Source organism: Ptychodera flava, chromosome 11 (assembly GCF_041260155.1).
Source record: "Ptychodera flava strain L36383 chromosome 11, AS_Pfla_20210202, whole genome shotgun sequence".
NCBI lineage: Eukaryota > Metazoa > Hemichordata > Enteropneusta > Ptychoderidae > Ptychodera > Ptychodera flava.
The window spans coordinates 35,602,014-35,674,102 of NC_091938.1; the positions used below are offsets into that span (position 1 = coordinate 35,602,014).

Below are 72,089 nucleotides of genomic sequence, written 5' to 3' on the forward strand. Positions count from 1 at the left end.
TGCTGATTTGAGTTACGAACACACCCACGAAAAGCTAGCTGATCAGTATATTTTGCATTAATGTTGTTTATTTAATACACATTAATGGTACGACACTCAATGGCATATTTGGTATATCACCGCGGGGAGAGCTCTGTGTCATATCACCAAGGCATTGTAAATCAAAAAGATATTGACATAAGAGATGCGACCTTTCTCTCTGTTGACATGGAATTTAGTTTGTCTTCCAATTCTGGTCAAGGATCCCACCAGTATCATTAATTGGTGCCACTCATCTGTCTGTTCTTCTCTGTCTGTCCTCCTTTCTATCTTCCGTCTGTACGCATTTTCGTATCGTACACACTGTGAACGTTATTCTGCGTTCTGTGCGTATTGTGCGCGTGCGCACTGTACGTCTTTAAGTACGTAAGGATTAATATCTATGAACGTGCTTACGACTACACAGCAGTACAAACATTACATGTACGTATTTTATAAGGCATACAACATCAGCGCTCATATGACCGTTTTTTTTTTTTTTATTGGCAGACGTATAAATTCTTATGACCTTGAAGCTAGTTTTGAACTGTATGAGACACTCGTTAGAGGGACGGAAATGACGAAGCAGTACATTGTAAATTAGGATATTCATTTGTACATCATTGTTAACAAGCATTTGTTCAATGAAACAAAGGTGTATATTCATGGCGATATACTAGTCGATCCAACACGTTGTCACGGTGGGCCGCCTGGAATGCCGGCGTTCGACTACGTACATCAAATACTGAGATATTCCATTGCCTGTTTTGGAAAGTCTTGAAGTGATAATCTCGAGGACTTCAAGGTTATAATATGTCTTGAGATATTTAGATAGCTTCAGTGCTTACTTTCTCGCTACTTTTGCGATCCTTCACAAACGAGGTTTGTGTCTGAATCGGAAATGAATGTTATGTTAGTATTTAAAACAGTCCAAAGGGCGCCTCGTAACGGATGAGAGGATGGGATAACACGGAGCCATGGTGAACAAATCATCCGACCGAAAGTTGCAACACCTGGTCTACATTAAAGACAAACGCAATAAAATCGAGGGGCGCTGTGATATTTATCGCCGGTTAAGTTGATCATACCGGCTGACGGGTCACGTGATCAACTCAGTTTGGTCATCATTTCTTCTCACTCTAGAGCTGCCAGGCAGTGGCCGAGAACATGGCCAGACCAGAAGTCCTTTGAAAGCATCGTGTTTTACTTAATTCGCACCCTGTTTGCGTGCGAGCCAGGACATCTCGTCCGGTGTGAGTTAAGCTCTGTCAGCGTGCAACGAATGTATAAGGCGTGCAGTGAATCTGCGATGTTGGCTGTCGGCAGTATAGGACTATAGCACCTGTAGTTTAGGAGTAGCCGGGATAATGGCGTTCTTTGGGGTTATTAAGGCGCTTCTTACTCGCCTCATGTTCTTCATACACGCATTCATCTCAGTGTGGCGTGTCGCTGACGTTACAGAGGACCCTTTCTATTGGTTTCTACTGATGACCACCGTGGGCTTGGTAGTGGAAACTGTAATCACTTTAAAACTCCGGAAAGGACGTGAATGGAAATGGTGAGTAGGCAACAAATGTCTGCCGATCATTGGCGGGGCACAGAGTCAGTTTTTCTCTTACCAGCAACAAAATTAGAAAATTTATGTCATCTTTGACCCAGGGCGTTTACATGGGATTTGATGCTTATGGGTTAGAATAAACACAGAGAGGCAGCCAGCGTACTGCGGACACCCATCAATGACTTCCTGTTCAAGATGTTAAATAATCATAGCAAGATATTTGATAAAGCTGAATCCGCGACAAAACTTTTAAGGCCACAGCGTTACAAAATGTTACGAGGAATGGATATTCTAGTGAGAGTTACCTGGATGATAAACATAATATTTTCTTGTGATTTACATGGAAAAATGCTGAATGACGGAGTCTCCTTGTGGTAGCCGACGTGGCGAAAGTTACATTTAATATCGGTGGTGGAGATATCGCGCTTAAAATGCGTACATAGAACCATAGTTTTAAAAGTGGCGCTATCCCACATAACAATACACTGTTCTTCCGAAAACGAAAAACTCGTTAAAATTATATGAGGTATTAGGGTCGCCTCATGGAGTATGTTTTTAAGAGAGTTGTCTACGCTTTTTACCAAAATGTAGATAATGTCAATGTTGTCTTTCTGTCATTTAAGACGATGAATGTATTTTCTTACCCTTATATTCTGACCATATTTGCCAGTGATATCATAAATTACGATAGCGATGTCGAACGCGTTCTTGCTGGTATGTATCGGACCTCTTGAAACTTTCAAATAGCATATACGTCTGCGGGGTACCATTAACTTTCTACGAATTCAGCAATAGCATACATGGAAATGTAAATTTGTTTCTCTTTCAAATTCTCATTAATGCTCTTCTCAAGTGCCTCGGGCATTATGGGTAATATAAACCTGTGTGCACTTAGAGGGCTGTATTTTTCTCCGGGTCGTCAGTTCGATATAACAGAAAATCTCAAAACAGAGGGTGAGTTATGTACGGCGGAAACGGGGAGGTTGATCGCGCTTGTGTGTTGTCCACCTATTGCATCATATTTTGCACTGTGATATATGGAGACTAAATTAAATATCACAAACAATAATGTCACCAAAATTCCTTTCAGAATAATATTATGTACCCTTTTGGTAATCTTATGGTCATTTGTTTCAATATTATATTTGCTGAAGAAATAAATACTGTTTATCTGCAGAGTATTGGAGGAGTAGATTTCAAATCCTACAGCGGCGGTACTTTACCTACACATGTCAATTACATGACATCTTACACTGACTCAGCTGCGGATTGAGAGTTTTATAAGCGATGTTTCGTTTCCATTCAAGTGTGTTCGTCTTGAAACTCAAGATGAGCTGTGGAATTTATATGTTCAAGTCTCTTCTTCTGTAGGCAGTGAGGTATGAATGCCAAAACTGCACCATGTTTGCATTGAATAAGTTAAATGATTGATGAAAAAGTTAGAAATAAAAAGACCAGTTCATGTTCCATCACCAATCTCTGTACAAAACCTGCATGCCTTTGCTTTTTTCTCACAATTCTGTTCTGCGTATTTCTTATGAAAGGTTAAACATTGAAATAGCTGCTTACGTTGGCCAAAACTGACAATATTTTTTATTGTGTTTGAATTGTGTATCTGTTTGTGTGTACACATGCACATGAATAGATAGATATATTAGCAAGACAGACAGACAGACAGACAGATAGGTAGATAGATAGATAGATAGATAGATAGATAGATAGATAGATAGATATATAGATAGATAGATAGATAGATAGATAGATAGATAGATAGATAGATTAATTGATAGACAGATAGATACTACCCGGTGGTACCTACCTACCTACCTATCTAGTAGAGTACCTATACCTAACTACATACATATGTGCATAAATGTGTAATGCACATAGGCATATACAGATAGACACTGTAACCTCAATCAACGATGGTGACCTATATCGATGAAATTTAAGCGCACTGGATGTGGCATGCACAATAGCATTATAAGTATATCACAGTGATATTACAAATTAGTATTGATATCTATCTTGTTACACTGACATGTTCAGCTCACTAAGCCACGAGAGTGTGTAATTTGAGTCGCTTTACAATGATGAAAATTGAGCATTAAAAGCATGAAAGCAAACACAGCGAGGAACATTTCGTACAGGTTTGCGCTAGCTACGGGCGTCATATGTAGGTTAAATCCATCAAAGACACGAAATTGTATCTCCGTAATGATATCCAGAAAGAGTTTCCATATTTATGTAAAAATCAACACACTGCAGAGATTGACGTAGTGGTCATAGGAATGGTAGAAGTGACCTTCGAAAGGTCATGTCGACATGATATTTTACTCGACAATACAAGAAAACATAACTTATGAATTAACGTCTCAACGGCTTACAAACTTTTACCAAAAGACTTTGTTATGTCAGGGATAATGAAACATACTTGTTACTTCATGAAACGTGAATTGTTCATATTTTACTACCCAGTGAAAGTCCCCATTATTTGATGACATTGCAATCCTAATCCACTTAATGTAACTTTCGATCATAGTATTGTCATTATATTTTCGAAAACAAAACGTTTTCATGATCTTCTTCACCGCTATGATTGCCGAAATACCGAGTACTTGTCTTGTCAACGAAACGTGTCGTGTACAACACGCAGTTATGCTGTTGAAAAATAAATTCTAGTTCGGACCGTGAAAAATATCATTGACATCATACAGACAGGCTGTGTCGACGAGTTTAATAGTGTAGGAATTTCGACATTATTTCAATTTGGGAGTAGAAAATGAGATTTTATTAACAGAACACAAATTATTGAAAATAAATTGACTCGAAAGCTACAGATAATTGAGCTTTAGTCAACAAGCAAATACAAAGTACAGTGTACGTGCATTCTCACGTCATGTGTTTCTGTAATGTACTTTTTACACAAAAATGCAGTATTTGTTGACCCTTTGACACCAATTTTCACCAGGAAATCATTTTCACTTATGTAACTTAACGTAATCAGCAAAACTGCAACTCGGTCTTCACTTCACACTACTTTATAAATTAAACGAAACCACGAAAAACGGTTTCAAATCACACACGATTTCGGGCAAGCGTGTTTGTGATAAATATTTTGAATACAGAAGTTGTATTTCACATATTGAGGGGAAGTAATCTACCTATCTATTCTATTTTCTGAAAGCCATTTATTGCCAAGTACACATTTTTCATACAACCTGCGATTAAAATGAAGTTATCGAGTTTTTTCAGAACTTGTGACATATCAATTTTTATTGATACATCGCGATCGGTTTGTAGTAATTATAGAAATAACGGGCGACGCGCTGACCATTAAAGGGAAACCTAAGTCTAGCGACATTGACCGTTTATCCCTTCCAAAATCACCCTTGAATAAAATGCAGCTCAAATTTGCAACATAATTGCACGCGCTGACGACTACGGAGCGACGAAAAGAGAAGTTGAAGTAGACGACATTTATGAAAATGAGCTCGGAATCCCATGGGCGCGAAAGGGCTCATGGGAGAAGCGTGCGTGACGTCATCGGCGATACAGACGATTGCAGCTTGCAGCTGGAGGAGTACCGTGAACAGTTCAGCGCGTTCGTAGGACGACTCTGGAGAGTTCGGACAGCGATATTTCTGACCTCCAGTATTACTTTTCCCCGACTGAAATCAAACCATACTAATTTGAACCAAGATATGTAATAATGGGAAAGCATTTCCACACATCGTTCATAATTCCGCGGAGGGAGTCACTGTGCTTGTACAGACCCCGAACTTGATTGGAGACACTGAGTGACTCTGCGATCCTTCAGCGCTACGTTTCTAAAACAGAGTTTTCTTTATCAGTCGCTTAAAATTAATTTTTGGTTCGTAAATGATACGTAAGTCGAGCTTGGCCAGATCTTTAAGGTTGCGAAATCTTCGATATATATCGGAAAATATTAATTATTCGCAATTTGACAAATGTATAGTGTCGTCTTTTTTTCGAAATTGGTGCCGAAGTCAGATCTACAAAGTGATGAAATGTCCGATATAATGGATATTTGCCCGCTATATTAAAAACAAAAGTATCGTCTATATTGTTGTAAAGGATGTATTTCATACAAGACCAGCCAAACTCTCGATGATGTCCGATACTAGTATGTCCTCTGTTGAAGTCCCGATCGCCAAGTAAAAATGTATTACATGTAAAGAATGTAATTCGTGCAAGGCGCTCCCCAAACTCACGGTGATATCCGATCGGCCCTCTCGACGAAGTTTCGATTGTAGTGTATGAAAGTTCGTGTGGAAATTTAATGAAAAAATCCTTTACATGTAAAAAATGTATTTCGTGCATGAATAATTCTAATAATGTAAAACATAAAATATTCTTGACTATCGGCCACGAATGCTATGAACTAACATTACAACTTCGCCGATGCTAACTAGCAATGTATGCAACCCCGAAATTTCGGGGTTAGTTAATATGCTAAGCCGATCGAAGGTGTGAATCATGTACACATCGATAATACCAAAATCAAACGACTCGAACAGCATTTGCATGCAAGGCAGTGTTTGGAAACCGCGACTATTTCTCCTGTAAAGTTTGATTAAATATTATTTTCGTCACAGTCCCTCTGCAAGGGACTATGGTTTCGTGGTATTTTCGAATTCTGACACCACATGGCAATTGCGATGCGACATCGGTACAAAAGAACTGAAAAGACGCTTCATTGTACTAACACCTATAGCACAAAAGCTGAAAATGGTCGAACAACGTAAGCACTGTCACTCAACAAAAGCGAGTGGAATGACCGTGGCGTGCAGACTTCGCTCGACTTCTATAGCTTGTAGACTTGACTGCCACTAAAGTTCATATTTTACAAGTATAACTCCTACTTTCTTTCGGTCCGTACTTATGACGACATAGCGGCAGCTGTATACCTTACCTCATCCCACCTCACAAGAAAAAACAGAGACAATGTCTATGTATTCGACTCGAGTGCATTGCATGCTGATGTAGCCTCGCCAGTCACAATCGTTTTATCAAACATTTTGAATCAGACAAGGACTTCCGTCAGAAGAAAATCGTAATGAAAATTTGTACCATTCTTGAGGTTGCTAATTCAGCAAACAACACAGGCGATAATTGTGATTGTTTCACAGTCTTCAAACGCTCCCAGCAGAACATTTACATCAAGCAGTGGAGAACGAATTCAATTTTAAATAGCCAAGTGTAGGTAAAGCTACATCCGAATCAAAAATATAAAAATACAAAATTGAGAGTCCCTTGATGACGCCGATTTTTTATGCCGGTGATATTGAGGGGGCCGCGGACCTCGAACGGAATGATGTTAAGTTACAGTCGTAGATAAAGGTTTTCAGTTCGGACTTTGATTTACTTGAATTTGTGGTGATTCGGACTCAGTATTTGCTGCATCAAAGGGTGTAAAGTGTAAGATGAACGCTCATGACTACGGTATTTACATGCTGGTCATTAAACCACGGTGACTTCACCATACTAGTAATTTTGAATCCTATCTGCGGACGGCAGTGGATCACGTGGTCCATGCTGCTTATCTCTCGCCAAATGCCCTTGGCGAAAGGTTAGATCATGTTTTGTCTAAATAATGCATCAAAACATTGCAAAATTTGTTGAAACAACATTTGATGGACATTCATGATGGATTCATGGAGCATGAAATGGTAGTGATTCGCATGCTTTTTACAGAACTCGCTGTTACGTTGTTAGCCTTTTCTATTCAAGTTAGATAAACATAATTATGCCAGCATAAGCCGCATAAACGCTAGAAGCGAGGACTGCGTTCCTTTTTGAACAGAGCTTACAAACTGCAATTTATCGGTGGTACACATTATGTTTGAAAAGTCCCCCTAAGATAAAAACACAGTGAGAGTGACAGTCACTGAAGGAAGACAGTTTTCACGAAAACAAGGATATCTCTTACTGCGAGTTGTCGTTGAAAGGCAACCAACGCCAATATCGTAATCCCCATCCTATGTTACTGCAGACATGCCTTCAAAATGACCTAGATGAAACAGTTTTGTGGCTATCGCTGAATTTTTTTAAAGGGATATATGTGTGTGTGTGTGTCACTTTAAAATCTTATCATTTAACGGCCAAAACAGTGACCATGAAATTTAAATTTCCATTTCCACATAAATGTTGGCATTTTAGTCCCTCTGTGTGTAGCGTAGCCTCTGTCGATTTGAAATTTCACTGAACTAACGCGGCGAACAATGATTGCTTCCTTGCTCCCTGTTTCTCTTCGTCTCTTTGTCCATCTACATGTATCTATCTATCTATCCACCCACATGATCTATCTATCTAGCTATTTGTCTGTCTGTTTTTTTTATTTATGCTAAATGCTAATGGAAAATACTGGTCGAGAAGTTTTATAGCTTGTTCCTTTGTGAAAATTACACTTTACAATCACTGGAAGAAACTGGATTGCGAAATGAATTGCCCGGTCAACTTCCGTTGTCGGACAAAGACGATCTCGTTTGTGTGAAACAGAGGACGAGGCGACATTTCACTTTTATATGATATCCGATATTTACGGCTACTAGACTATACAATATCGAAATTAGATTGGCTTAGCCAGATCTATAAAGGGCTGAAATCTCCGATATATATCGGATATTTACGCGCGATTTCACTGAATCTAGTAACGTCCAGTATCGAAGCTAGAGTCAGTCCTTGGAAGTCGGGTTTGGCCAGAACTGTGAGGCGGTGAAATCTCCGATATATAGCGGATATTGACGCGCCACTTTACTGAATCTAGTATCGTCTAGTATCGAAGCTAGAGTCAGTCCTTGGAAGTCGGGTTTGACCAGAACTCTGAGATGGTGCAATCTCCGATATATATCGGATATTTACTTGCGATTTGACTGAATCTAGTACCGTCTAGTATCGATATTAGAGTCACCAAATCGCCGATAAATATCGGGTAAATATCGGAGATTTCACAGATCCGGTGTGCCGAGGCACAGGACAAGTCATTCTAGTATCGTCTAGTATCGATATTAGAGTCCCCAAATCGGCGAAAAATATCGGATATATATCGGAGATTTCACAGATCCGGCGTGCCGTGGCACAAGGCAAGTCATGCAAGTGTCATCTAGTATCGATATTAGAGTCCCAAATCGCCGATAAATATCGGGTAAATATCGGATATTTGAAAATTTGAAAAATTGAAATAATCTGCCACGTAGTCGTTTTCGGGGCAAGGATATGGCGAACAGTAGGACGCTCGTTAGCTTCATTGCTTGTCAACAAACAGAGGGTATGCAGGATCAAAATGTCAGAAAATAAAATCTTCCGGGGATGTTACTTTACTACATTGCCAGTTATTGATGCTATGCTCGGGTCTATGGCTCGGAGAAGTGTTTTAGCATTCACAGAAGGTCGATCGACACTCTTTAGCAACAGTAAAATTGCGCACATGCACACGTCACTGATATGAAAACCTGGCTTTAACTAATGTTTTACGGCTGAGAAGTGAGCCTTCACGATAAGTGCAGATATAATGTGATTTCAAAAAACGGAAAAGAGTCCATGGAAATTTGCGGTGTAAATTTTCTTCTGTAGTACTATTTGATGCGGACCATCGCTGGTGCAGTCAGCCAAAAATAAAGTCGTAGTCTTACACTATGGAGCTAGAAACGGATCTGGCTCCATGCTTACACCGATACGTACGTTGTACCGCTGTATAAACCACTGATGATTTATACACGTCTTGGTACACATAATCAGGTGCCAATGTACTCTTGCATTGCACGGCCAAAACCGGTATCGATTTATCAACGCGTGACAGTCCCTCCTCCAAGCAAGAGACGTCCTTTTCAGGCTCCCTGGGTCAACCCATGGAGGTAAGGGTCAGCCATAGTCCGTATCGTGTTGAGGACTTGAGGGTGAGCATATCAAGATCCGCATTGCCATAATGTTGGCCAGAAAATTCATCGTCGATAATCCCCTCATTAACTAATACTGTGAGCAAACTAACTTCAGTTACACTTCGCAGCGAAATGCATACAGGTGGCGCTTTTCGCATCTGATTAACAGGCGTTAATAGGTGTCAAGTTAGCATCGGGGAAGTTGTAATGAAGAGTCGGACAGAGGTGGTCGGGTGGTCAGAACTGTTAGGCACGTGGTGAAATCTCCGATATACATAGGATATTTACCCACATTTTGACAAAGTATCGTCTAGTATCAGAGTTAATGTCCAAAGTCGCCGATATTTATCGGATAAATATCCGTGATTTTGCAGACCAAGCGTGCCGACACCACACAGTGCACGTAAATCTAGTATCGTCTGGTATCGATATCGATATTAGCCAAGGAGTCCCGGCGCAATTGATATTTATTGGGTAAATATAATATCGGCGATTTCTCAGACCCGGCGTGCCGATCGAGACACATCATTCTCGACAGCGGGCTACCGGGTACTTGCGGATTCTTACGTCATTTTTGCGTCATAGCGCCGTTGAAAGTTCGAATTTTTCAACCACCAAAGAAATATTTAAAGTTTCAATATACATAAATGACATAACTTTTAGTTCTGCTTTTTTCCACACAATTTCTGTATCATTCGCTCTTCTGTATCGTCTGATCTCTCATTCACCTCGTTCGTATGTGTTTCACCTACTGACGTCACTCCGCGGTCGAGAATAGGCAAGAAGTCATTCCAGTATCTTGTTGTAATATCAATATTACCAGGTATAGTCACGAAATTGCCTATATTTATCGGGTATATAAGGGCGATTTCGCAGATCCGGGCTGTCGAGATGAGAGACGCTTTGTGTAGTTTCGTCTTCGGATTTTAGAGTCCCGAAATCGCCAATATTAACATTTAGGCCTATATCTGGTTAACACCGGCGATAGTAGGCTGACTCAGCATGTCAAGATGACCGCATTGTGTAGTATCGTCTTGTATCGGTATCAGAGTCCCGAAATCCCTTATAAAACAATTATCCTGAAAGAAGTAGAACATAACTTTGTATCTTTTGAGATTTTAAAACTCGCTCGACTTTCTTTAGTCACTGTCTTCGAAAAAGCAGTTCTGTGGGACGACGATAAAAGCTGACTCCGTTTGTTCTTCCTTGAGTGATTTTTGCACTCAACTGAACAACAGTTAATCATTTTTTATGCTACTGAGCATTAAAGAGTCGTAACGTGCAGAACTGCACTCCTGCAGTCATAGACTCCAATGCTTTGGTAAGCGGTCACACACGTTCGTGTATCACCGATGACGTCACGCACGCTTCTCCCATGAGCCCTTTCGCGCCCATGGGATTCCAAGCTCATTTCCATAAATGTCGTCTACTTCAATGTCTCTTTTCGTCGCTCCGTAGTCGTCGGCGCGTGCAATTATGTTGCAAATTTGAGCTGCATTTTATTCAAGGGTGATTTTGGAAGGGATAAACGGTCAATGTCGCTGGACTTAGGTTTCCCTTTAACGTTTATTTATGGGCGCGGGCGAGAGGAAAGCCAAATTTGGCTTTCCCCTCTCCCGCGCCATAAATAAACGTTAATGGTCAGAGCGGAGTCTGTTATTTCCATTATATTATCAACGAACCGGAGAAAACCGTCAAAATTTGCGAACATTTTCGGAGCGAACGACAACTGGGCCCCAGAACTGAGCAATACGCGACGCACTGTCACGCGCGCTGTAAAATATTGGCAAATACGGAGATATTTTCAGAAAAAGTATCTCAACTTGGCCCACAAGTGCTCCATTTTATTTTGTGATTGATTATGATTTACGTTTGAGCTGTAAAGTTACGATACTTGAGTTAATGTTATTATTCATATTCACGGGCATGTAAACAGACCATTACTGTGTATTTGTGGCCAGTCACGTGGTTCAGCTCGACCAATAAAATGCGACAGGCAGGGCATGGTAATATAATATAGTATATGTACTCTTTTTAACACAGACGATGTAAAAGCAGCCCTTCCTAAGTTCATTAATTATCCTAGAAGCGCTTGCGTCCATTCAAGGTCATAGGAAGTGTGTCATGATTTCAATTTAAAAAAAGATATAGGAGGAAACACGTCGGTTAATAAACCTCTATTTCAAGACAAATTAAAATGGAATACAGTCCTCTCAGTATTCTTAATATCATTCGAACATCTCAAGTCTGTCCGATATAGATGTGCATTTTATGTCTACATCTATTTCTGCATTCAATTGAGATCCGTACGCACTTTCCCAAACTAACTAGGTAATCAACCTTCTGGTGTTTTAATTAGTCGATGCTACATCTGGTGTGGCGTCGCTGTCGTTTCATTGACAACCAAGCGGTTGACCTTTCATACCCAAATATATGGCAAGTCGTCAGGGTTAGAAAGGGCATTTGAGAAGATCGACTGGGTTAACATCCACGAAACAGATGAGAAATTTGACAGTTCTCTCGTTCTGTACCATTGTCTAAATGTAGAAATGTACACTGCACAGAGTGTATATTGCACTACAAACCATACACAACCTATTTATAACTAGCTAGTTTTGATTATTTTTCATTTACAGCGTGTAATACTGTGGACGAATTCTACATGTACCCGAGCATCCGATAAAACTATTCACATCATTGGGTCTCTTTTGATAAGTTTATTTGTTGCTATTAGGATGAAATAAGTTGTAGATGAATTCTTCAGAAAAAATCGTGATTTTAAACACTGTGTATGGTTCTTGCCTCACTAACTTTAAAATAGGAAAGAAGGCCATTGCCTCTAGGCCAAATCAATTATCTAACAGGTTTTTAAGTTGCCACAAGACCCTTAAATCAGTCACTCAGTTCATGGCATTGTCATAAAACCAAAGTCCATAATCTGACAAGTTCCGTAGATGTTTTCAATTCTTAAATAACTGAAATTGACGTCTCGTGTGTAATCGCTGCAATCCATTTAGGTTTTGACAAAGTAGATTTAAATGTCGCTTGGATGATTTACAATTTTCGTCGCGCTTATTGAAAAATAGTATCGAAATGGATATTTTCTTGGCGTTAACTTAATCTTGTTCACCTTTTATTGGAAGAGAGTTAGAACCCACAAGGCTAAAACGCTTTGATGTGAGCACCTAATGGAAATGAATTGGCAATATTTTTGTCATTTAGTTTTAGCTGCCGGTTGACGTTTGTACCGATTACTTCAGAGTGGAATAGTCTTCCGTTTCTATATAGGTTATGCATGCACTTACTTGTGTTTTAGCGCCACGTGTCAACCAAGCTTTGACATGACGCATTCAACTCTGAGTGTTATTATTAATGATAATCTGAATTTCACTGAACTCAAGAATTCTAAAGATCAAGGATTTTTTTTTTCATTTCAATCTGCGATAATTTCAATACAATTCCCTAATATTCAGAAATTGATTGATTCCTTTCACATTTAAGGGTATTACAAAATCCAAATTACATCCAAACACTTCTACCATGCAACATTTGATGTCGATTAGGCGGCGTGTATGTATGTATGTATGTATGTATGTATGTATGTATGTATGTATGTATGTATGTATGTATGTATGTATGTATGTATGTATGTATGTATGTATGTATGTATGTATGTATGTATGTATGTATGTATGTATGTATGTATGTATGTATGTATGTATGTATGTATGTATGTATGTATGTATGTATGTATGTATGTATGTATGTATGTATGTATGTATGTATGTATGTATGTATGTATGTATGTATGTATGTATGTATGTATGTATGTATGTATGTATGTATGTATGTATGTATGTATGTATGTATGTATGTATGTATGTATGTATGTATGTATGTATGTATGTATGTATGTATGTGTGTTGTGTGTGTAGGTAGGTAGGTAGGTAGGTAGGTAGGTAGGTAGGTAGGTAGGTAGGTAGGTAGGTAGGTAGGTAGGTCTAGGTAGGTAGGTAGGTAGGCAGGTAGGTAGGTACTTATACGTACGGACGGACGGATGGAAAATACAGAGAGATACATGTTTGAGTGTATGGGCATATATTTATTTTTTATTTATTTACATGTTCAAGTCCAGCGGAAGTAGAGTGCTCAATACCAAAGTTGAGCTAAAATCAACTATTGTTTTACAAGGATAAACTAGTTGACTAGTTGTGTTTTGTGTAGACATCGGAGCAAGCTTGTCAAATGGGTATTGCAACAGGTAAAATTCCGAGTGTGAGCTTGCATACAGTATTGAGGAGTGCATTGATGATAATGGCCCTTGGTAAGCACTTTTGACTTTTGTAGAATTCCAAGGTGAAGCTTGCACATATTAGCTTGCATGTGTTTACAGCCGTTTCTGTCAGTGCTTGCACAGTTCGAATTTCTTATTTTATTTTGCAGGCGGATATTATTTCATTTAAATATTGAGAGAGCCTATTTCTATATGTTGTGGCGAATGTGCAATATTTCCTGGTGCAAGCACAGGTTGCATTTATTAGCGACTAATGTCGGAGTATGCTCCGCATAGTTTGATAATATTGAGTCGAATATTGCACCGTTGAGTCCTTCCGAGTCTAAACACATTTCTTCAGTTGTGTACTATTGTATTTCTCATTTTCGAACGTGAACATGTGGTTTCTTCTTCTAGTTTCAACTGTGTTGTCCGTGCGACCGACACGCGTTTCTTGCTCCATGTTTCATGTTGTAGTCCACTGATATACTACTCGTCTCTAATACATTTACCTGTTTAACAGTGGGCATTGGCGTTGCTCTCCGCAACTACAACAAATTCGTTTCTATAACAATACGTATGAAAAAAAATGACTTTGTTGTGGGGATATTGTGAACTGGCTAACCTTGACCGTTGTCAGAGTATATATATATATATATATATATATATATATATATATATATATATATATATATATATATATATATATATATATATATATATATATATATACACAACATAATATAGAGCAAAGCTCACGATATATATCTCATTGTATCCACATAACACTCATGCGTCTTATTTCTATTGGCGGCACAATATTTTTACAGTAAAAAGAACACAGCGTTCTCGTTCTACTAAAAGTCAATGACTTGTAGGATTAATTATGTGTATTTCAAATCCACAAGTCAATTAGAATTTATGACGCAATAAGGAATTGATATTATTTTAAAGACAAGTTTGGATGGCGACTCGCAGCTGTGACGGGCGTGTCGTATGAGGAACTAAGTACGGCGTAACACCATACTCGTTGTCTAAATTCACTGTCGCCATGTGCACTGATTTCTGCATAGACTAACATCACGGCGTACTGAAATTGCATTCTACGACAATAAAAGTATACTTCGAAAATAATTTAGTAGATGGACTCTTATGCCGAACTACACGGAAATGGCCAGTATTATGTGAAAACCCATGAATATATCGAATAAAGATGAACTTTTAAGTATCTTGAATTGGTATCGTTTTAAAGTCCACCTCGCCTCGTAATGATAAAACTCTCCCGCCACATTACGTCAAGTCGTCCGCGCTTACTAAAAGGCATCCGTTTCGCTTGCAGCAAAACCAATTATTTTCTGATCAGCCAAAGCACAAAAAATCTCCGCGGGCAATTCCAGGGACTGAGATATTCGGCGAGGCAGTATCACCCTTGAGAACCATGAAGAGTTAAAAGCCTGCGACAAATTAGTGAAAAGATGGCGATTTCCGTGTTCGTCCGTTATAGCAGTGTGTCTCACTCAGAGGTGTACGTTGGCTAAAGGTCAAATAAATGTACTTTGCGATTTCGGATTCGCACTGTAACAAATGGGAAGTGGTCGTCATGGCAACATAGGTGCGCGTGCCTGAAATAACTGGTATTGGAAACTAATGCATTAGTCTAGAGTTGAACTAATTGGTAATAAAAAGATCATTGTAGCAAAGTTAAATGGATGTGTAATTACTCACAACATTAGCATTAACTGGAAAGTGCAATGCGATATATGAATGCATCTCGCATGGAAGCGATATTATTCGTCGCCAATTGCGGCCGCTGCAAACAGTATTGAAAACATAAAATGAACTTTTTAATATGCTCCTTAGAAAATGCGGAGGTTCTTTTTATGAATGCTTAAGGGACTAGTTGACGGAATCGCGGGCCACCGGCAAACTTTTGAAATTCAACGTTGTGCGCACGCGTCCGGAAGCGATGATAATATATAGGTCAGCGTATCTCTGAAATGCCGTTTTTCACCTTTAAGTTTCTTGTCATCGCAAATTCACATGTACTTAAAGAGACGCGTCAACCATATTTACTAGACCCATGGAACATCAGGAGTACTGTACTGTTTTTGCTTTGTACATTTTTGTGTTGATCCAATTGGAAATCAGTGATTGGCCGCTGTAAATACAGGTGCACTATGTTGTATAACTATCCAGAGAGGTTCCATGGAAATCCGGGGAAACTTAGACACTCGAGATCAAGGCACATCAAAGGGAATGATGTTGCCGTGATCATAACAAAGTCGAAACACAATCAAATCATAAATAAATATACATTCTAATAAACTATAATAAATATAGTTGTTTTTTAAGGTATATTTAATTAGACTATGTAAGTATAAGCGGTGAAAGCAGGGTGCATATTGATAGCTGAGCAACTAATATATGTGATCAAAGTGATTACCATTCCTGGGCCACACAAGAATATTAGCTGGAGTCTTATTTCTGCGTCCTTGTTACCTAGGTGACGCGTGTTCGCGCGTCACTTTATTAGGTAACCACGCATGAGTATATTCATTGGCGAGAAAAAATAATTTTATAAACGCAGACGATTTACTTTGGGCAGTTCAATATTTGCAGCTATCACAAGTGGTGCTGGCAAGTTGACATATCGAACTTAGAGAATTAGCTGTTTCACTACATTTAAGTAAAATACACTGGCGCCAATCTTCAGACAGCATTGTAAATGACGAACTGGTGTGTATGCCTTTCTTCCATTGCCATCCACTCGCATACAATCACCGATATATGGAATATTTTGTACATAAATGCCTATGCCTTTAGACAAATGCAGGTGTTTTCCGTTAAAAAAGGTTTAACAAATTCACATTATATTTTCCAACTGAAAGAAATACGAGATTACTTTCCGACATTGCGGGGATTATTTCGACAAAACAGGGCAAGGGAGCTGTATCTATCACATTCAAACTTAATACACTGGCAGCTGTAACCCCACACTTGAGAAAAAAAGACATTTAATGGATCCTGATTTTTTAACCTTATCAATTAAAGGCTTTGTATACAGTTGTGCTTTACTGGGCCACAATTATTGTTAGCCTTAGATTTGCACAGAACGACGTGAAATACCTTAATTATGATACAGAATTGTAATGTTCAATTCATGTTACGAACCATCAAACGATGTTGCATAAGTGCTCTCTAAGTCAGCGGTTTCCGTGTCCAGCTTTTCGACGCCGGTCAGATAGAAAGTGTCGTTAACAATGGTGAACAAATCACGGCTAATGTTTCGGGCACAAATTTCACTTCCGTGTAGAAATAATGTGTGTTGCATTCACAGTACACTCGGTTACTCAGCGTTCAATTCAATTCAATTTAATTAATATATAGTAAATCTTAGATTTAATGTAGTATTTCTCATATATTCAGCTAATTATACATAATTCAGCTAGGCGGGCAGTTTAGACAGTCTGTAATTTTCTGTGCTGTATATTATAGTTATGCTTCACGAACTCTACAACGTGTGGAGCGGTCTCAGTCAGTAAAAATGTAACAACTTAGCCGGCTATTGAACCACTCTTTTTTGGGAGTGGGAGATTTAGCCGAGCGGTTCTCTCTGTGGCCTCTCCGTTAGGCGACTGATGCCGTATGTTGTGGGTTCCAACCCGATTGAAAACTAGCCGTATTGCCTAGCGTATGTGTCGGGCATATTCGGCTAGTTTCGTTACACACAGAGTGTATATAAGTGTTCATCATGAGCCTCAATATAATCTGGACGCTCATTCATGCCAGTGTAGTTACAATATGGGCGTAGCAGTTGTGTAATTAATATAATTTCGATATTTTAATTCCGGGCGTGAAGAACAGTCATTTTCCTAAACCAGTATATAGTGTGGAATCTTGACGCGGCGTTCAGGCGTTTGCATGAGAAATTCCTCGTTCTACATCAGTAGCATAATTATAATATTAGCTGTAATGTTGGATCCGGAGTTACTTTTGAAAATTCATAAGTCGGTACGTTCATCAACTATGTCTCACTTTCTCACTCAATAAATCAATTAGAATCACCTGGGCATTTCGCAGCCAAAATTAACGAGAGTAAATAATTTCTCTTTTAGAGATATAAAGTTTCAAAGTGCATTATGGGTAAATTGACAATCAGTAACACGATCTCAATGTAATCCGAAGGTTGTTTGGTAACTATATCACTGTTTGTACGTTGTTATGCGTGTACGTAATTTAAAGTGACAGTGTTACATCGCGAAAGTTCAAACAGATTTGCCCTGTGTGAACTCTGTTCGTATCTTTGACATCTTCAATGATGCAAGGAGCAAGTTTCCGCCAATCGTTATAAATATCTCTATAAAGCGCAAGACAGTTAGGGCTGTACTTCAGTGTATTCTTTACGAGACTGCTTTTTGCTGTATTTTGACATTTGTCAGTATTTGTGTACAAGATTTCTAAATCACCCATGAGTTTTCGGCGGGGTGCATGTACAGTTACTTCAGGACGCTAAATCATATTGCAGAAACTTAGAAATGAGTGCTCTCTTTTTAAAACTGTTCCTCAATTTCCCCTAGTGAGACGTTCAGTGAAAGGCAGTCTGAAAGGAGCGCCCTCGTCCCTCGTAACGATGGAGAAGAATTGCAATTTTTAAGCGACTATGACTATGTAAGAACATTTGACAAGTGTGCACACGTGACTTCAGATACAAAAAATAACCGTTCAGACCCGAGGAAGACATTTCTTTTTGAATTAGACTATTCTGCATGTCGGTGAAAATCATTTTTCAAAACCTTCGCTGACAAAGTTTCGCAGTGAGTCAGCAGTGTGTAGCAAACATGATGAGACCAAAGCACTCAAAGAAACGTTGTAATATTGAATTATCACACGATTGTGTTTTGTTTTGTTCTGTTGTTTTCGCTGTAATCAAATATGAGGACGATTTCCAAGTATATTAGATCGGTCTGATGTTGGTCTGCTTGCGATTGCTATAGTAGGCAGACTGCACAGGTCTGTTCATTGTTTGTGTGTCTGTCCGCTTGCGTAAGTGTGTTGGCGGCAAGATCTTTGTTTCAAGAAGTATTAAGCGAAAGCTCTCACATTTTTTATAAACATGCATTCATCGATGTATCATTGAAGTTGGTCTACACTATTGATGAAATAATAATTTAGCTCTTTTCACAGTAACACTGTTGTAAGTACAATACCATAGACAGTGGAGGGGCAGATGACAAACCTCAGTAGGAATATCATTCTGATTATGCAATTTAAAGTAATCATCATCAATCCAAGTAACTGATAATGGCATGTATCTTATTGTTATCCTTGAATATCTAAAGAACCTTTTTTAAATGCATCGTAAATCTGCAACTTAGCATATTGAATGTTTTGTCACAGCATATTAATGACGTAATTTTGGTCGATGTGGTCTCCTTAGTGAGGCCCTATCTGCATAAACATTTTTGTGGTCTCGCGATATTTGTAATCGCCAGCAAACTAGCTGAAGCTGACGAAACAATCTGATCATACAGAGAATTCTTTGCTTCAAGATTTTTATTAATCTCTAATAATCCTTCCCTAAGTCGATATATAATCGTGTAGACATTGATGTACTAGGGCTAATTTGACTAGTTTATCATTTTTAGACATTGATGTACTAGTAATATTGAGAAAAACTATAGCTTCACCAATATTTCATAAAGCTTTCGATAGCTGACCATCATAAAGACATATTTTCAGTAATTATAACGTTAACTGATCCTAATTTTCACGGCTATATTTTTTCAAAAGCTTTGAATTTTCTTTGCTCATCTGAAAGTCAATAGAAAGAAACATGCACAACTAATTATTTAACGATTTGACAAAGCTGATAACAGACATTGATTATACGAAAAGTATTGCTGAATACAAAAGATATGGCCCATATTCCGCAAACCATTAATTCTTGTTTCTTTCAATAATTAACCCGTAAACACTTTGAGTATTTACAACTTACTTCCATATAGCCATTCTCTACACTCCTCACTCTAAGTGAAGTCGATGAATACCAGAGCAAAGCCGAAGAAAACATCAAATTTTTCGTTATACAACTTCCAGAACTCCCCTTTCAAGGACGAAATTGACGCATTTTTCACGTAACATCAACTATAGCAGAGAAACATAATGATTGTGTTGTTTGTTCCAACTTATCTACAATTGGTTGAGAGAGGACAATATATATATATATATATATATATATATATATATATATATATATATATATACATACACACACACACACACACACACACACACACACACACATATATATATATATATATATATTTATCACATACATAGACCCAGTTATCCCTATAGTGTGACATCACACTATAGGTATACGGTTTTACAGGATTTCCGTATACCCCTACTTCTGACGTCAGAAGTAGGGGTATACGGGGTCGGCACTTTTTTTCTACTGAAACTGTTTGTAAGCATTCTCGTGCAGATGAAAATTGAGTGGGTACAAAGGTGTTTACTGAAAAATGCGGTAAAGGTAATAAATAGCGAAAACGTCAAGGCTTTTGGTAGCGATTGTGTAAGTTTGTTTTTTTTTCTACTGGGGAAAACGAGAGCGTTCACTGTCGTCTGCTCCCTACGTTTGCTACTACCACTGTACTGTACAACTATCTCGTCACGAGCCGTAACAGCCGAGTCATCGCTCAAAATCGACCAATTTATCACCGAACAAGAATCTAACATATAATATGATGTATCAAAATCAACATCTCATCCTGTCAGGTGACGGGTTAAATTTTTAGCATCGGCAAAGTGTTGTATTGCTGTTGAACTTCTGCGGTAGGCTGTAATAAAGCGAGAATGTTTACTGCAGTAACGTACGGCAAACGCGGTTTTCAGAAGCTTGTGCCACTTCGTCGACAGCTCGATAGGAGCGCTATCGAGCGAGCCGCGGCCACAATGAAGTGTTTTCATAAGACACCAGTAAAATCGAGACCGAATGAACATTACATGCCAAATATTAAAAGTTTCTTTTTGCGCTTTGTTTACTGTGATTGTTTATGATTTCAGTTTCATTCATAATTACAACGAACGATGATACACTTTTCCTCTCAATTTCAAACAACGTCCGAGGCGTTGAGAATATGCGAACGTACGATCTTCATACGGCATCGTACTCCTCCAGTCCTCGCCAGTTTCGAGCAATATAACTTTCCTAGGTACAGTGTGGTTGCATAAATGACCAACAAGAACGATGTGATACAGTTCAATTGTGGTTTTATTCATATATTATGACCGAAGTCAGGAACTGACAGCTGTAAAAATGACGACTGCAGCATTGCACAGCGTGTTCGTTCGAATCGTACAGTGTAAACAACGTGTAAGCACCGCTATGAACAGCAAGACAAGGTTAAATTTCGATGCATTATTTACATTATTACTTTACCTTCAAACAAAATAATACATCTGAAGATACTATATCGTCCTCCTTTCCCTTGTCATTGCTGATAACGGCTATATCCATTCACGTTTTGCGCGGAAAATCCGACAGCGAGAGACTACTCTGACGCATCGAGAGGAACGTGCGTCCGAATGTGAACGGAATCAGCTGGAGCCGTACCACTTCATCCGCCACGCCGACATAATAAAGGTCCAAATTACATCGCGCGGGAAAGTGAAAATAAAAAAAGTGGGTCTATGCATGTGATAAATATATAATCTCCCTGTATTTCTCACTCATGTGACGTCATCGAAGACTCGGGTTTCCCCCAACATAGCTGTATCCCTCCTCGCCTACCGGCTCGGAGGGATACTGCCGCTATGTTGGGGGAAACCCTCGTCTTCGATGACGTCACACTCGTTCGAAATACTGGGAGATTATATATAAATATATATATATATATATATATATATATATATATATATATATTATATATACTTGGTTATAGTGTCGACCTGTGTAAGAGTTCATCAAAAGATACGATGAGCTACATGTGATTCAATATTTCCCTTTAAAAGAAGACAATATTTCATTGTCTTCTTGTGATATTGCTCGATCCAAAGTTTAATTTATAACGGCATATAGGAGCAATTTGATACATAATGAAATTCTGGAATTACTCATTTTCTATAACATCAAAAGCTGGTCATATCGCTTTTGAGATTCCGCTGTTGCAATTATGTCGCTTTTCTTGGAAAGCCCCTGTCGCCATGGGAATGGACCGCCAGATCGTCAGAAAGACTGAATCGGAAACACCAAATTGAAATAGTAGTCTGCGTGCTAAAAACGCCGACGTATTAAAAAGGGAAACGAAATGGTGCGGAACACACAGGCGTCGCACTGATTGATAAATACACTTAGTAAAGTAACGCCAGGGTTAAATATCATACATGACGAAGACAACACGTAAACCTAAAAGTGGTCAGTGCAGGGAAAGCTGTTCTCATGATGTGTTGGTGTTAACTTTTATCAATATGATAATAATTTAACGCGAAGAACAGACAGTACATTATCGATTTTTTCCGATTGTACACCTTTTCAACAGTGTCACCTGCAGTACTCGCTGTCAGAGCTCCTTTCATCGTTTCTAATAAAGCTCCCTGGTATGAAAGCCGTAAGGGACATGTTTGAAAGCAAAAAATAAAAAAATTATCTTGTGCTCACGAGATAGTTTCTCGTGAGCACAAGATCTTTTCTTGTGCTCACGAGATAGTTTCACAAGAAAAGATCTTGTGATCACAAGAAAAGATCTCGTGCGCACAAGAAAAGATCTTGTGATCACAAGAAAATATCTCGTGAGCACAAGAAAAGATCTTGTGATCACGAGATAGTTTCTCGTGAGCACAAGATAATTTTTTATTTTTTGCCTTCAAACATGTCCCTTATGGGCTTTCATACCCGGGAAATTACTTAAGCAAAATATATTTTCACCTGAGGTCGACAACCGCGCGTAGTGTCACCTTTAATTTAAACAGATACATTTTGGCTGATCCGTTTTTTATTGAGTCATTAAACTTTCGTTTTGTATAATTTCACCGGGCGTTTTTGTGTAATTTTCGAAAACAGGAGTTACAAGAAACAATATAGGAAAGAGCTAGCGGTTGCGGGGTCCATTGGTTGACGGAGTTTGTGAGAGAAACAAAATGGTACTCATACCAGATGCGAAAAGTTGTCGGTCAGAACGATGATCCAAATTTTGAAAAATGACAGTATGAAAGACTACGCATTTTACACATCAAAATGTCCGCACCTTGTGTTCTCTACCATGACGCTACAGTCAGCCTAGTACTAGGGACATCCTCATTACGTACAGAGCTGGGCCAAAATATTCTGTTGCAGACGTCATATATAACTGGGAAACATCCGATTTAGGATTGAATCCGAAAAGACTACACGGCACTTGATGGTCTATATCTTTATTAAAGTGCATCGTATTTCATGCTAATGATTTGCACAATACAATTGAAACAGATGAGCATATATTAATATTTGTAACTAAAAATGCATGCATGTAAGAAAGATTTCAATATTTTGACTTACAAACGAATACCTGGCAGAAAGATTACATTGTCACAGATAATGTTGATTAAATTGGAGTATGGTGTTTTTGTAAATTACTAAGTTGATATATAAGGTTTGGGGCATTGCTAATGAGAATCATATTGATACGATTGGACAAATTCTAACACCCTAGCAAATACATAGATCAGTGTACTACATGTATAACACTGGTAAATTCGTCTCCTGATAGAAAGAGTTGAAGGTCAATGTCAGGGTCAGTCGTACGGTCAAGGATTCAAAGAGTGAGCAATCAATGTATAGCCTTCGATCCACAGGTCGTCATTACGCCAGTAACAACGATATTACATAGGTGCAAAGAAACCAATTTGAAACCTTTCGTCAGGCGTGAAAAATTTTCACACTGAACATTACATGATTCTCTCGAGCGCATCGAAAATAGTTTTGGACACTTCCAATGAGTTGAAGACACGCGTGGCTGTGGTTGGAAAGGTTTAGACGCATGACTAAATTGAAACAAGGACTGGATGAAAAATCTGAAGACTTGACATTTGTTGTAATAATTGTTTTACGGTTTTTATACAGACCGGCCGATTGTAAAAGGCTAGAAATGCCTTGTACTGATTTTTCAATACGCTGTATACGAAGAATATTAATGGCAAATAGTTTGATTGTCGTTGCCTCAAAACATAATATGAGAAATGTTGGCTGTTCAGTAAATATCTCTCTCTCTCTCTCTCTCTCTCTCTCTCTCTCTCTCTCTCTCTCTCTCTCTCTCTCTCTCTCTCTCTCTCTCTCTCTCTCTCAGGTTCTGCCCCAGTGTCTTGTTCTACCTTTGCAGCGTTGTACCAAGTCTATGGATTCTACAAGTGCAGCTCCACATTGACCGTGAAGTCAGGAAGCAAGAAATAGAACAGCAGGCGATACAAAAGGGAAATTGTACAGCTATGTTGATGTCGCAGGACCCATCGGAAGCTACAGAGAACGAAGGCCTGTCAGAAATTATCGAAGGGGTATGTAGAGAAGTGATTGGTATAAATACTGCTCACAAAGATCGTAAAATATTATTTACAACTTCACACGACTAGTTTTGGTGTTATGATTAGAATGCTACAGTCATTAACAGAAAAAATCGGCAATCAAGAGAAGATAAAATGAATTATGCACAGTGATGAAAACTTATGTAACTCATGGCCATTCAATTACCAAACTTGTTTGACTTTGACAAATGCAATCTTTGGGAAATCTACTCGGTGTGAATCTACTAAATTCATAATTCTCAATATGTGGAAGTGGAACATAGCGTAAAAGAACCTGTCTCTTGGGAATTAATCGGTGGTAATATATGTACACCCACGTGTGATGACATAAACTCTAACTCTGAAGCGTCGTCCGGTTTGCAATGACATTTTATTTGTATTCTCTTTTTATTTCTTGCTTTATATCAGTGATAGGAATTTGTAAAAGCAAAATAAATTGTGTCATGTGCTCCATCAAAGTATGTATTGCATGAAAATCTGATAAAATCCACATGTTGTAATTTTCTGTGTTTATTCTTCAGTTATCTATCCCAGGATTCGCGTTTTCGAGTGAAAACTGGGTTCTGGCGTTGCAGCAGCTGTTGCTGGGATTGCTGATTCTCGGCCGATGGATGCTACCCAAAGGTGACATAACACGTGACCAACTTTCTCAACTCTTATTGGTGTACATTGGCATGGCGGCAGACATTTTGGAATTTTCGGTGGAAACTTTGAAAGAAGGAGCCCTGCAAGGTGAATGGGTGCTGACCTATTTGATCTTAGGGATCTGGTCGTGGAGCTTGCTACAGTTCTGCCTAGTGCTCACGGCTACCAAAGCCAGGAAACCTCGAATGGCGCGGAGTGATTCGTCGGCGATCCTGCCGTTCATGTCGCAGTGTGAGGGCGGGTGTAAACTATGGTGCGAGTCTGAAGTGTGGGCCATAATGGCTAGTATTATCATGCAAGATGGGCCATTCCTAACCATGAGAATGTTTCTACTTATCCACTATGACGTTGTGAGTCATATGATGGTATTTTTCACTTGCAAGAATTCACTAGTTCTTATTCTTCAACTCTACCGACTTGTGGTTCTGTACGTTGAGAAGCGACCAGAGCACGGACAGCAAATCTCCCGTAGACAGAGCACTGATTTCACGGTACTAGGCGAAGAGAAGAGTTTAGACCTCACGCCATTTATGCTGTCAAATGCACAGGAAAAGGATCGAGTCCTTAGAACCCTGGGAGACTGCGATAATCATCTTAATAAACCTCCGCCACAAATAATTGAGTACCAAACTTCCCTTTAGAATATATTAGCATGCGAACGAGGATATGAAAGGTGACGTGTGCTCGAAATTGTAACCATCTTGCCTTTACTGTAAAAGTTTTTCGACTATCTCTTATTTTCGCGAAATCTGTAAATTTATCGGCAACAATTTAAGCAATAACGAAATGAGAAACCCACTGCCATTTCTGATAATTACCATTACCTATTAAAAATTATATTGTGATTGAAAAATTTATGTTGGTAAGTTTACCTGGGAAAATAGAAACAAAATAACGTTCAAGGGAATGTTGAAGATTGCCTTCCATCATATGTATTTAAATTTGCCTAAAATACCTATGGCTTGAATTTCTGATATCTTAAAGAGAAATTTCGTTTTGTGATATAGAGGCCCCGAGATTACTGTTTGATCTACTGGACGCATGCGCAATTGACACAGTGTGGAGGTAATTTTTTGGTAATAAAATAAGTTAGCCCGAAAAGCGCTTTATTCAAAGACTTCCACTTGTCGAGGCTCTAAACGGGAAGTAGCTGCATAGAATTGAAGTCAGATCTAAAGAAATAATTAACTTTGATGAATTAGGTATGTATGTTCACACAATTTTGAACTGAAGTCAGCTTTTAGGTTTCTAGATTCATCTCCCCTGGTAGTTTGGCCTTATGGATGAAGCTTGTAAATCAACAAATGAGGCGGCTGTATGGTAGAAATGTAAGCGTTTGGAATAGTGCCGTTGATTTTGGGCAGTAACTAATGAAAGATCACCAATTTGCCAACCGGAAAGCTGATACGTGCAGACGATGAACGTGGCATTCGTAACGCCGGCAAATGCAAACAATCATTTCAGGACGTTTCCTCTTTATTGTTTGCCAAATTATGAAGCAATTAAAGAAAGGTTTGTACACTGTAATTGCAATTATAGTAACTTGTATGTTTCGCTCATTAATATAACAATACCGTGACATTGCTTTGATGTGACTGCAGTTACATGTCGTTGCTTGGACAACTGACAACTCTTGGTGACAATTGAATTATTTCCTCTGCGTTTAAACTGCAAGCGCGGTTGGCATTTCAAAGTCAGCTGTCCTTTCTCGTTCTACACCATTCTCTTAATCAACAGCTCAACCCACACTTTAATAGACCGTAGATGAACTAGATATTTAATCGTGGGGAATGAGGTGCCCTCATGCAATGTGCGAGAAGTGAACACCGTGAAACATGTATACTTACAACCACAAATTTTCACTCTAATTTTTAGAATACATTTTCATCGGTGTGATTGTAACTTCAAGCGACATCGGTTATTACCGAAGACCAAACTCAGCATGTATATTCAATACCAATGGTTGCATTTACCTTTTCAAAGGGATGTTGGAGTTCACTGACTAATGTTTCACAAACAAAGATTATAACGTTTCTAAGTTGGCACATCAAGATATGAGAATTGAAAACTCATCGTGTGTATCTGGCATCTTTGAACTACAAGCAATGGAGTATTTAGGTTGAACTCACCTATGTGACCGATGGAATCAAGTGATGATTGATACAAACAATATAAACAAGTTAAAAGTAGTATAATGAATACAAGAGTCAAATCAATACCTACGTTTGTTTAATACAATAATTGTGATCCCTTTTTGTGTAGAGAAAGTCGAAAGAAAAATTTCCAATAAATTAATATCTATTGTGTCCACGACTTCTTTGAGATATTTGCTACTTCATGATAATTGTATTCATAATAAATATTACTTCGAAGAAACGTTGTCGATTTTAATGCACCCTGTACCTTGCTTCATTCAACACTCACCGGCTACATTCTCTACACATATTGGAAGAAGATCCCCGATGGTCGGAGACGCCGTATACGCGCGTTTATATTAGAGCTAGGCTTATATTCGTCCTTGTATATAAAGTTTTGACAAAAGAGGGCGCACACAAACGAGATTGAACTCCAAATTTTACTCTACACTGAAAATACTATACTATCAAGAAATGCACTGAATATCTCCTTGTAACATAGTATGTTTCTCAAACCCGCATGTTCGTTATCATATCTAAGCATTAAGAGTCGGTCAAAACGATTACATGATGGTAATATTTTTCACCGTAAAAAACTGTCTTTTCAAAGGCCAGAGGAGAAAGGTGATGATGATAATTAAGATATGAGGTATATATTATGAAGTACACAGTCGAACCGAGCTATTGGGTGAAAGTAGACAAAGGCACTTGAAGTTGAGACAGAATATAAGTTCAAATGTATGGGTATCTTATCTCTTCTCTGCTATCGATAAAATGAAGGTATCTGTATATAGAAACGTTAAGAAATAACGGCTCGGCGGTCAAAGATTGTAAAATAACAAAATGACGTGTATGATAAAATATTGGACGATGTCCTGGTCCTTAGCGATGATGTCTTTTTCAGCAAACTGCAATGAAAGAGAAAGTAGAATAATTAGTATTTGGAGCACGGCAAATGTTAAGTCCAATGTTAGGTGTTTTTTTCTGAAATGATGTTACTTTTGATATTAAATTATTCTTTCAATAAGACAAATCATTTTCTTGTCCTTCTCTCCAAATTATGTTGAAATTCCTAACTATAATCTAGCAACAATGTTATTATTGGCCAATAAATCTTAGTCCGCTCACTAAGATTCTGTTTTTAACATAACACTGCATACTACACTTAATTCATTGCGACATCAAGATTGATATTTGCTATGTAGACGTGGTTTGGGAGTAAGACGAGAACTTGTTCTCAGTACAGATAGAACAAAACTACCGAAAATACCGTGCGTAGCAACTTTGGCCTAACTCGCTTCACTTCGCATCCGCACTGAATCACATTTCAAGAATCCGTGTCCACATCCCATCAACTATGTGACAGAATGATGTACGTGTGGAGTGTGACCGTTCAGATATTGAACGACACGAGGGTCGAAGGTCAGAGTGAAGTTCGACCAATATCTGATGATTGCATAACACGAACACATTATCCGGCTTACAACCCCGGTTTGTTGGAATTGACAAATTTGATTGTATACGGTTCACCAGTGCCAACTGATCACATTTTAAAAATATGCACACCTGCAATTAACGCTATCTTATTGGCTGGAGTTGAACACGTGCACACCTTATTTTTACATAATTTAAAAGTAAGCTGGGAAATATTCAGCAGGTTAAACCTTATCAAAATTTATGATGAGCATTTGTGAGTATATACTGCAAACTCTGCTGGGACGCCCAATCGTCTAATTTGGCGTTCATTTTGCTTTATAAAAGGGACACGAGCACAGGAATTTAAAGCTAATCACACAATGTAAAATATGCTCACAATTCATTTAAAAATATTACCTATAGTAAACTTAAGTCATTATGTACTCTGGTACTTTGAATATCATTAAAGTTTTGCCTTTCGTAGTTTTTGTCTGGCTTTATCTTAAACAACATTGACGTGCTCATACTGTGTTCTACTGTGCTATTCTCTGTATGATTACACACACTTGTTTTAGATATTGCCCTACATGGCAGGGCAATATCTATATATTACCCTGAACTGGCGCAATATCCGCATTAGATCGGTGCAATACGTCAAACAGGTTGGTGTCATCATACAGCGAATAACACGAAGACTCTGAGCATGTGAAGTGTAGTGACTATTGCTAGTTACGGAGCACCGTATTGTCGATCGCATCGTCACTGATCAAAGTATTTACAAATATACAAGACCTTATTCCAATCCCTCAAAACAAACAAACAAACAGCAAAAAAACAAAACAAAACAAAACAAAAACAAAAAGTAAAAAAAAACACCAAAAAACTTAGTCGCTAGTGAAATTTATTGGTAACATCCAACGATCAAATACAAGACTGACATATTGACAAAAACTCAGCAAAATACGTCTTTAGCAGCGTAAAATGGCATTTTTGTCGCATCTAAAATAACCCAATATCAGTAAACGTGCCCTGATGTCTCAAAACATACGAACTACATGTATGTGTCTATATATAAGATGGAGAATCAAGTCAAGAGGAATATGTTGGCCACAGTAACCAGATATATGTGAATGTGCGCAGTCATGCAACCAGCAAAGGTCATTATGCATTGTGCTTACATATAAAGTAAATATTTAGCCAAGCAAGAAGACAGATTTTCGCCACTGTGACATCGACGCGATGCATTACGCGACGGTTGTACGTATAGTCAATGTAACGTGTACTTATTCAATTGGTAAAATATGTTGATCTCTTACGGATAATTTTAGATATTGATAGCAAGTGACAATCGTAAATTAGAAATCAAATGAACCAGTTTATAAAATCCTCCGCAGCAAAAATAAACGAACTTTTTTCAAATAAATCGAGAAAAGATATTTGTGATTATACGTGAAGCATACTTAAACTCACATTGATTTTGACAGATGAAACCTTTACTTTTGAAACACCAGTCATCGTCCCATTGGAAGCCTGTCCTTTTCCTGAAAAAAATGAACATAGTGTAATGTGATTAATATCACGTGATATCTTCCTACTCCTGGGCTTCTCCTTGTCTTTAAATTTAGAAGACTGCAACTACAATGTTTCTCATCAGGTGCCCAAGCAACATTTGTTCTCTCCCGACAAAAATGAATTCAAGATTTATACTCTGGTCATTCTACGTCAAGAAAAGCTGCTGCGTCTGCGCCATAATTGTGTTGTGTTGGGAATATTTTGGCGGGAATCTTCTTTTCTAATCGTACTGAATGTAAACAAACAAGTTCACGGTTCTCCCGCCATCGATTGAAGTCTGATGTTAAGGTTTCGTGAAAAAACTATCAGAAATATGAGAATCTACCAAAATGATCACAGTTGGTAAATTATGTCCCTGGCCTTTCTGAAGCGATATCAAATTTATCGCTGAACAAATTGATTAATTGAACAAAACTTTCAAAGGAGAGCAAAGGATTAAAAGGATATAAAGAGTTAATATCAATAAGCATCGAAACGAGAACAAGGAACATGTAGTCAGACCAGTAAAGAGAGTGAAACCCCATTTTAACTCATTGGCACGCCATGTGTTGACTATATAAACTTACTCAGCTGTTGATATCCACAGATTAATCAAGCCCATGCTTCCTTTGCAACCCTTTGTAAAGTGGATCAACAACTGATAATATTCTTTATTCGAATGAAATATTGGAAAGGGCCAAATAAACCGGAGGTCTGCTGAGTCACGATCGCGTTTCAATATGGTTTCAAGCAAGTGTCAACTTGAAGAGACATCGCCACCAATCAAGTCGTGAGCTTATTCCTTCGACTTTACCACTCGACAAACTTATGGAACGTGCAGTTATTATGGCCGGTGATAGGCCGGCAAATTCTTCCTGTGCATCAGTCAAAACAAGTGACCCCCCAACACATTGCCCCCAAAATAGATGACCCCCTTTTAAGATGACAAAAATTTCATGGCGCCCCCACTGTGCTTGCAGCTTGACAGGTATCTATCCAATTTTGAATGATAACACTGGCCATTACCGGTGCATGGATAATATAAAATCAGTGACAAAACACTATATACTTTGTCTCGGAAGGTTCAGAAAGTTCTTCATCACTTGTGCTGCTGTCGATTTCATTGATTACAACATCGTCATCTTCTTCCTCGGCAAAAAGCTCTGAGTCTGATATGTCACTGTCACTATCTGTATTTTGAACAGTTTCCAATAATTTATGATTTTCTCTGAGTTTCCATGTTTTTCTGTTCTCTCCTGAGTACATCACAGGTAACTGCTTTGATTTTGTCTCCTTTGTTCCCTTTGGTTTACAGATTGTGATGAATTAAATATTTGTTAGACTGGCCCCCATTCGCTTGGATTTTCTCGGCACCAGTTACTGGCTGCTGTGGGCCATCGCGTTCACCCCATGATCTATGCGACATCCTACTTCTAACGTCATGGTAACACGACATCCTACTTCTAACGTCATGGTAACAATCTGTTGTTCTGTTTTGGTATTTATATGCCCACAAACTTGGAGCAAGTCCAGTATTTGTTCAGATCTTGTACATAAAATGTACATATCATGTACTTCTCAACGTGCATTGAGCTAAAACCTAAATGGTCATTTCCGTGATCCATTCTTTGGGACCACATCCTGGTATTTCTGTTGATATACGTCTACCAGATAGATTGAAAAGTATATAACATTCAACCACATTTCCACCGGATTTCCAAGAGAAATTGTGCATTTCACACAGATGCATTTTTCAGAGGAAAATGTTGCATTTGGAATTCCCTCATATCACCAAAATGCCAGGATATAAGGTCATGAAGGGGTCAAATAGCCAATTTACAGGCCTAGGTACCTACTGCTCCTTCGAAAAGGGGAAGCAAAGAGAGCTATGGTAAAAGTGATTGATCAAGGACATACTTCCTAGTGGAATACTCTGGAAGGCTGGGGATACTTTACTAAATAGTATATTAACATATTTGATATTTATTTTAAGAGTTATAATACAAAAAGGTATATCTATTTCTTCCTTATTACTATTTGACATAAAAATCATTTATATTCCAGCCTTTGTGTTTATTTATCCAGACAAGTTTTGTACATCTCTTTCCTGAAAACTGGTCAGATATCAACAGTAGTGCTGTGCAACAACAAAAGGGAACCTTCATTGTATGCCAGGTTTCAGTTTAACATATAGCTTGCACTTAAGGGAGCGTTCAGTTATTATGGCCGGGGGTGGGCCGGCAAAATCCAGGGGAGGCGGTCACCTCAAATTTGAAAACTGCAAAGGGGGGGGGGGGGGGTCATGTATTTTTCAAACAGCTCAGAGGGGGGTTACTTAATTTTCATAAGTATCCGTCCCGTCAAAAAGCAATTTCAGTGTTCATAAATATTCTGGGAGATAAAAATGAGTCGTTGAATGATTTCATTCTCTGAAGTTATTCACCTGTAAATCTGAACAAAAGTATAATTATCTGTCACATGAACATCTTGACTTGACAACTCTGAGGCTTGCCTTATTGGAAATCAAGCTCACTGCACTGAGGGCATGAACAATTCCTATTACATACATATTAGAGATATAGGAAGTTTTGTCAGGGAAATTATTTAACAGTTACCTGTACTGAGACTACTAGTACCATGAAAAGTTAAATAATACTTTTAGGTGAAATTCCAATATCATAATTGTTGTCCACATCTAAACTTTTAAATACCCTATTTGAATCAAGTACATTTGTATCAATTATCAAACACCTATAAAAGCACAAATTAATTTAGTTTAGCATTGTAAAAAAATTATTCTAGTTTTTTCATAGACTCCAATGTATAGTGAATCAACATTTCGGTGAAATTACAAAATCCATATCAACCTTTAACCATCCTAGGCTAACTACGTAATTTAAAATGAATCATCAAATGTCTCTAAGTACACAGATTTTGATAGTTTTGTATTGGAAAAAAATTATTCATATTTTCCTCATAGACTCCCATGTACAGTGAATCTACATTTTGGTATAATTCCAAAATCCAATTTCTGGCAAACACATCCATTTGTTACCACCCTAATCTAATCTAGTACATTGATATCAATAATCGGGAGTGCATAAATACATGGGTTACCTATTTTTGTATTGGAAAAAAAATATTCATACTTCCTCATAGACTCCCATGTATAGTGGATGAACATTTTCAGTGAAATTCCATAATCAGATTTCTTGTACACATAATATGCACGTTTAACCATCATATTCTAATCAAGTACAATTATGTTAATTATTGGACGTCTGTATATGCACAAGTATACCAAGTTTTTCATTGGAAAAAAAATATTCACAATTTTATCATTGACTCCCATGTATAGTGGATGAACATTTTTGGTGAAATTCTAAGGTCAAACTTTTTGTCCACATGCCAGTTGTAACAACCCTATTTCATTTAAGTACATTTATGTAAATTATCAAATATCTATAAATGCATAGATATAGCTTTGCATCGAAAACGTATCACATAGATTTCTCATACATGTATGAGAAAATATATGTATACCATGTATAGTGAATCAACATTATCAACAGCTGATTTTTAATTAAATCCAAATATCAAAATTTTGTACACACGCTTGCGCAAAAATATTGCGTTCCACCAGTAATTTCTGTCCAACCCCTTTGAGGGGTAATTTCAAAATTATAAGCAAGTCAGAAGGGGAAATCTGAGCATCAACACCTTTTGAGTTTGTAAGGAAGGTCATTTGAAAAAATCTAAGCTCTTTTTTGGGGGATTCTATCGCTCCATACCCCCGAGGTGTTTGTGTGTGCAGCTTTACTCAAGCAGTGTGGGGTGCGGGGGGGGGGGTGTCATGAAATTTTTGTCATCTTGAAAGGGGGGGTCATCAATTTTTTGGTACAATGGGTAGGGGGGTTCACTTATTTTGACTGATACGCAGGAAGAATTTGCCGGCCCAACCCCGGCCATAATAACTGAACGCTCCCTAATCACTGCCTTACCTCAGTCAAAGGCTGAGAGGAATTGTTCACTGCCCTCAGCGAGATCAAGAACACAAGTCTGTATAGAGTTGCCAAGGCAAGATGTTCATGTGACAGATAATACATATACTTTTATTCAGATTACAGTGAAATGACTTCAGAGAATGAAATCATACAGAGAATTGTTTTTTATTTCCCAAGATATGTTTGAACACTGAAACTGCTTTTGAAGGGATGGATACTTATGAAAATCAAGTGACCCACCTCTGTGCTGTTTGAAAAATACATGACCCCTCTCCTTCTCAGTTTTAAAATTTAAGGTGATCCCCTGGAGTTTGCCGGCCCTTCCCTGGCCGTAATAACTGAACGCTCCCTTAGTTACAGGTAGAGTCTCGTTACTACCAACATGGCCAAGACTGTGATTCAAAAGCCGTCACCTTGAAGAGAAAACTACTCACCACATCTGTACACAGTCCTGGTGACCCCTACTACTCTTGTATTTGTTATTCGGTTCAAATGGTGCCCAGTCCTCGTAACCAGTTTCCGAGAGAGGCGTGCCATCGTCCCACAAATATGTACCTTGAACTTGGCTGTCACTTAGTCCTATCCAAAATCCCCTTACCACTAGAGCGTCAACACAGTAGGTATAGATCGTTGAGGATATCGCTTCTTGTGTCTGGACATCAGCTATAGTTGCTAACTTTGAGTCTTCACCGATGCTGTGGCACGTGGATTGCGCCTCTTCATAAGTTGCGCGTTGAAAGCGTATTTCGTATCGAGTACATCCGATGCATAATGGGAACAATCCTTGTTCTAAAATGGGAAATTTTATACAACACGTTGAGCTGTACTTTGTAAGCAGTTCCTTTGCTCTACTTTGTGAATATTCTTTTAAAGTTATTTAAGTTTGTGGCAATATAATAAAGGGATTTTTGAAATATAAAGATGAAAAATTATAATACGTCATGCATCCAAGTCTTTACTTTGGCAAACGGAAAGATATAAGTTTCAAATATACGAAGTACATTTTAAACGTAAGCTTAAGTAGATCAACGTCATGCATGATGACTTTTCAGATGAAGGAGGACTGTAGCTAGAGAGAGAAAAGAGAACGAACGAGGACGTGGAAGCAGAGAGGATGTCCTCAGTATGACTGGATTTTCATCGGAAAAATTAAGGGACTTCTCGGATTGTTGCGTATTTCAGGGAAAACGAAATTCCTTTCTTTCGGTGAAAAGCCTTCCTGAACAAAAATTCAAAAGTGCAAGATGTTGATGTCAGTCTGAATGTTTATAGTGTCTGATAACCCGCACGTAACAGCACAACCTCGTCAAGTAAAGGTAGAATGTGCATCGGGGACAGATATTCGGACTCTCAAACTTTTACAATTCTTTTCTGATCTACCACTTGTGGGACTAGCTCTTGGTGTAAGAAAACTTTTCATCGGCTTAGTTTTTCGAAAATCAAAAAATTGATTTTTTCTTCATAGAGTTAACACAGGGATGACGGCCATTTTGAATTTCAAATATCGATAAATCTTGCGTAATTTCTTTCTCTAGTACCAAAATTTGCACAATGACCCCTGATTTATATTCTTGATTTTGAAAGAGACCACTTGAAAGTTTCATTGAGGGAAGTTTGAGCAAAAGTTTAAGTCTTTCACTTTCGAGGCGCATACTACCTTAACATTTACGTCGTTTGAAAGGATTAGTACAGGAGAGTCCCAAAAATGTTGTTTTCTGTTTACATTGATAGCGACGTTCTTTTATGTTTGGGAATACACAACTTTAACTTCAATCGCTGAAAAGCGGGAAAAGACGTTTTGCCGCTTTCGAGTTTCAGCGTAGGAGTATTTACTTGGCATTTCTGATTGCATTTTCTATCGGGTGATAGCATTCTCGTTGCATATGCGTATTTCTAATATCACCGCACTCAAAAGGAGCGTTTTTTATTCATTGTCACTGTCCATGAAAACAGTTAATAGAGGTATCTTTTCTCAAAAGCTGATAAGTAAAATGATAAGAATACAATCAGAAACCTGCTAAATAATTTCCCAAGATTGAGCATTACCAGCGCTGGATTGAAAATGAGAGATGTACACTTTTTCCCCCCAAAAGTCATGTTGCTTCTGATTATAATGCAGTTCAAGGTTAACTGGCTTAGACAATAACAATAGACTTCATTGATGTGTTGAAACCGTCTCGAGTCTTATTGCTCTATACAGAATTGACATGATTGTAACTGAATTTCGATGTCATCTCTCCCTCTCTTAGATTTTAGTTGAAAATTAGGGGACGCTTTATGGTCTAATTTTTTTCAATAATTCTCAAAATAAGACTTGTCTTTGATGTTTAAAACTTCCAAATAAGGCCGGGGTATTTTGAAATTTTGCTGAACAAGCATAGATTCTCAGCCACATCCTTCATGTAAGTGATACTACCGGGTTCTTTTGCTTGTCTCTGTCTTTTCTGACGCTGCCATGCTATCTTGATGGTATACCATTGGGCCATGTAGAGTCCGGCAGTCTGCGTGGTTCTCAGACGAGCGAAATTAAGCCAGTGTGACTGACATGACATGACGACGGTTGAAAGCGAGTAGACGTTCGGAATCGTATTAAATTACGCTAATTCTGACATGTTTATGAATAATACACTCTAGTACAAAGTAGTTTATAATTTTGTTCGTTTAAAATATTGCAGTAAGTAAATGTTGTTTTTTTTATTAAATTGAGCCAAACTCTCCCACACGAATGTTGCTTTTTAACTTGTGTTAACTTGTTAACTTGTGTCTGTCTTCTAGGCTCACGGCGTAGTTTTTGGACAAGCCTAGGAGCAATCAGTGTTTACTCTATTTGGTAAGTCAGTTCTTGGCGTGTAAAATTGCCAGAATTTGACCATCCTCAGAAGGCACTGCAATTTCACTTCTTTTCATGCTCTACGGAGGACACAGAGAGGGACGTTGATCATCTACATGATCTAGGGGATGGTTCAAGTTGACATCGGTGACTTCAAGTCCCTCAAAGTAGCGTATCAGTGGAGTTTTATTTACTATCTGTTTGGTAAGCTTACTTTTTTCTTTCTAATGCTCTCACGTGTCATGCTTGCTGATTTAGTCTGACTCAGCATTTTGTTTGCTTCTATCTTTAGAGAAGACTTAGTCTGGGTCCCAATGATGATGCTGGCAATTGATGACTTACCGTAAAATACATCCGATTTTTCTACCAAAGTCGGTGCCAAGGTAAGATTAGCATTCAGCCACGAAAATAAATCCCCAAGTCCATTCTGCTCACATTGAGACAGGGTAAGGATAGCATTGTCATTGAGGATATTCTGCCATAGATTGAATCCCGTGATATGGAATGACAGCTCATTTCCATTAGAGCCGAACGACAGGACCCCGTCCTTCTGAATCGGGCCTATGGTTGACTGGATGAATCCGTGATCGGGCCACTTGCGACCAGTTCACCGTCTTCGTAGTACTTCAACAGACCGTCCTCCTGCTGCCACGTGACGCAGACATGATGCCAACGCTTGTCGTCCAGTAGCAGATCTGGAAGCGAGTACTTGGGCATGTTGTTGTGGACTATAGGCCGCGGTATGATGCTTTGGACGAAGACGACACCCAGTGATATGATGGCACTTGTGCTATACTTCCATAGTATTGTTACACTGGTTTCTGTAGATTCTACTTTTAACCAGTGACACGCAGAAACCGTTGCCAGGTCAACAGTGATGACGTTGTTGACTAAAACCTCTTTCGGCTCGTCCGGGCCGAATACGAGTTGTTTGTTGGCCAAACTCGTCTCCACTGGCGAAGACAATTCACCTGCGTGTAATGAAAGTATAAAAGTAGAGTTGAGTATCATGAGGTCAAATTGCGTTCAGTGTCACTATCAATGGACTGAAATAACTATTTACGTTTGAACACTGTTCAAAGGTAGTGGTAAGGTGATATATTTAAGCAAAAAACATACCCAGCGAGGGTATACCACGATATTTTGACAAGTGCACGACATACGTAAACGAGCGACAGCAAGTGCTTATATGGAGTGAACTGGTCAAAACTGAGTGGTAAATCCGTTCGTTGGGTATATCCTAACAATATATTGAAATTCTGAAATTCTGAAATTTTTGCTCTGGCTGAATGATGGCGAGTGTTTCAACCGTGCTATATTCCGCATATAGCACGGTTATTTTCACGTCTCGACGAATCAGATCGCTGTTCTTGGGTCATCAATATACTGATATGATTTAATCACCGTTACACCGCCCCTAACTTCCGATTCACAGATCTAGTTCTCATAACTCATAACAAATAGAAAATTAAACTAATTTATTATGAAAACTCATGATGCTAATTTGGAATTACCAACAACGTCCACCAGCGAACATGTGACGTCATCCTAATAAATACCAAGAAATAATTCAAAATAAATGACGTAAACTTTTTGTTCACTTGATATTGCCGGCTAATAATATCATGCCCGAGGCAAAAAGACATTTGACAACACTTCATAAGACTAGTTAGATGTGTACGATATGTTGTGGTGAGCTGAGTAGCATGACGCAAATAAACTGTGGACAATTACGCTGAAGCCGATTCTCTAAATTGAATATCAAAACATGTCTTTGTACATTGTAAGTACTTACGAGTTGCTTTTGCTCCCGTTTCCCTTTTTAAACGCATGTTTTCCAGGAAGTCTTGCTGTGAGAGAGAGAGAGAGAGAGAGAGAGAGAGAGAGAGAGAGAGAGAGAGAGAGAGAGAGAGAGAGAGAGAGAGAGAGAGAGCACCAATGACAAAGCCTGAAAGAAGGCCGACGTTCAGTTTTTCTGGTCGACTGAAAGATTATCTTTATAATACATCTGTTGCCACTATGCGAATCGCAATGTTTACCACTCGAGTATTTTAAGGAACAATTGACAAGTACATGTTCACCAAAGAGTCACGCGTTGAAAGCTATTGACAATAGAATCATGGCATTTTCTCCTTCCAGTTTTTGAAGGCAGGGTGCTAGTCATAACGTCAGCAACACACCTTTCGAATTTGATAATCCAGAGCTTACCTGTTGAGCCACGTTTTCCGTGAGAGACATGCACTACTAGCAACCACTAATACCAGATACACTATACAGAAGAACAAGCCACGTTCCATATTTTCACTGTTACAAGCAAGGTTGTACCTAGGATCAGAGTGAATTATGACACAAACTGGTGTCACTCTAATACTGATAAAATGGTTCAGATTTATTTACCTAAAATTAATCCCCAAATTTCATTCATCTGTCATCTCAAACTATGAGAAATTTATTTTTATGTTTGATATCATTGCCATCCTAGTTGACACATGGAGAGTAATGAACCGTGGCCGATAACACATTATACTGTTTTTTGAAATTTGACGAGGAAAATATCTAGGTTTTGTCCACTTAAACTGTACGATCACAGAAACCGTCTTATACAAATATTCAGACAAATTTTTCCTTAATCAAAAGCGCAAAATAATTTTTCAGCGGACGATATATCGTCTATTCGGCGTGACAAACATACTGAGTGAAGAAATACATTTGATATTTTACGTAGCAAATACGGCAGATAGAGCGGAACTAGGCTGTCAAAGTAAACCCGGGATAAGTTTCTAACGGCTGTTTGCCTTATGTTCAGTGATTTAAAATTATGCCTGATGGACCCTGAGGTGCTATTAACAGTCTGTCGCGTAGCAACAAACCGATGTGCTATCTGGTCCATAAAACGCGGTCTCTATGAAAATTAATGTTCCTTAACAGCCAATGAAGTTAAGTGAGTCTAATCATCAAAATAAATATGGTGCTATGTTTGATTATCCTCGGGCAAACGAATCACGCCAATCGCGAAATTTGCCTACCTCCTATAGTATTTAGTTCCGCTTTATGTTTAAGTTTCTTCAACGTACACGTATGCTACCCAATCCGCTTTGTTGTCTGTCGAGCTATCGTTGCTTGCACTTAGATGATCAGGTCAATTGTGATTGTCTGCCTACCTCTGTGTGTTTGTGTGTCTCTTATTTCCCACTCACACTCTCCGACGCATTTCTCAATCTTCGATTGATTATTTTCAACAGACTAGTGGCCTCTAAATAAACTGAACATAATCTGACTGTTATTAATTCCGGCATTTGTCATCAAACTAAGCCTCAAGGCAACATTACAGACACTACAGTTCCTCTCGATACCGCCCTGTGTGTTGTTGTAGCAACATTTCAATTGAGAATAGTAACATACGTCACCAATACGTCATCAAATTACCATTATCAAAGGGCAGAATTTTACGTAAAACATTTTATCGTCAAATTGAAATGCAGTGCTTTATACCGAGAAATACAGAAAGCAGAGAAAAACGTAATTATTTCCTGATAACATTTACTTACACAACTGTTAATACTAGAATACCCCTTCACTCAACAAGTACTGATCCAAAGAAAGTGTAATTCCTATTACAGCAGCTAATAACTGAAAGTATGGTATTCTGTGTGTAATGTGTTCAAACGGAACGAAATCTACTCATACTTACAGTTGTTCATTGGTATAATTTTAACGTAAGTTGAAAAATAATAATAACGATGATGTAATTTAATGTTAAATAGATCCAGTATTATCTCTTCCAACTTTAAGGCACTATTTTTTACTTTATCTCTGATTTCTAGATGATTTTCGACAACATAATGCATCCTTAAATTTGAACTATCATGACATATGATGAACAGTCAACTCTGTAGATATAAATTTGAAGTTTCAACGAATATTTATTGACGTGAGCAAGCAGATAAAAGTAAACATTGCATGAAGAGAATAGAAACTTACAAGAATTATTGTTGTCAATTAATGAGACAAAGCTCGATGTAAAGCCCGTATGGTATGGTTTCAGATAACACTGGCACAAAACAATTATCCGATAAATCTAACAGGATATATCGTTGGTCATTTTGATTGTTTTGTTAGCATTACCAAGTTTTGAATTGATTTTCAAGGAGCAAGGTTTGTTTGAGATTTTGACCTATCGGTAGATAGATTACCAACTGTGAAGAGGTTACAATTGTTGCGTTTTATTCATCGAAATTAATCAACGTCCATAATAATTCAATCTCAATGTAGAAGACCTATCAATAAAAAATACCCAGTTTAATGTTCGTTTCTACACAGAAAACTAGGAAAAGGAGAATTGATCTCTGGTAAATTCTAAAGCACGTTTACTTTTCGCTCACAAAAATCGAACCCAGAAAATTAATGGACGGTAAACACGCAATTCCCGACACGCTAAATAGTGATATATCAACTATAAAAATAAAATGCGTTCTCGTTGATGAATGCATAGCAACGACAGCATACAGAGTGATTGCTCTAGTCAAGCTTGACACAATCTTGCCAATAGTCGGCCTTTGCACTACGAAAGCATTACGAATGAAAGTTTGCGCAGATATTCCATACTTATTTTGTGTTGTGATGAGTTATTTCTCGATAGAATTGAAACAAAAAACAACAAAAACATAAATTATTGTCATATCAGAAGTACTCATTTCAGTACTAGTATTGAAGACGAGTCTCGAAGTTTGTTCAGAGAACACAAACTGATATCAATACTCGCTTTGTCAACCGTTTTAACAGCAGTTTAACCACTTACCCGGCTAATCCTCTTGGGTAGAACACCGTCCCGTCGGTCTCTTCCAGACCCGTAGCAAAGAAGAAATGACTGCGGAGGCAAGCTAGCGTCGGTATATAGCCCTGTGATTCCAGTTAAAGAGCAACAACTCTCAAGATGATATGCTTGTCATGACCGTTAATGGAAAAATAAACGGCACCGTGCGCATGGAAACAGATGACAATTGGTTACGGGTATGTGGATTTTACAGCTCGCTTGAACCAAACAATGGCGCTATACAAATATTGATAAATCCATACGGTAAACCGGAGAGGCTAAGCCGATGGCAATGGGCGATGAATTATATAGGAGACTAAATTACTATTACGATGCATAATACTGAATTCATGGAGACCAACTAGCCTGGATGCCTTCAGTGTACGCCGTGCGGCTGTGGTATTGAGGTTTCGTTCCGATGCGATGTCACACCAGACTGCTCTCAACTACTCGCCTCTTCATGTGTGTGATTTTGACAGTTGTTTGCCGATTTGTTTGGACTGAATGACTACCCATGGGTAACATTGTCTAAGTTTTTCAAATCGGTTCGCGCCTGCAAACGCAAGAAAGTGCCAATATTTTATTTTTGTTTCCTTTAAACTTTGACAACAGACTCAATAAACGAAGCCATATTGTGTAAACGTCTTCAATGTAGTATATTTACGCTTGAGCTAATAATAAAAGAGCTATAGTTTATCTTTCTCAAGAAAAAATCCTATCCAAAAACCCTAGAAAATAAAAAAAACCCCAAACAAACAAACTCCGGAGTTCTTCAATAATGATATCATTCCGAACCTGCATTACTTGGTCAGTAATCCGCTTACAACTTCATATATATTAACAATTTGTATGTGTGTAGAGGATAGTTTTCTGACTCTATATCGACAACAAATGACAACATTAGACAGTTCCTGCTTCTTCGAAAACTATAACTTGTCATAAAGCGATAAGCATTGCATCAAATCAAATGCATAATGGTACACTAGGTGGCATGCATGACGTGGGTTTATGACTCCCTCATAGTACAATGTGATGGAGGATTCGAGACACAAGCTCGTTACGCGCCCTAAGAATGGCACTTGATGTATATTGCTTCATTCGGTGATACTTACAACCCTTTTCAGAATTAGAGCGCGAAGCCACTGCAGTGAACTGCAATAAAACTGCTCACACTAATTAGTTTCAGCTGTAGCAAGCTGGCAAAGTCGACAACATTGTATGTCCCATGCAGACAGTTTGTCTGGGGAAGTTGAAATAAAAAAGATTTGTACATGGACCAGTGCATGGTAATGTTACATTGTATCTTAATCTTGAACACAGGGTGCCAATCGTAAACTCTCATTTACAGCTCGAGCCTCAGACAGAGCTAGTTTTGCCTTTGTACAAGCAGACTTTTTGGTCTTTATCAAGTAGCCTTGTTCAACACCAAAGTGGCCACGGCTACAGCTGAAACTAATTAGTGTAAGCAGTTTTATTGCAGTTCACTGCAGTGGCTTCGCGCTCTAATTCTGAAAAGGGTTGTACTTTCAAATCCTGCTTCATGGGTGTTCCACCAGTTGGATGGTGGTTTAATAAATGGTAAGACGTCTTTCCATACCGTGAGTTTCAAAAAGGAAACGTATAAAGCAATTTCTTCTCATAACTTCTTGTGTTCTCTTCTACCTTCGAAATATTAAGTTGCAAATAAAATGACGATACGTCGTTTTATTTTGAATCGTCCTCTGCTTATAATCAGATGATGAGGTGGAATAAAGTAAATGCAATAACAGCTTACAATGGAAGTTTTGCGGATCGAAAGTAGTTAAGGAAACTGTATAACGCAAGCAGAAGAGTACGACAGACACAGTTCTAAAGACCAAAGGCAATACAACAGATATCTGCAATGTGCAAAAAAACTCATTATCTATTTGTGCTGCTAACGGAGATTGATGGAAATGTTAAGTTCTTCTATGTTCCTGTTACCAGCTTTTGTTATTTCCTACAATTGCATATCAAGACATTTTAAGTTTTAGAAGAAATTTGATTGATTAAGTCAACCTGGGAACCTTCAACAAAATTAGAAAGCAGTCTTACAAGTTCTTAACAGTAGAAAACCAGGTACTATGACCAAAAGACATAAATGTAACAGAATAATCAAATATTACAATGACATACAATTCAAACCCCCTCGCTTGAACAAACCTCAATAAGGTTACTCTTTAAGTATCTATTAACTGAATTGCAGAAGATCAAAAAAGACGTTCTAGACAAGATATTTGGACCATAACGTTGGGGAAAAATCCACGATATTTGAATATGCAATTTGACAGTCATTTATATGTATGTAAAACACGATTGGAACTAATTGGGGATAATTGGATTTTCATATTTTTCAAATGTCTCAAAAGTGTTAGGTGCCGTATAGCTGAATGTTGCAATATTACAAATTACTCATAAAAACAAGTGTGTAATGTAAAAAGAAAAGCAGATGAGATTACATTTCTAGATTAAATCGGCATCACTTCACCATCTAATTATCGCAAATTAGTTCCAATCGTGTTGTAAATGAATTCATTGCTGAAATCCTACTGAGCAAAATTCCAGAGCGGAGAAAGAAATGTGAAAAAAATGAAGAAGGAAAATGTGAAAAACCGTAACAATTTTACAAACGCATATTTCATGCTATTTGGTAAAAATATACCTTAATCACTTAAACTGCTACATATATGTGAGTTGTGATGTGGTGAATATTTTCACTAAATTGAATCAAATTTGAGATATCCACCAATGTCTTATGAAAATTACTATGTCAAATAACAATTATTCAACTTGAAGATAATTATTTCATTTAAAGCCCCACTAGCTGTATCTTTTAGCATTATTTTTATGATTTTACTTTCAAGCTAAAGCAGCTTTTGAGAATGTATCAATATTGGTTTGTGTATACACTTATTATTAACTACCAGCTGGGACTGTATGTGCAATTTTGAACTGCGATTAGATGTTTACCCAAACATTAAATCGTGAGCAATATGCGGAAAAAACAAAAACCGTGGATACTGTGCATATCTGCACTGAAATCTTCACATAAACTGCACAGAGTAGTCCAATGTAATGCAAAGGGGTGAATGTTTTCAACTGTGACATTGTATGTTCTGTTTCCTTTGTAATATTACCAATTTTTGAAAATGGCGGGAAATCAAAATGACTGTTAAAATTTGAACTTACTTGTCAAATGTTTCTGAAAGGAATGGTTTCCTAATGCAGTAAAAGCCCATATCCCTTCAGAGGGTGGAATTCAGAGAAACCAGGAGGGAATAGGAAGATATTTTGAGGTCAACAAATTTCAAGAGTTACAGCTAATGGGGCTTTAAAGTTTTGTAATCGAGCCTTGCTTTAGCATGTACACTGGCATAGGAAGTTTCAGTCGAATCTTGCTTTTTAGGAAATCACAGATAGACAGACTAACATGTACATACATATGAGCGGATAAAATTACAGTAGTACAAGATCAGCCAACGTGTAAGGAGCTAACAAATCAATGTCACAATATCAGAATGGAATTTAATTTAGGATTTAATTTAATCAAAGTGGCGATAGAATGCCAGGCCCGTAGCCTCTGTGTTTTTTGTATCTCTCTGAGCCGTTGAGAACATTCTCCTCAAATACGTAAGTCTAACGTGTAATTACTGATCTAAGAAAAGCCCCTAGGAATACACCCAACATCTATTCTACAGGAAACGATGCTTCCTCGATCACCATCTTGTCTCCCTGAAGTCGCTGTACAATACGTTACCATCGCTAGTTTCAGGATTATTTCATTGAAATACTCAGCATTAATAGGGGGATTACCGCATGTATACAAGCCACCCTATGCTTCGTTTAGCTACTTGAAAAGGCATTTCAGACATGGAGGCGCCAGGTACAAATTACCGTATGTGATGTATCACGGTACGGTTACCAATTAATAAAACTAACCATAATTTTTGTTTGAACAAAGTTATGAAAGTAGTCTCAGGACAGCCAAATAATTTTGAGGGGCAATAACTGTAATTTTGATAACATTTTCAAAGTTTGTTCAGTAAAACAAATATAAATTTCTTGTTTTCTCATGAAACACGATGGAATACAGTGTTAGCCTTAGAACCAGATAATTTGTAATTGATGAGATGGATGAATTTCAGTCCGGACTAAATGCAGGTGTCAACATTTACACTAGAAATACCATACGTACAGGTATGTTGACAATTTGACGTCCACTGAACATTTCGGCAGAATTTTGTGAATGAGAAATTGTATTTTACAAAAGAATTTGAATGATGGAAAATCCATAAAAGTTGCTGCTAATGGAGCTTTCATTTTACAACCACGTTTCTGGGCTATATCGCTCTTAGCATTTTATCTATGAATAAGTCCAGGAGATCCCGATGTAATGTGAAATTGTAAGCGAGTTTCCTCTGCTATAACCATAAATTTCACCTGCCCACTATTAAACACATCGAGTCACAACCATATTGGCATATGTCGACCGTACGACAATAGTTACTTGTGATCATACCGACAATATACCAATATGTTCAACAATTGCGCACTTCCGATGATTTCTTTATGAATCTGTTGCCATGAAGGATATTAATCAGCTGTTTGTTTACATGTTGGCTTTCCTTTGTCATTTAACGACGTCCGATGATATGCCGATAACACAATATTTGTATTTCAAAATACTCCCATATGACAAAAATATTTTAGACACTGGTTTAATTGTAAATCCGAAACTCATCTGCCCGTGTAAGTCAAAGTGAAAGAACGCTGTTCGGCAATGCTCTGGAGACCATTGGAATCTTTTCACTGACTCCCATTTCACAATATCACAGACGTCTCCTCTTAAAATCGTTGAACAGAGTAGCTATAGGAATGAGTCGATTGAGGACAATAGCGAGCAACTATGATTTCTCTTCGTTTGACGAGAGATAACACACGTTGGAATCTCTGTGGTACATATATTAGTATCATCGTAGCATATTTACCATATTCAATTATTAAATCAACGTTTTCCGGTATGTTTCATTTTCTTGGTTTTTTAGCATTCCTAGAAATCCCACTGCCGCATTTATAAATAATATCAAATTCTTGTTTTATTGATTGTTTAAACTTAAACTTATTTTACAGTAAAGATTACTACGAGCTCTTGAGTGCATAATCTTAACGAACGATTGTTTGTTCGCCCATAACTTAAAATACACTAGATAGTAGATCCTTGATCTGATCGTGTATATGTTACATTTATAGCCTGATATGAAAATACATTTTCGTTTAAACTCATCTTTGTATAGAACAATAATTAAAAGAATCAAACCCAATGGCTGTCTCACTATGCGATCTATTGTATCCTACGCGCGCGCACACACGCACAAACACACAAACGCATGCACGCACATACATACATACATACATACATACATACATACATACATACATACATACATACATACATACACACCCACACACATACACACATACATGCATGCATGCATGCATACATACATACATACATACACACACACACACACACACACCTACACACATACATACATACATACATACATACATACATACATACATACATACATACATACATACATACATACATACATACATACATACATACATACATACATACATACATACATACATACATACGTACGTACGTACGTACGTACGTACGTACGTACATACATACATACATACATACATACATACATACATACATACATACATATACATAGCTTGGTTCGAAAGCTCCGGATCCATTACTAGTATGACATGTCACCGGACACGTTTTTTCAGGTTTAACGCAAATTGTGGTGGTTATTATAATGTTAATATCAAGCAGGTGCTCGCCGATAAAAATGTATATATATAGACGTGTTATGAGACTGCACCAGGGTGACTGCATAACACATGAAAAGAGCACGGCACTTGTCTGACCAGGTAGATTGCTTCACATGATCCGACCACGGACGAAACTGCAAAACTGACTGAGCCAATGAATATGTTGCGCGACTATGTTATATTTTCTACATTAAATGAAGGTGTAAGAGAAGAAACAGTATTACCAACGTGAAACGGCCATTTCTCACGGCGTTTGCGAACTGTGACAGGTGTGTCGAAACGGCACAATGGTGTTCTTCCCGTTGCCGCATGCCACGTCGCACTGGAGACTGGTCTGTTACGGTGAAATCATACCACGCGGACTGTGTGTAACGGACTGCTTTAAATAACCCTTCAAGCCCTCGGCCACCCTTAGCAAATCTCAGTAATATTTTGTCTTAATTAATTTTATTTATTAGTGACAATATTTCGATTTCAGTTACATTTATTTCATTATGCAATACAACATAGTGCACTTCGAATCTCCACTGTCCGTGTTTGTGTCTGGTAATTTCTACCATAACATACAAATGTACCTGTATATATGCTTAGCTGGTCCTGTACGTATTCGGTCTTTCGACTGATCACAGGAATAAACAAACCATATGACTTCTATAATAAAAATGTTTTCCCCTAAAACTACAACCAGGCAATGAGGGGCACCACTGCCGAAGATTGTGGAAGATCAGAACGTCAGGTCTGACTGTAATTTTCCTAAAGGTGTGCGCTAGGATTGCATACGGACTCCACTATTATTTTCGTTATTATTCAGGTGATTGCATTGCTTTTAAATACAGACCAAGCGTACAGCTAACAGAAGATATGTATTTTACTCTATGATGACGATATTGTTTGGATGCTGGCAGAGAAATGTGCAACACCTCGTGAAAGTTTTTTTCTATTCTGTAACAAATGGCAGCTAGAAGAAATAGTAGATTTTTCATAAGGGAGGAAGGCCTCGTACGAGCGTTGGTCGTTTGGCAGTGCATGTAAATCTGTGTATTTTTCTATGCATAGAATAGGTATTGAATTCGTTCTTTAATTGATAAAACAACCTCTAGGCTGAGAATTAAGCAAGTACACGCGTTTGTGACGTCAAATTTCACTAGCTTGTCATATGATATCAAGATATTTCCTACAACAAAAATTACTAAGTTACAATCTATCTATACAGAGTGCTGCAGTACCCTTTTAAAGAAAATTTTATCATATAACACCAAAATTATATAACTACATTGATTACCTATTAAACAGAGAAATAAATTGAAGACCAAACCGACTACATTAAAAATTATCTCTGTATCTCCATTCACTGTTAGACACCCGTGTTTTTCATCGCTCCCTTCATTCGTCGGACAAATTATTTTACGGGGGCTGGATACCAAGACAACGACCAAAAGCTACCGGGCTTCCATGCTTTAGGTGTGGGGCAGATTTTATTGAATGAACTTCCTTTAAATCAATCCTTTTAAACAACCTGTAAAGATGTACCCTTTAAAGGATCATTTCAAAGTGTAACTCTCCTTTTTATCTTTGTGTGGTATTTTTTCTTTATAATGTTACTGTCTTTAGTCTTGTAAAGAGCACAGAGACGCTGTATGGTGCTTTAAATAAACATGCAAACAAACAAACAAACAAACAAACAAACAAACAAATAAATAAATAAAATAAATAAATAAATAAATAAATAAATAAATAAATAAATAAATAATAAACAAACAAATAAATAAATAATATTACAAAGCTTTCGCTCTACTCTGCTAACCACAGATGCCCGTGTGAGCCACATAATTTGCCTTCCCCATTTACGCCGGCAAACAATCGAAACATACTCGCCACTTACACATAGAGGGGCATATTTTAATCTCCCGCTCATCGAAAGAATAAAGGTTCTCTACTCGCTGATGATATTAGAATTGCCAACTCACCTTTCCTCCGCGAGCATACGCGGGATGGAAAAATGATTGCCAGCTAAGAATATGCCTGTTAAATATTTCCATGAACAGCCTTGTTTACTAGAAAAATATCAAGGCTTCTATCAGATAAGTCAGTTTAGAAGAGAAAATGTATAAATTCGGATTTTAGCGCTGATAATTCATAACATTTACAGCCCCAAAACTGAACATGTATGATTAAAAGGGCAGTATAGTTTATGATGTATGGGTCCAATTCAGACGTTTTTGGCTATGAAGCTGTGAACCACAACGTATACTTATTTTCTCATCGTTTTACGGCGATTCTTGACGACAACGAATCATGTTAGTTTTGTATAGCAGGCAGAAAAACCCATCATCTCTGTCTCTGTCTCTGCCTGTCTGCCTGTCTGTCTGTCTGTCTGTCACTCTCATTCTCTTCCTTCCCTGCCCGACCGAGATGATGTACTTGTCAATTATCCATTGAGGTGTGTTGTCTTTGAATCACTGAAGGATGTCTTGCAAGACGTGTCCTTAATTTAAGTTAGAATTAATGCTTCTCGGGGACAGATATTCCAACTCTCGGACTTTTACACTACTTATTTTGCCTACCACTCACTTGTGTAGGGTCAAGTTCACGGAGTTATGAAAAAATTTCACCCTACAGATTAGACACAGGGACGGCGATCATTTAAATTTGAAGTGTCGGTAAATATATGCATTTGTTTCTCCAGTATGAAATTTTGCAGTGTAACCCTCAGTTTTTATTAAATAGTGAAGGAAAATGGTTACAGTTTCCTTATAGAAAGTTTTAGCAAATTTCTTTTTTTATTTCGAGCCACGTACAACTCTAAGTCAAATAGGCTCACTCACACAATGAACGATCATTGCATATAGAGACTATTTCCACATAAAAGCCATAATTTCGATGCCGTAAAGCAACAGCTTGCGAAAATGGGGCGCCCACATGCCTGTACCCTGATGCATGGTCCGGGCCGTGCCTGATGATAGCCGTTTACCTGTATCAATATTGTAGGTCGCCCTCATCGGCGATAACTTCGATTACTTCGAACGAAACTTACCGTAGACAGGGGTAGTCCCCTTTGATGTATGTCGAAACCAGTAGATGCCGCCTGCACGTGACGCTATACTCGTTGAACGATTTCTTCACGTCAAATCGCCCGACATAACTTCAGAAGGCTGGTTAAATCATCAACAACATTTGATGTCACTATGAAAGGTGAGAGGACTATGGTATTCAATGTTTTACGGAAATGGCGAAAGCGTCTTTTCACTGTAGGAATTTATCGATTCTCTGAAGGAGTGGTCATCGTGACTTCATCTGTACTTTGCTGTCTGTTCTGTGCTGTTTTGACAGTTGTGTCTGTCTTTTAGCAACGACCATGTAATAACGGATTTTGGCTTGATAGTGATTATTTTATGTACATTATAATCCAATATAATCTATGACAGTTATCTCTATGATACCAACTCTCGGTTGGGAAAATTGTTGATATTTGCTTTATCTATCAGTTCTTTCTGCCATTCTAATTGTATTCGATGATGAAATATCAGTAGAAGTGTAGTAAGCCATGTAATCTCGATTGCTTGGGGAGGTAGCTATTGTTAGGTAACGTGACGCTCTAGTGGCCTGATATGGCAGGTTACCTGTCCATTCAGCCGTATCGCATTCACACAGCGTGGGAGTATTTACACTCTTGATCTACAATACAGAGTAACCGGTTGAAGCCCACTTTAAGATTGATATATCAAGCACGCGATCTCTGTCAAACTGAAGTACGCTATACGCGTGCCACAGAGATTTACCTTGTAGTAATTATTTTGTGGTTAGAGACGCAGATATTGATGAAATCTTGTCTAAGTTATAATTGATTTGCTTCATTTTGATGTGTAACATTGTGAGTAACTATACTGTCGAGCACGTGTTCATTGTTATTAAATAGTAAATCAAATGAGATTATTTAGGTCATAGAAAACATCCATATAGTTGGGTTGCTTTCACGGTGGAAGGAGCATACCAACAATTTACCATATACAAACTAAAACACCAGTGTAATTATGTAATTTTGCCCCTTCAGATGACCTACCCAGAAATCATTCAAATCGTCATGTGTTTTTTATAGTGTTTAGGAAGCTATTTCTAACAATCATTGGTCTAGTTTCAATAGCAAACATAATAGCGGAAACAGTCTGTAAAGTACAACGGAATGGAAAACCCCTGAAAAGGTAATAGTCACCATAGGGGTGGGGGGAGTATATACCAAATATTTCAATAGCGGTCCATGAACAAGGGATCATGTAGTTTTGCACATTATTTGACGCAAACTTAATGAGTAAAGTAACAAATAAACTCTGCTATCGAATAGTCAACTAAGAGAGAGAGAGAGAGAGAGAGAGAGAGAGAGAGAGAGAGAGAGAGAGAGAGAGAGAGAGGGAGGGAGAGAGAGAGAGAGAGAGCTCCCAGAGATTATATTTCGCAATCAGAGATAAGTTTCATTTTTTAATTCCATTGCAGTTCCTCTTGGTAGTGACGTCACCAGCTGTCAGCTATCCTGCTACAGAGATCCAGACAAATTCTGTATTGACCAGGGAGAAGGTATAGCTCCATATGACAGATACCAGTGTGTGTCCTGCAGTGACCTCTGTCCGGGGCCAAACGATGATCCGGATATAACGTCAGTTTCACTAACTTGTATTGAAAATTGTAAGGGTAAGTAATGAATTTTTAGATTTACTTATGACTATTTTCGCCTTTTAGCTAAATCACCTTCGGTAACAGGGCCAGGGCAAATAAATAAATAAATATTTAATAACAAAAATTGTAACGCCGCTACAAATGCCGTGGTGGTATACTGTATAAATGTCACTCTATAACAAATGCACTAAAACCAATTTACACAAACCCATGTGTTTTTGCTCGCAAGGTCGCTATTGAGTTTGTGCATCTGACCGTGTGCAGAAAAATGTCATATATTATATAGTCAACACTAACCTGGGACCGCTACTCGGTCACGGTGTACGCTACCCTCCCACCGAAGTGGGCATATTGTATAGCGTAACCAGGAAAGGTCCAACACAAAGTCAATACACATGTACAAACTAATATTAGCTTTGTAATCCTTTTTACTTCTCTTAGGGTATCTCCAACAACCGACGCTTGATCAAATGTATTCAATTCAAGATGAGTGTGGAAAAGGTTAAACAAACGTTCGATTCGTTATTTGATATGGTATATTTATGTAGCAGAGGTCACTAGGCCAAATAAAATGTTTCCGTAACCTGACCTACCCTACAAAAACTCATCGGTTGGCCCTAGACATTTGTTGTCACATTTCCAAAACATTTCGAGTGAATTCTCGAAATGTTACCGTATATTCATTTGTCCCAACCAAGGAAAATAAAAATAAAAAATCCTTCTACATACCTACCCTAATTTTTCTAAGGTGTGTTGCTTGAAACACACGTTGTTTTTGTTTGGCCCTTTGTTCAGGAAAAAACCCAACAAAACGAACGTCTCCTCGCGATTCAAGCTATCAACTTCCTCTAGAGTATTTACAGAACTGTAATGAGTACTGAATAACTCTCTAATTGTTGGTGACGCTGAATTTATGATTTCAGGATTCCTTGGCAGCTCTCTGGGATTAGACTCTGTCGTCGTGTGTGTTATTGGAATACTTATCGTCGCCTTGTTGGTGGTAGCCTTCCTGCAACACAAAAAGATGAAAAACATTAAGAGAAAAATGCAAAGAGTAGTAAGAAACAGTGTTTCTTGCAAAATATATTTGTATTCATATTCAAAATGTAGTTCTGTTTTCCATAGTCATTATGGTAAATAGTTATTAATTTAAAATACTAGATAATTTTCTGTTTGATACATCAAGTGTTAGAAAGATAAAGTATACTAGAATATGGGGATAGATATTGAATGAGATGAACACTCCATTAAATGAACAATCGCTGTATTGTTTGATAACATTTGCAAAGTATTTGTAATGTATTAACAATGTCAATACATCACATGATTTCGTACAGTATCCACTGTTTGTTGACAAATGGAGATTCTAGTCGCGATTACGAAACTTCACCTGTCAACAACAACACAAAATAGTAGAGGCACACATGTATATGTACGGTCCGTATTGAATAGTTGAACATATATGCATTTGACTGGACTTGTGAGGAAGGACGAGAAATTTTTTCATAATTGGAACACAAGTACAGCTAATGGAGATTGAAATTCAATGTCTTGGATAAACTAAATGTCACTACTAAGGCTTTAACTAAAACCCCGCGATCTTCTTAATCTGCTCAATTGTTGGTGTATCTTTATCACTGGGGATTTTAACAGAAAGATCTTTTATGGGGCCTGTTTGAAGCCGTTTTGTTTGTCCGATCTCTAAAAGGTTTCCTCTCCATCGATCCTTTGACGGCATCTCTGTGGGGGTAAGGTTCGTGCAAGCAAATCAAGAATAATTTGATCGGCTCTTTGGCTTTCAGGTGTCAGCTACGCTGGTTCATCATCCCAGGACATCGCCAGTGCGCCTCCAACGGTCACACATGTAATTGTAAATCAAGGCAATCACGGTGAGTGATTACTGGTGATAAACTCTAATCGAACCAGACGATTCCAATAATTTCAACTGTTTGTTGTAACCGTGAATGTCTTGCCATTGGCGCTGAAATATAAGCTTGTTTATTGTGTATATGTATCAGTAACTTCTTTAATATAAATAGTATAGCCTGCTAGCATTGGATATTTAGGCCTGATAGTGTGAACAGTTCCGGATTTCATAGGAAGTATTTCATGTTATTTGATGTCAAAATATGATCATATTACACATGATACGTTAATGTACGGCTCACTGCTACTGTTATCTAGTCTCTACGTGTGCTGATCCATGTGAACAACTGCAAAGTTTCATTTAGGTCCACAATGTCGAAAATAAAGCAACGGAGGTATTCTGAGAATATATTTTTACAAAGGTAGATTTGCGTGAAGGAGTCTGTGTATAATCGGTTGCTTTGCTGCAGAAAGGAGGGCGATTTATGTATGACAGGCTGAGTGCAACTGTTATGTTATCCTTACATAGGCTCTTTCAATTGGCCAAGTTTCACCAACTTGTTACGGACAACATGGTTGGCCTATAGTGTGCCTAAAATATTAAACTATCATCTTTCAGCTCCTGGCCCGACGGAACGCTTTCCGCCTTCTATGAGAAGGAGCCAGTCAGAAACTGACATGCTGTTGAACAGTGCCGCCATCTTGGAAAGACAAGATAGATACGCTTCTTTGCCTGCCGGCGAGTCCAAAGAGGGCGGTACAGGTTCGACTGAAGTACTGAAGTGTTAATAGAAATGTGTCTGAAGCCATCAACTACACCGCTTGGAGAGGTCTTCGGAGAAGTTCGTACATGAATGTTGATAAAATTCTCGGAAATGCAAATAAATTGCAGAAGGAGCTGATCCTAATATTGCTGTCACGAATTAAAAAACATTTGGCCATTAACGGCCCTGGCTAGTATAGTTTGCAAGATTGAGGATAGTTTCAATTCATTGTAGGTAGGTCAAAGTCATGACATTGGGTTGACTATTATTTCCATTCAGCTGTACAATCACGTGTTTACAGGATCTCGAGTTCTTTTCAAGAAAAGAAGTTCATTAATGTCAAGAAGTAGTTTTATAGCTCTTTTAAAGCGAAAAATATGTTGTGTAACCTACAGGTTGACGTAGTTAATTCAAGGTTTGACTACACCTCACGTGTTATTCAGTCATCGTGATTGACTGAAACTCACGAATGTATAGAATAAAATGTGAAAAACAAGGTTCAGGTGATATAATCCTATCGCCCGCATTGATTTTACCAGCTACAACTCTCTGGGTCAGTCGCTTCTGCGTACTACACCATCGTGTGCGTTGGAGGGGTATTTTCTGTATAGTAATGGCTTCAGAAATGTACGCGACTCAACTCCACCTGAAGAAGGCGACATTTTAATAGACGACGTACACTAAGTAGGCGAGAGAAGCTACAAACGACACAATCTCTGAGATATTATTTGACGTTTACATCAACTTCAGGTAGCATGGCGATCAGGCAAGAAATGGAGCGTTTTACTGTTGCGAGTTTCGAAACTCTACGCAAAGTTTCGAAAACAAGTGTGTTGCAATAAAGGGAAAGCAACTCCATACATCGTTCATATCTTGGTTGTTTGCGTTTTGTGTATAATGTTGATGTGTGATATGTTTCGCTGTTTTGTGTGTAGATCTGATTAGGCACGGCGTGACAGCTGTAATTTGCGTGTCAGTGCAGTCTCTACTCCAGAGTGGAGAGCCAGTATAACATTTACTTGAATTTGAATTTAGCATTTACAGCTTAAAAGGGAGTTTATTTTGGGTTGCTGAGGGGTGTTAAACTCAAAAAAACAATTGTTTATCAAATTCCTCGCGAATGCAGCCTAATAGTAAGTCTGTGAAAAACAGCAATAATTCACCTCCTTTCAATTTCTGCCATTATGTTTCATCAGTAAACATCTACTAGTATGTTATTCTGACAAACGTGACACAGTGAAAAGAAGTATGGCCAAAGCAATAAGCAACGTTTCCAAGGTCTAGGTCACCATATCCACTTTGTGATAAACGGTAACCGTTGAATAAGCCCATGCAACGACTGTGATCAAATGTTTCAGCCCAAATTTAGGAGTGCGACAATTAATTCTTATATTAAGGCACTATATAACATCGTTAGGCTTTTCCCATATGCATATGGCAATATAAAGTGTTGTCTCCAGTTTGTGGGGATTTGGCAAAGCGGTTCTGTCTGTGGCTTCTCCGCTAGGTGACTGGCTGCCCTGTGTTGTGAGTTCAAATCCAGTTGAAAACTCAACGTATTTGTAGGAATAGACCAAAGTGAAAAAGACAGTTAAAGGTGTACGTTAATAGATTTTGGTTTGATGTAAATACCTTGATAAGTGTTTAGTTACATTATACCAGGATCATTAAGTTTAATTTGCATGTTTGATGACAAACATAAGAATGTTAAAGTCCATTATTTTACTGAACTGTCCTCAAACACAGTAAACCTCATATCACAGGACAGCAAACACAAAAACAGAAAACACCGCTGACTAACCCTGACAGACAAAAACATTCACGATATTACATTAAACTTGTTTTTCATAGATCAAAATATTAAAAGTGTGTGACATACACATTGAGGCATATAGAAAAGCAGACTGAGTACAGTTTTCACGTGCTTATCGTGCCGAACAAGGAATTTAAGCCAAAATACACAGAACAAAGATAATAACTATTTGTACATGTATGTTATCCGTAGAGCACGAGATAATTCATGTAGCTTTGTCTACTTGTATTGTAAACGAAATTTTGCTTGTCAAAATAAAGTGACATTATGAAGTTGTCATAGTTCAGACAGCCGGACAGTAAAATATGATTTCCCTAACTATTTTTATTGGCGTCAACAGCTAAGAAAGCCTTACATACAACATTAAAATATTCTGGCTATGTTAACAGCTAAATGGCCCTGTACACAGATTTGATGTCAATCGGTATACACCTCGTTACATGCATTTTGAGTACTCTCGCCACCATATGATAGGCTAACAGAATTCAAACATCCGAACTCTTACAGGTCGTAAAGTGTTTAGAATGTCACGGTATCCTAAAGGAATGAAAAAATCTTGTTGAAATTTTTCTAAAAACCTTACACTGACACTGTAGAAATGAAGAAATCTTGTTTAAAAATTCCACAAAACCTGACACTTTTCACCGCAGTATTCATTGCATGAGAAGAAAAACTGACGAAATTCTGTTAACGATATTGCTGATTTCTTACAACACTGACTTATATAAAAGAGAATATCTCTGATGATATTGGTGACGATGAAGTATCAATACTTTAACATATCCTTTAAAAAGCAATCTTTTTACACTGTAGGAGAACAATTTTCAATCCGAGTGAGTAAGTAAGTTGAGTAAGCCCATAAATATACAGATGGTGCATTGTCTGATACCGAAAAATATTGTTGGAAAAAACCTGTTCGTGTCTTTCGTTCTTACGATTAGATATTGACAAAAATAGAATTCACTAAAGCTTAGCAGCAGCCAGACACACACACACACACACACACACACACGCACTCTCTCTCTCTCTCTCTCTCTCTCTCTCTCTCTCTCTCTCTCTCTCTCTCTCTCTCTCTCTCTCTCTCCATTATACGATAAAAAACTTTTAAAATGCAATTCCTGTACTTTTACAATTGGTGTAGATAACAAAGAAATGAGACTTACGGAGTTCAGTGGTTAACTTGTCCGAATCACATTTGCAGCACAACGCTTTCGCAAATACTTTACATCTGGTACATGTACAGTAAGTGTTAGTAATCGATGGAATCGTGCATGTACCCCAAGTAAATATTACAATGCAACGAAATGGGAGGAAAATCAGCTAATTTTGGACACGGCATATCACCGTTAACTCAAACAAAATATTACAAGGTAAAAGAGTAAATAAGATCTAACCAATAACACGCAAAATAAACTTTTGTCGAATATTTTAGCGTACTACTGTATACGTTAGATGTGATTGACAATCAAAACATATCAGATATATCAAAACCTGTCATCTTCGCCAATAGCGACCAGCATGTAGTCATTGACACCTGCATGGAAGCTACACAAAGGACAAAAGGAAAGATGCATCGATGGAGTAAATGAAGGAGTTGCACGAATTTTAGTTTGATTCAAAGCAGGTACAACTCTTCCTTTCTGCAAACTACACCACAGTATTACGAAAAATGATTAATTTTCTGACGTACTGTCAATTTTCAATATTGAAATAACAGATAAGGCATATGACACTGACTGCTGGAACAAATGCTTGCCGGGCCACTGATAAACCAGTAGTTCTGTTGAATGTTACCATATCAATTTGTTCGGAGGAATTTGACAGTCATTTAAGACGATTGTACACGATTTCCTTCGAGATTATGCCTTCAATGACGTTCGATTTAAATATTTCACACATAGTAACTCTGAGTATGCGTTGTTCCCTGTGTAATTCAAGTATGTGGAATTGTGAAAACAGTTTCAAAAATTTAAAAATCCCCTTTTACTCTACAACCATTGTGAGTCGTGTTTTTTTCACGCTGTTTTCAATTAGGGCATCTTAATACAGGATATGGAAAGCCCCATTAGGATTATCAGTGACGGCATGGGCAAAATCTTGCAGCATCGTTTTAAAGTTTAACTTATAACATCTCCAGCAATAAAGATATACAAAGGAGATACAGTAAAATAAGTCTCATGCAACCTAGAATTATAATTTCCTCTCGGAAAACAAAATCCGATGGACGCCAACATTCACTTGGTAATACTTAGAATAACTGTCGCAGATAAAATCTTTGCGTTGGCCCCTGGCTGTTTGTCATTCTTTGAAAAAATCCCCTTACTGTTTATCATTTTTTGAGTGCCCGCCCCTCTGTAAATAATGACGGCTCCACAGCAATATACTTTCGTTTCTACTTTTGTGCTATCTGGCAATGCAATGGCTTATTAGGCCGAGTCTGCGAGACAGGCCATAATTCGGTTCGTGTGTTACTTTTAAAGGATCGCCGCTTTTTGTGCTTTTGGGTCATTAGGACCGTCCCAGACCTCACACCTCAGACCACTAGGCGGAAGTAATAATCATGAGTCACGGTACTCGACTCGACTCGACATTACAAAATACTTACAAAGTACGTTAACCTCCTGCCAGTTGTTGAAGTGAAACTAATTTATATTTTTAAAACCTACCTCTAGAGCTTTAAACAGCCGGAATTTAATTCTGTGGCTTTTGAGGCAAGAAAACTGTTGAACATACAATAGGTTCAAAGAGAAGGTGGAAAGTCAATTCTATCAAGACTATCAACCCAGAAAACTGTGCACACTAGCCTCATATATGAAGGTCTACGTGAAGCGCTGAATCATTACTCACTTACACAAATGGTAAATTATACATGTAAGTGTGGTAAAGCCTTTAAAGAGTTTGCAAAGTATTAATATTCATGAAGAAATACCTCATAAAGGCGTGGACATCTATCAACCAATGATAGCTTTCTCTACCGTTGCGGAAAAAGTCGCGTTTTTATAGACGTTAATCAAAACGTAGTCACTGACCCTAAAGAAAGCAGGTGTGACGAAGCGGTGCTGTGAAAGGTCCTGCCACCATGATGTCGAATGGTAAGTCGATGCCAATCAACATTGGCAAAATTTACTGCTACTGAACTAGAGCGTCATTTCGTTTTATGAACAGGTGGTTGTGACAAATACTCAAGCTCAAATAGTGTCAGCGTGTGCATATTATAGCTACCGCCTCACTTGTTATAGCTGCGGTCAAGGATCACTGGTTTCTGGATTAGTAGCTACTCCGGCTAATCAATGGAGAGCCGTCATGAGCCCCGCCAACATCAGTCGAACGATGCACAATTACACAGGAATATACCAGCGACAACCGTTACACGTATCTGACGAACGAGAAAAACTGGCAACAAGGCCAAGAAAAAAAGTTTGTTTCTCATCCTAGACATATTGCGAAAATGATGCGGCGACGCGGGTTTTTTCCTCTCATTTTTTTCTTCAACCAATAAGAACGCGCAAAAAAATGAAAACAACATGGGAATGCACGCAAAGATAAATCCAGAGCAGTGTTGCATTATTAATTTTGTATAGCAACAGTTCTGCGGTATGACTTTTAGTGCAGGAATACACAGTTTGACAGCTTAATATAACAGTGACATATGTGTACAGTTCTGAATGGAATGTTAGTGTCAGTTATTTTGTTTACAGTTCTGTTTTATACAGCACTGTGTTATGCACTATCGTCGCGTATTTTTGCCTTTCCTCATGAGCAGAAGAAAAGGTTGACGAGCGGGTCTGAATTGACGCGCGCGAGGATGAGAAACAAACATTTTATTTTTCTTGGCCCAACAACAAAATTTTGTCTGGCACACAGAACTCACTTACAACTTAAGGCTGACAGCGACAACAAGGCGATGGCCCGGCAGCGGCATCGTTGTTCAATGTGAAGCGCCTACGCACTTTGATGATTGTTGCAACAACACAGGAATGTTTGTTGCAAGCAGCGGCGCCAGCGGTGCTCATTGTAGGCGCACGCGCATTTAGTTGTACCGGCTTTCGATATTAAGCTTATACCCTCACAACGTTAGCGACAACATCATAAGTAATACAAAGACGTCGCCAGAGGGACAATACTAATCTCACAAGTATATGAACAGGTGTCGGCCTTTTCTCACGCATAAAAATATTACCGTGTGACAGATTTTATCTCGTATCTTCAACAATGTTCCTCTATTCTCCTCACTGACAGTCTGACAGTGCTGTTAATTACTACCCCGAGGGGCCGCCGTGCGTTACCACAAAACACATCGCTATTCCCCGAGGCCGTAGGCCGAAGGGTATCATAGCGGTGTATTTCTGGTAACACACGGCCACGAGGGTAATAAACGGGCGCCATAGCCCGAATAAAGATCAGTTTATATGTGTTTTACAACAAACCAACGCTCGTGTTGTATTATGTTGTAGAGTTCAATGTGTTTTGATAGTTTGCATCGCAACAATCCATTGTGACAAGTTTACATGGCGATATTTCCACAGCGGTTACAGTAGTACATGCATGGTACCACTTTCTTCCAAAAACTATTCTAAGCATACCTAGCAACATCCTTGGTTGCACTTGAATCTTTTTCGTCGATGAGCTATTCAAGTTCCTACGCTGTTAGAATGGAAAATTTATCTGTTTCAGAGAGAGAAGCTCGTCGCTCATCCCGGGCGCATCTCTGCATATCACGTTCTGGTCACGCGCCATTGTTTGAAAGCTGCAGACGACACTGCGGTCACGTGACCGGACACTTTCCCAAATTTGGTCAAAATATTTCCTTAGGGAAAAAGTTTGTCAAAGAATACGTTCTGACGTTACTTTTTCGATTCAATGGGGACGACGTATCTAATTTCTCGTCACGTGACGTATTCTGGCGAATCGCTACATGGAATGAGCATGTGGTGTGTTACAATATATATAACTCATGCATAGCGCGGCAGCGTATCGTCGATGATCACGTGTTGTAGCACAGGGGACTCGTACTTGTTGTTTATTTGTGTCTGTTTGTTTGTGTGTATGTGTTTGTGTTTGTTTATTTGTTATTTTTAATAAAATAACAGCGAAAAGCTGTTTTGTTAATATTTGTCAATAAAGAGCAGTTTATTTATTTGTTTGTTTATTTATTTGTTTGTTTGTTTGTTTGTTTGTTGATACGTATTTCCAATGGTTAGGGTTAGGGTTAGGCTTAAGTTAGGGTTAGGGTTAGGGTTAGACTTATTCACTCCCTCTATATATTGAGACAAGGGGAGCAACTGGGATTCCAACATCTGTATTTTCAAGTCAAGAAAAACACACCAAATAAATGCCAGACAATTGAAATATTGGGTTTGTGGCAGCATCATGTCCTGTACTTACCACACCTATCCTTTAATTCGATGGAAAGGGCAAAAATCGGCGATATTTAGCATCTTTCTCCTTTGATTCGTACAGTTTGTACGGCAAAACGTAAGTGTCACACTTTGGCGGGTTAGTACGTCAGTGAAATTCAAATCCGACCAATCAGATAGCTTGTTAGCGTCTCAATATATAGAGGGAGTGAAGAATAGTCTAACCTAACCCTAACCCCAACTTAAGCCTAACCCTAACCCTAACCCTAACTCAAGCCTAAGCCTAGCCCTAACCATCGAAACTACGTATCAACAAACAAAAAAAAACAAATAAATAAACAAACAAACAAATAAATAAACTGCTCTTTATTGACAAATATTAACAAAACAGCTTTTCGCTGTTTATTAAAAATAACAAATAAACAAATATGAACACATACACACAAACAGACACAAATAAACAACAAGTACGAGTCCCCTGTGGTTGTTGTAGCCTATAAAAAGGCTGCCGCTTGATCCTTCTCCTCCGTTCGCCTCATCTTCTCCTGGCTCTATTGGCACGTAACGTAACTGGTACAGTGTGAAATCGATTAGGTCATGCTGATACCGGGAGGACAGCTAGTAAGGGATGGACCATTAGACCTTGGGAGGGGGGGTGGTCACAATGAAATTGTGAAAATTTTTTTTTTACTATTGTAAATTTCTGAAATTTTTTTTTTCCAATTGAGATTAGCTGTGCAAATTTTTTTTTTCAGAGTAAATTTTCAGATTTATAATTTTTTTTAGTTCGTCGCTGCCTGAAGATAAAGAGGGCAAAGATGTGGTGCCAAGCACCACAAGCGGCCACGCAAGTGGTCACGGGGGGGGGGGAGGTCAGGAGGGGGTGTCCCCCTCCTGCCGTTGGAGCTTTTGAAAATAGAGATTAAAATGGTGTTATTTGGTGGCACTTGGGGAGTATTTTTGCGGGGGGAGGTCAGGAGGGGGTGTCCCCCTCCTGCCGTTGGAGCTTTTGAAAAATAGAGATTAAAATGGTGTTATTTGGTGGCACTTGGGGAGTATTTTTGCGGGGGGAGGTCAGGAGGGGGTGTCCCCCCTCCTGCTGTTGGAGCTTTTGAAAAATAGAGATTAAAATGGTGTTATTTGGTGGCACTTTGGGAGCATTTTTTTCGGATTACACATCTTCCTCTGAAACATGGTCTTCTTGCTCCTCAGTAGCTTCCTATAGTTTTGAAAATTGACTTTTTTGGTTTCCTGGCTTCCCTTTCTACTGCGTGGTGAAATGCCTACATTCACCCCACCAAACATCATGCATATCTCATGATTTACAATTGATTTTGACAAGCTGAGAAGCTAAAATAAGCTAAATAATATAGTTAAATTTGCATATTTGTGTTTTTAGAGCAATTGTTGTCCTTTTTTGATCAAAACATCTATTTCTCTGTAGCAGCATGTCCAAATTGATTGGATGTGTATAGATGTGTTGAAATTTCAATATTTGTCTTTTTAATTTTAGGGCGTTTTATGCCATTCATGGTCAAAAAATCTGTATTCTCTGAAAGGGCTTGTCCGACTTCTTTGAAATTTGCTACACAAAAACGATTATTCATGCAGATTTATTCAGTATTTGCTATCGAGAAACTTTCAAAGTTCAACCCTTTTGTGTGTTTTTGTGTTTGGATTTGTTGGATAGATGGCATTCTACGTAGTGTATTGTTGAATGTTAAAACATGTGTTGCTGTTGTTTTTTGAGGCTGTTTTTTGAGAAAAAAGAATTGAAAATGCCTTTTTAAAAGCAAAATAATACAAAATAATTGATATGTTGTTTTATCATTATTGACGTGTTTCTACTTGTTCACCCATTCTTGCATTCATCATTGCAATAAAATGCTGTGAAAAAAATGAAACTGATGTGGCCTGCATCTGTTTACCTTGATCTTAAAAGGCAAATACAACTTTCTGTCTTGACAACCATACCATAGTTTCAATGTTTTACCTAGTGTACCTGCTTGGGTTGTACGCAGGAAACAAGTAGAAAACAGGCTCTATAATTTCATAATGTTCAAGTGATCAGAATACAAAAGTCCTGAAAAGATAAGATAATCACAACTTCCAGTATAAGGGATACAGTCACTCTAAATATATAAATTAAAACTAAAAATGTGCCGGGAGGATGTACTAAAAAATACAGAAAGTTGCTTTCTGTCGGTAAAATCTAAAAAAAATTCAAAATTTTAAAGACTTTTGCAGATTTTTTTTTACGCCTTTGTCTTCTTATTTATTTTTTTTTTATTTTGCAAACTAGTTTGAAGATTTTTTTTTCCTAACTTTCTGCTCTGAAAATTTTTTTTTCTGTTTTTGACCACCCCCCTCCCAAGATCTAATGGTCCGTCCCTAAGTATTTTCGTCTCAGCCTAGCCGGATCTCAGAAGACGTAGACATCTGCTCACCATGGAGTCGTGAGGAGTACTGACGGGTTCCTCCTTTGAACCCCATTTTTGTTTACCCATTCGCCGAAACGCTGGCGACACGCCATTATACGGAAGCTGTAAGTTAGAAACACGTTCTGTGGTCGTCCGGAACACGTCAAATGTTTCGTCTACATACGTCAATATACGTTGGAAGTAAGTTCGATATAGGTTCCGAGCACGTTACCCATAGGCTAAAATTTACGTTTTCGGTACGCTAGACAATTCTCAACGCATTTCGACTTACGAGTAACTTACAAGTAACGTGTGTGAACGTGTGTCGACATACGTCGAAACGTTTTGTGCGTGCACAAAATTTTTCGACGACCTTGTCGTACTACGACGTATACCAGCGTGGTTCAGCGTGCTCTTAACTTATACAAAACTTACCCATAACGTATTCGACGTACGTCCAGCGTATTCGCCAAATTTTTCATACGTTGGCATACGCTGGCTAAATCGTCAATTTGTGACAGGGCCATAAAGTCTGTATAATCTATTCTAAAATCACATTTCAAAGATAGTGGTAACGATCTAGTGCCGACAGGAACAATCATGATATTGTAACACGGGTACGGAAACGCAATATCTTATTGTACAGTTATGATAAAAATTCTGTGACACAGCATATACCGTCATAGAGTGGATATGGGACTCATGGGGCCTGCTCCTCGCCTTTTAATTGCGAGGGACAAACAGAGCCATAGCATGCTAAATTGTGAATAAAGAAGCCCTTTTTGCTTTGATCTTTAATAAACAGGAATTTAAAGCCCCATTAGGTGTATGTTTTTGCAGATTTTCCGATATGATGGTTTGATATCAGATGCAACTTATATAAAAGTGCTTACCGAAGTGTGACCACAGAACCTCTTTCGAATATTGGCGATGAAAACATTAGATTTTAAACATCTTAGATTTTAAAAACTTTATAATATTTCAGTTACAACTCAAACATGGCCGGCGCATATATACACGTGTTTTATCGGCCAAATCCATCATCAAGGATTGAAATAGTGACATTTTAAAGCACAAGATGATTTAATAATGGGAATCTAAAACATCTCCCCGAAGATTGGCTGGTATGTTTTGGTAAGCAAAATACAAAAGATACAGACAATGGGGTCTTAATTGTTGAGGTTATTTGTTGTGGCCTAATTCTCATGTTTATATATGTTTCCACAGATACGATGAGCAATTTCAACACCTCTCTGGCCATAGGCTGCCAACTATACTGTTACAGAGATCCGAGAATGTACTGCAATGACCAGGGAGAGGAAATAAGCCCAAGATTCCAGTGCACGCCGTGTAGCGATGTCTGTCCTCGACCGGGGGTTAATATAGACATTTCTCAAGTCTCTTTCACCTGCCTGGACAAATGCCTAAGTAAGCATGATTTAATACATTTAGAAAACTTGGTTATGTAGATGTAAGTTACAATTTCTATAGGTAAGGGTGATCTACAAATATCAGAGAAGCGAACGGAACAAATTTATATAGATCGGTCATGCAGATAGAAATAATATATTTAGCTTATAAAGATAACAGTTTATGACAGCCAATTTAAAAGAAATAACGTCTGGAGATTGTCATAACGTATGCTCTTATCTCATCGCAAGTGTACAAACACATCATTCATAATCATTCCCTTCTGTTCATGTGACGTGCACGTGACACATTTATATTGTCGGTCAATTGGCGTTCATATAACGGATCAGGTCATAAAATTTTAAAAATCCGACTTGATACAAAATAATGCAAAAGTTAAGCAAATATAGTTACGACCAAATTGGCGAAGTTAAAAATGGTATTACTTAAATCAAGTGTAAAGCTTCTCGTGTGTTAACGGTATAATGCTAGTTGTTAAAGTAATAATCTTGTGTATTCCCCCTTGACTTTAATGACTTTATTTCCTATCCTGCAGCTTATCTTCAACTGCCACCTGAAGGTGAGTAACACACACACAAACTGTATGTAACCTATAATTAGGTAGACCACATCGCATAATATGATAGAATCGTTCAACTAAGTAGGCAACTTACTGACTTGTTGAGGAGTTTTCATGACAGCTAAAATCGACACTATATACACAGTAAAGAGCATTTCAAAAGCCCCTAAATCATCGCAGGACATTTGACGTAATGTCGACGTATTCACTTTATTTCAAGGGTTCTTCGAAAAGTACCAAGACAGAGTCATGCTGACGCTGTGTGTGGTTGTATCTGTACTAGTAATTGTCGTATTTCTTCAGCTGCTGATCAAGTTTATCAAATCAAGATTAAAGCGAAAAGGTAAAAACATATTCCTTTTACTCTTATCATCACGACACTTACAGTTTGGTCTTTCCATGGCACACCATAGGCTCAGTTAAGTACAGCGATATGATATGGTACGATGATATGATATGGTATTGTAGTCAACGTTAACAAAGGAGCTACTCGGAAAATAAAAATACCGTCAATGACGCTGTACCTTCTCTAATGTGTGGCCAGGTCAGGTAATTGGTTGTTGGCATGGAGTTGTTGGTAAATAGCTGATGATGTAGGGGCATGAGGTGGGATATGGACCCAAAGAACCCAAAAGATGATTAAATACATCAATCAAAAAAAATTCTAAGCTACAGTATAAACTGCCTAAAGATAGTTCAATGTGGAAAAAAAGTTCAATAATTCAGAAATAAGAATTAACAGTCCAAAATAGTAATGACGCACTTCCCTACTGACCTGAGTGCATGTGAAATACACAACCTGGCATCTGCAAATTAAATGTATACCAAGTGATCATTTTAAGTTACTTTTAACTGTTTTAATGGATTTTCCAAAGAGTCCTGTGGAAATGATGAAAAACGCTTATCTGATCTTGTGTTTGTAAAACCTCATGGCTGATAATTGTCATAGTATTGAAAAAAAATTGAAAGTGAAGAAATTACTGTTTTTAATAGGCATATTTTCCTTGAAATACATGACCGTGTAAATGTAAAGAATATGTGCTAAAAGTGTTTAAGAGTAAATTTCTTTTCAAAAAATAATTTAATCTGTGACCAAAGGATTTTTATTCTTTGAGTTTACAAATTCAAACATTGCAATTTGTTCAATCATCTTATTCAGTGCAAAATTTATAAAATGACTGAAAAATAAAAGATTGGCAGAATTACAGTCTTTGTGATGTAAAATTATGGGTGACATCACGATAACTGTTAATCTGTTCAAAGTACTACTATACTATAATTTAAAAAAGAAAAGTTCATGCAGAAATGGTAACATATATTGTCCGCAATGTAGTGTTAATTTTGACTTTACATCAAAATATGCCTTTGCTGGATACCAAATATATAGGGCGAAATATTAAAATCAGCCATGTTCAGCAAAATCCACACAACAGCATTGATCCTTTTCTAATTTGATTTGCTTTGCTTATGTTATCCTTGTATGACAGTCAGTACAATATGGAACTTGAACACAACACAGTGAATAAGTATGCTGTAAATGAAATGGTGTGGCTGCATCCACATGCAGCAATAGGAGTGCCTTTGTCTCTCACCCCTCATTTCCAACCTGTCCCATCCCTGAAAAAATAGTTTGGTCTTATATTTATAATATTAATAATTTCTGTATTTGTTAAAATGTGCGCATCTCAAAAACTTTTCATCATAAACATTTTCATTGTTTTTTATAGCTGACCAGTCAGTTAACCTGTTTATTTTGAATATTTGCGCATTTTTCCTCAGTATTTGACATTTTCAGAATACCTTCTTATTCAATTTGTCATTTTCTAAAAGTTTAAATGCTCCTTTGTGTGGTCAAGCTTTCCACAAGCATCAAATGTGGTACTTCATATAGGAAGGTCTGCCTCTAGAGGGCGGGCATCATGAACAGTGTTCTTTAGTTATTTCCTCCACATAAACTTCTGATTGTACTGTAAACATTGAACATGGCCGACGTCCGATTTTCCTGTCTAAAACTTTCACTCATTTTCGTTCATATGACTCTGAAACTCCAGGAAACGATTGGGAAGAAAGAGTTATCTTGAAATATTGAGGTACTCGCCGATATTTTGCAAAATTTAATGAGAAAAAATGCAAGGAAAATGCCGACAGGCTTACACAATGACCGTTTTCAGACTCAGAGGCATATGATCATCTGCAGATTATGCAACAGGCCCATATCACGTGAGGCCATGAGGGGATATCCACGCAACTCAGTACCAAACACTAGCGCACACAGAGTGAGCAAACACAAAGTGAGTACCCCTAACGTCAGCTCAGTAGTCTGTAATAGATCGTAGTCAACTAAGAACCTTGGAGAAAGGCTTAACACTGTGGCTATGCCGCTAAGTCCCTTTGATTTTTGTCACAGCTCAAAATCGTTCTCCTACACCTCAACCGGAACCATGAACACCCCCACCAGTTTATGATATGACCCACCACAATGGCATGACGTATCTTGACAGACGGAAGTATTGACAGACGGAAGTAGTTGACACCAGCATACTGGTTTTTCAACTCTAATACCTTCTCTGTCTATAAATAGACACGAGAAGGTAATAAAAAAGAATCTCCGGGGAGCAAGAAGTCAGATATGCAGTCCGGGTCACTTCCGAAAATTGGCGAAACTATACCGTAATAATATTGGGTTCCTATATAGCGCACATATCCACAAGTACATGTGATCAAGGCGCTTTATAATTATTATTACCCCTGGTCACTGGACCTACTATGATACCACTCAACTCCCTGGCAGCCAATAAGCGCAGCACACACATAACAACCTCTGTCCTACCACACTCCTGGGTGGGGAGAAACAATGAGGAATAAAGTGCCTTGCTCAGGACACAACATCATAGCCATGCCAGAGCTCGAACTCGCCATCCTTTGATCATGAGTCCACTGCTCTAGCAACTGGCCTATGATGCCACAATAATGTATTTTCGTATCATTAGCCAATCAGCGACCAGCGAGCCACCAGTAAAAAATGTATTTCCTGGTAATCTCCACATGCGTTACATGTTAAGTACGCCATAATGTGTTGAACTCTACCTTGCAATACACTCCCCCACCGCACCATCCACATAAGTTTTTTAGATCCGTGTCAAAGATATTGTCAGTTGTATAAGAGCAGTTTTGCCAAAACACTTTACGTTGCTTATTTCATGGGAATGCGGATGTCGTTTGTGAAAATAACAATCAATCACGCCGTATTCTGTCACAATCTCGAACAGTTGTGTGGCCACTCTCTCAACACACTCTTTCAAAATCGCGTACTAAGTATGGCTCAGGCGACCCCATATATTGCTTTGATCCTCAGACTTTGGCTTGAAGTCCTGCGAAATATAAATCGTGTACCTACACAGATCGTTCAGAAAACCCCATTTGTATCAGAGATGGCAGTTATCAAAAATTCTACTCGAGAGAGATGAAGGAAATAAAGAAAGCGGTAATCGAAATGAATCGTTAATATCGTGGTTGCTGCTTTGTTTCATAGTCTTATTGTTTGTCAAAGTATTTTTGAAGAGCGTAGGATCATGTTCATCATAAAAGAAGTGCGAAGTTTTGGACTTTACGGCCAACACGAGGGCCGAAAGTAGCCGATAGTGATTCATATAAACCATGGCAAACCTTCAGTGACTGCAGTCTTATCTGTGACATAATCCGATAGGTGATTGGCTAATCGTGGAAATAATATTATGGTATAGCGTCGCCAATTTTGGAAATGACCCTGACTGATATATATATATATATATATATATATATATATATATTATATATATATATATATATATATATAAGATGATTTTCTATTGAAAAGGTCCATATGTAAATTTACACACAGAATTAAACGAATTTTTCAAGATGAAAGAACCTTTTGTTTTAGTTAATTTATCGTCATCCTTTTTGCCATTACAGATCAAAGAGACATAGAGGTATCCCATGAGACCGGCACAAGATGCGTATCAACTAATGGCATGAAAATTACAAACAATGTAACTGTGAATAATGGACGTGAGTTAAGTTATATAATTTTTGTATCATGACAAACGCCGCTTGATTAACAGTGACTGCCTATTATAACATTTCGAAAAATACGTCGAATTTATGACAGTCAATATGACATCGCCGTTAACTGAAGAAGCTGTTCTTTCTCTACGGTTTGCGCTTGTGAACTAACGCTAAAGTGACTTTCAATCGCCATTTTATTCCTCTATTCAATGTTTCATTTATTTTACGTATGGTCGCGTAACTTCTTCCGGGGTGTTGTAGGGCCTAATATTGCTAGCATACTACCAAATTTGCCCCTCGCTTGCCAGAGGGGCCATTTTCGTAGGCACGCGAAAAATTAGATAATATGACATGGTTTCAAGTGCTATATTGTTACAATGCGATATTATCTTAAGATAGCGACACAACAGCTCGTTGTCGGAATTTTACGTCATTCCTTTGTCAAACATTCGTCAGATATATAATATTTATTTGAATATGATGACAAGAATTGTAAAAGTTCAACCTAAAATGTCACTAATATGAACATATTACACATGTTCAGATGCACCAAAGATGGAGGACGAAACTCACAGGGGCTCTTCCGAATCCGTTGCATTGCTGGGTAATGGACGTGTGAATATGGAGCAAACAGGTAAATGTAAATGAATGAGTCTCACCACATTTGATGATGCAAAGAGAATGTTCGGCAAGCTGTCCACCCCCGTTTTACTTTTAAGATTGAAACGGCGCTTTATGACAATCAATAGTACCAGAATTGTATTTTTTTAAAAATGGATTTATCATTTTTCCTTAGATACAGCCCATGATCTTGTAGAGGAAACCCCTTCCTTCTCTAGCTCTCCTAGCATTACACATGGATTACCGGAGTCTGATACAAAGGCCACAGGACACGACAAGTCCACCGATGCACAGACTACTATGGAGTAAATGCCCAGTTTCAGCTCAAGGCAGTTTCATCAATCTGAACTGATAATAATGAAACTATTATCGAACTATCGAAACACGTTATTATAGACAGACTCTGATTTCATTTGTTTTTTTAAATTACTCAGAAACGTGAATGTTTATAGTGACCGTTCTGTCGGAGTAATGTTTGTGGAATGTGTCAACTTGACGGGTGTTCACATTCTGAAATATGAGGTGTAGAAATCAACAAATACTTAAAACTTCCAAGAAAGAAACGTCCTCATGATTTGCTCGATCTGCATCGGGCGTCATGTTAAATTAACATTACAATGCCTAGTTTGGAATAATGTTCTCGGGGAAAGACACTTGGGGAAACTCTAGTTCAGGTGTTAGGTGATATGAAATGGTCGCATTAAGTTTTAATTGCCTTCACAAGGCAGATACTCCATATCCGACCATAAAAAAATTAGCTCCAACTCATATGCTGGTTATACGTAAACAAGTACCCTGTTTTCCCGAACAATATGTATTGCTCACGTCAGTCATTTGCACCAAATCACCTTCCTGGGATGGACTTACCTTTATGGTATTTCCATGGTGTCAATCTCATGGTTTCTGTATACATACGTTTTTAAGGTTAATTCGGTCTTGTTAATTTAATAAATTAACTGGTTCATTAACAA

The 72,089-nt window shown here is 38.1% G+C and overlaps 3 protein-coding genes and 1 long non-coding RNA gene across 4 annotated transcripts in view; 3 read left to right on the forward strand and 1 right to left on the reverse strand.

Annotated features, from left to right (window-relative positions):
* The first annotated feature begins 972 nt into the window (after window positions 1–972).
* Window positions 973–26,536, forward strand: LOC139144161 (transmembrane protein 26-like). The gene is made up of 3 exons (XM_070714817.1): window positions 973–1,576; window positions 24,076–24,280; window positions 24,829–26,536. The coding sequence occupies exons 1-3, from the start codon at window positions 1,386–1,388 to the stop codon at window positions 25,591–25,593; spliced, it is 1,161 nt and encodes a 386-aa protein (XP_070570918.1). The 5' UTR covers window positions 973–1,385; the 3' UTR covers window positions 25,594–26,536.
* Window positions 26,537–27,865: 1,329 nt separating this feature from the next.
* Window positions 27,866–42,163, reverse strand: LOC139144512 (uncharacterized). The gene is made up of 7 exons (XM_070715210.1): window positions 42,134–42,163; window positions 41,687–41,787; window positions 39,097–39,213; window positions 37,231–37,496; window positions 34,493–34,847; window positions 29,974–30,044; window positions 27,866–27,995 (listed from the first exon to the last, which is right to left on the reverse strand). The coding sequence occupies exons 1-7, from the start codon at window positions 42,161–42,163 to the stop codon at window positions 27,988–27,990; spliced, it is 948 nt and encodes a 315-aa protein (XP_070571311.1). The 3' UTR covers window positions 27,866–27,987.
* Window positions 42,164–54,024: 11,861 nt separating this feature from the next.
* Window positions 54,025–55,739, forward strand: LOC139143135 (uncharacterized). Its single transcript, XR_011554542.1, has 2 exons — window positions 54,025–54,129; window positions 54,726–55,739. It is a non-coding gene; the product is annotated as an uncharacterized lncRNA (long non-coding RNA).
* A 10,693-nt stretch (window positions 55,740–66,432) lies between these two features.
* Window positions 66,433–72,089, forward strand: part of LOC139143137 (uncharacterized) — a 5,798-nt gene continuing 141 nt past the window's right edge. The window contains exons 1-5 of the mRNA XM_070713280.1: window positions 66,433–66,450; window positions 66,671–66,793; window positions 70,405–70,500; window positions 71,042–71,131; window positions 71,294–72,089. The exon at window positions 71,294–72,089 is cut by the window's right edge and continues 141 nt beyond it. Of these exons, the coding sequence (XP_070569381.1) occupies window positions 66,700–66,793; window positions 70,405–70,500; window positions 71,042–71,131; window positions 71,294–71,427 (414 nt within the window). The 5' untranslated portion in view covers window positions 66,433–66,450; window positions 66,671–66,699 and the 3' untranslated portion in view covers window positions 71,428–72,089. The remainder of the gene's footprint in view (window positions 66,451–66,670; window positions 66,794–70,404; window positions 70,501–71,041; window positions 71,132–71,293) is intronic.

What these genes read in the sequence shown, in the direction of transcription:
- LOC139144161 (XM_070714817.1), top strand. Translation starts at nt 1,386, where the DNA reads ATGGCGTTCTTTGGGGTTATTAAGGCGCTTCTTACTCGCCTCATGTTC. An exon ending in AAAGGACGTGAATGGAAATG is followed by an intron (nt 1,577 to 24,075) that starts GTGAGTAGGCAA and finishes TCTCTCTCTCAG; the next exon opens with GTTCTGCCCCAGTGTCTTGT. An exon ending in TGTCAGAAATTATCGAAGGG is followed by an intron (nt 24,281 to 24,828) that starts GTATGTAGAGAA and finishes TTTATTCTTCAG; the next exon opens with TTATCTATCCCAGGATTCGC.
- LOC139144512 (XM_070715210.1), bottom strand. Translation starts at nt 42,163, where the DNA reads ATGAAGAGGCGAGTAGTTGAGAGCAGTCTG. An exon ending in TACCCAAGAGGATTAGCCGG is followed by an intron (nt 39,214 to 41,686) that starts GTAAGTGGTTAA and finishes CTCTGATCCTAG; the next exon opens with GTACAACCTTGCTTGTAACA. An exon ending in AAAATCGGATGTATTTTACG is followed by an intron (nt 34,848 to 37,230) that starts GTAAGTCATCAA and finishes TTCCCATTTTAG; the next exon opens with AACAAGGATTGTTCCCATTA.